Below are 72,089 nucleotides of genomic sequence, written 5' to 3' on the forward strand. Positions count from 1 at the left end.
AATGTACGTTATTATTTATTAAAGGTCTTTAAATATGGCTCAAAGTTTACACAGCTCTTCATATTGTACATTGACATCAGTCCCTGATCACAAGGAGTTTACAATCTACGGTCCAATTTAGAAAGAATAAGGGCCAATTTAGACAGGAGCCAACTAACCTTCCACATGTCTTTGGAGTGTGGGAGGAAACCAGAATACCTGGAGGAACCCATAGGGAGAACATGCAAACAAAGTCACCAAGTTGATGACCCTAGTGTTGCCCAGCAGAAGTTCTATCCACTAAGACACCAAGCGTATGACCCTAGTGCTGCCAGATAGACGTGCTAACCACTAAACCACCAAGCTGATGATCCTAGTGCTGCCAGGCAGAAGTGCTAACCACTAAGCCACCAAGCCAATGACCCTAGTGCTGCCAGGCAGAAGTGCTAACTACTAAGCAATCTAGCTGTTGACCCCAGAGATGCTAGGCAAAAGTGCTAATTTCTAAGCCACCAAGCTAATGACCCTAGTGCTAGCAGGTGGTGTTAACCACTAAGCCACCAAGCCGATGACCCTAGAGTTTCCAGGAAGAAGTGCTAACTACTAAGCCACCAAGTTGATGACCCTAGTGCTGCCAAGAAGAAGTGCTAACCACTTAGACACCAAGCTGATGACCCTAGTGCTGCCAGATAGAAGTGCTAACCACTAAACCACCAAGTTAATGACTCTAGTGCTGCCAGGTAGAAGTGCCAACCACTAGGTCACCAAGCTGATGACACTAGTGCTGCTAGGCAGAAGTGCTAACCACTAAACCACCAAGTTGATGACCCTAGTGCTGCCAGACAGAAGTGCTAACCACCAAGCCACAAAGCTGATGACCCTAGTACTGCCAGACAGATGTGCTAACCACTAAACTACCAAGCTGATGATCCTAGTGCTGCCAGACAGAAGTGATACCCATGTCGCCAAGCCAATGACCCTAGTGTTGCCAGGCAGGAGTGCTAACCACTAAGCCACCTAGCTGATGACCTTAGAGTTGCCAGGAAGAAGGGCTAACCACTAAACCACCAAGTTGATGACCCTAGTGTTGCCAGGCAAAAGAGCTATTTTCTAAGCCACCAAGCCGATGACCCTAATGCTAGCGGGCAGAAGTGTTAACCATGACTAAACAACCAAGCTGATGACCCTAGGGCTGCCAGGCAGAAGTGTTAACCACTAAGCCCCAAGCTGATGGCCCTAGTGCTACCAGTCAGAAGTTTTAACCTGTAAGCCACCAATCTGCCCCCAAATACATTTTTTTTTATTAGGATTTACAGATGTTTAGGGATAAGCACGCAGATGAGGATCTATGTGTTTGGAGGAGAAAGGTGCACTTTAAAATGTTGGTGGTAATAGAGGGAATTGCAAACTGCGGTTGTCATAAACATTCTAGCTTTATCTTGATCCGTGTGGTACACATATAGGGGTAGCATTGTTGTAGCTGTCATTCATTTTACGGTCACATAACTCTGTCTACCACACCTGCTCATGTTACTATACACAAAATAAACAGAATGACAACAGAGCCTACATAGTGAACATGCTTCTTTATTGTACCTTAGAAATACCTTGAGTCTTATGCTGACACTCCCTCAAGTAAGCTTCTATTGAAAAGAATATTTTAAACCTAAATCTGTTCAAAATATGGGTCTTTAGGCAACAGAAACTGCTGTTTACAGAGACAGCTGGACTCGAAACCACAAACAATTGGGTATCTGTTGAAGACCTTTATCTAGTTCAGCTGTTCTCAACTAGGGTTCCTCCAGAGGTTGCTGGACGTTCCTTGAGCAATAAGGAACTTCTTCTTCTCCGATGAGTAACCACTGACTGCAATGATCGTTTTAGCTATCTGTAAGGCGGGGTTCTTCTCAATGACCTCAAATGAAAGGGGCTTTCTACGAAGTGGCCATCACACAGATGTACCATGAGCTCTTGATATAGTAATTATTAGCTGGAGTTCCTTAAGCCCAGAAAGTTAAGTCAAGGATTCCTCCATGTCAGAAAGGTCGGGAAAGGCTGATTTAGTCCATGGCGCATGAATAATAGGGCCACCTCAGTCCTACCACACTAGCTCAGGATTTTCTGTCCGTTCAGTCCCGAGTGTCAGGAGAAAAGATGAGGAAGCCCGGGCAAATGCACCAATGCTCAATATGGCCACGCAAATTCACGCAAAAATGTGCATAGGCGAGCGGCACGTAATCACGCATTCCTCTGCACAAAAGCGCACCGGCACACGCAGGGCGAGATAATTACTGACACTCTGGCCTGTATAAGGACTGCAGCTCTGCTCAATAATTGCTGGATTATCGTCAGCCCCCTGTTCTTGTATATACAGCTGATTACCCGTTACCGCCCCGGCTTGACCCTGACCTTGCTTTTGCTCTCTTCATGGCTCTCTACCCTGGCTTGACCCTGACCTTGCTTTGGCTCTCTTCCTGGCTCTCTACCCCGGCTTGATCCTGTCCTTGCACCTGTCTTCTGCTCTGTGTATGACCTTGGCTCGATCCTGACCTTGCTCCTTTCTGCTGCTCTGTGAATGATCCCTGCTTAATCCTGACCTTGCTCCTGTCTGCTGATCTGTGAATGATCCCGGCTTGATCCTGACCTTGCTCCTGTCTTCTGCTCTGTGTATGACCTTGGCTTGATCCTGACCTTGCTCCTGTCTTCTGCTCTGTGTATGACCTTGGCTTGACCCTGACCTTGCTCCTGTCTGCTGATCTGTGAATGATCCCGGCTTGATCCTGAACTTGCTCCTGTCTGCTGTTCTGTATTGACCTTGGCTTGATCCTGACCTTGCTCCTATCTGCTGTTCTGTATTGACCCTGGCTCTGGCTACTGACTACTCTACTCATCCCCTGGGATCCACGTGTCCTCTGGAGAATCTCCTCCTACATCTGGAGCACCCACGGGTTCTGTCTCATCAGGCATCACCAAGCAGCTACACCACTAGCAACCCGTTCTTCTTTGGGCACTGCACCTCCTGCTACCACCTCCACGGGCTCACTGCACTTATCCGTAAGGGGAGCCCTCTCTCTATTCCAGCCTCCAGTCAGGTACGTGATACCAAGATTGACACGTCCTTGCCACAAAGTACAACAGAGAAGGGGACCTATCCCACAATGTATTATATGCAAGAAGAATATATTTGGTAGATGTAAAGGTGTGCTGGACTTCCAGATGCTCTACATATGGTTAGGTATATTCCGATGATACATGTGGGTTTGCATGCAGTTCTCTACTGTTACAGGAATTTTGTTTATGCCTGTGTGTCTATCCTGACTCTTTAAAGCCTACTTATAACAAAAAAAAAGAAAATTGCTGTGTGAATGCCTCAGCATTTACACAGCCATCACGTAGAATCTCCACAATAATTTTATTTCCTATTATTGCCAGCTCCATCTAGTGGCCACAGTGTGGTATTTACCCGAAATACCGCCATCAGGAAAACAGTGCATTATGGCCACTAGATGGAGCAGATGCTCATAAGAAATACACATATTATGTACATTACAGTGATTATTTGTGATGGCTGTGTGAATGCTAAGGCATTCCCCCTTGTGTTTGCACTGAAGTGTGCCTGGCCTGACTCTGCATAAACATGACAGAAAGGGACAGACATACCTCTGTGCGAGCGTGCTCATGTGTGACTTACTATGTGCGCTCATGTGTGAGCACTAGGGATGAGCTCAGGCATATTTGGACAGTCCTGCTGTCACTGCCGGCAGACAGTTATAAGTGATGAAGGAATTCCCCTCCCTGCAGCCACGTGTATACAAGGGCTCCAGGGTGGGGAAAGTCTCTACTGCTTGGCTGTCCACAATGATAGCTTCCTCGTGGGATGGCCGTTGAAGGTTTAGACTTGTGTCCAAACACACCTGAGCTAATCCCGGGAGAGACCCCATGAATGACTGACCTGACTATGTGCATGAGCATCTGAGAGTGACTGCCCTGACCCTATGTGAATGCCTGTGCTTGATCCTAACCTGGCCATAGATGGATGGAATCTGGCCAGGGACTGGCCAAATTTCGATCCATGTATAGGCAGGCTGATTGTGCTGAAGTCGACTTCAGTACAACCAGCCTGTTGGTTTTTTTTTTCATGCAATCACTGCCAGCAGCTATAGCTGCCAACAGTGATCGCTGTGTTCTTCCAGCAGGGAAGGTCCACCATAGGCAGAATACAATAACTCTTCAGGAGGGACCCCCCCATCAACACTGACTGTGCTGATGAAGGAAACAAGCAATTTTTTTTTTATTTATCTATAGGCTGCTTTACTTTTTTTTTAGAATGTGTTTTAAGCCTAAAAATATGAATCTTTGGGGAACATTGGGTAGTTAAAATGGTAGCACTCTAATTGACTTTTCCCAGCTGGTGGTGATTGTCATGGTCTTGATTGTAGCCAAGTTCTAAAATCATCTGGGAATACCTGTACATTAAATACAGCCCGAAAGCCTGAACTAGATCAGGAGACTGAAGGTTAAGAATCTTACATAAAAGTGTGAAGAGCCATGTGAAATGACAGAAGGCCGTTATATAAATCACTTTCCTATTAAAATTTTAAGAGAACAGAAAAGCAGTAAAGAAGAAAAGTCAACTAAATATCTGTAGACATAGAAGCTGAAGAGAACGTTATGGTTAATGGATAACCTAACAAATGACGCAAATTGTGTCTTCCACTTAATCTCTTTTATCAAGACTACCTACAAGTACAGTGCTCAGCATAAATGAGTACACCCCTTTTGAAAAGTAAGATTTTAATCAATATCTTAATGACCACAAGAACAATTTACAAAATTTTGACAAAACTGAGTTTTATAGAACCTTTTTTTTGCTCATTACATGAAGGCTAATAACATAACTTAGATTACAAAATCTTGACTATTGCACCAGAGATAGGCTTGTCCACTCCCCATAACCACCATGACCGTTCCGTACAAACCCCCCTTTCCCCTTAACCAATTATACTAACAAAACACATGACACCAATTTTGGAGTAAATGGCCAACATGGCCTTTATTAACAACACAAATTTAAATACACCAACCATTCCTTATAACAGAAACCCAAAGAATTGTTGTTGGTCTTCGAAGGCACCCCCAAACAATCCGAAATGCACCTGCGGACAACCATATACACTAGGCCTCCAGCCGCAACCAACCAGCTCGGAGACAACCATACCGTCCACAGTGCAGCACCACCACCTTCCAGGTAAACCTTGATTAACTGGGAATGTCCCCGGACATCCCATACCACCGATGGGTCCCACACATTGTTTTTACCTTCCAAGATAAGAACTGCCTCCAAAGACCAACAACCACCCAGGAACCAACATAACCCCCCCTTTACCTGGAGGGACCCAATACTCACCAAAAACAGGGAGGGCAGGAGGGAAGCTCACACTCCTGACTTCCAGCTCAACTGACGCCCCCTCACTGAAACCCCCCACCCTAAGGTGCAGGAAACCCCACCTACTCTCAACCTTCCACCAACCAAATACCCCCACTATCAAAACAAACCCCTTGGATCTGCCTTAACCCTTTCTGTTCCTCCTTCCCCACTCTGGGCCTAGTCATGTATGCCCTGCGCCATTTCTTCTTTCTTTTTTGCTACGGGCATTTCTTTAGTTTTACTGAAATTAGTTGATGCAAAAATGAATACACAACAAAAACTACCATATAGTATTTTGTATGACCTCCATGATTTGTAAGAACAGAACTTCTAGGCATTGGATGAACAAGTGGGCGACATATTGCAACATCAATCTTTTTCCATTCTTCAAGAACGACCTCTTTTAGAGCCAAGATGGTGGATGGAGAGTGATGCTCAACTTGTCTCTTCAGAATTCCCCATAGATGTTCGATTGGGTTCAGATCAGGAGACATAATTGGGCACTGAATCACTTTCACCCGGTTCCTCCTCAGAAATGCAACTGAGGACTTAGATGTGTGCATTGGATCATTGTCATCTTGGAAAAGTGGACGACGACCAAGGACATGAAGTGATGGTAGCATCTTCTCTTTCAAGTCTGTGTATCTGTGAATTCATGATACCATCAATGAAATGCATGCAGCTCCAGGCCACCAGCAGCACTCATGCAGACCCACAAAAGGACACTGCCACCACCATGTTTCACGGTATGCACCATGCATTTTTCTTTCTGCTCCTCACCTTTGCGACGCCATACAGTCTTGAAGCCATCAGTTGCAAAAACATTTGTCTTAGGCTCATCACTGCAGAGTACAGAGTCCCAGTAGTCTTCTTCTTTTTTTCTTGGACCCTGGCAAATTCTAGGAAGGCATTTTTGTGCATGGGCTTTAGGATAGGCCCTCGGCTTCACTAACTTGCCTGTCAGGGATCGCCTTCACATTGCGCATCACATTATTTGTGATGGGGTGCAGTCTGAAGGACGTCTCTTCAAATCCCCCCAGGAAAAATACCCCCCAATCTTCTCCCCCAGGTCCTCCCTTCCAGCACAACTCCCCCCCAATCCTGGGTTAAATCCTCTCCCCTCCCCCATCTTCCCCAACACAAATCTTCTTTCCCCCATGCCAGCACAAGTCCTTTCTCAAGTTCTTTCACAAATCTTTCCACCCAAATCCCCCTTCCCAGTACAAACCCTCCCCCCCCCCCAAACACAAATCTTCTCTTTCTAATAAAAATTCATACTTCCCAACTGTCCTTTGGTGGGACCTTCCTGCGCATCCGGACTAAGGGCCTGTTCATATCAGAACGCGGTGCGGGAAAGCCTCGTTCTGTGTGCGTTTCCCACACCGCATTCAAAACGCACTGCAGTTGCGATCAACTTAACGACACCCCAAACACAGTGTGTTTGCCTGCACCAGGTCGCATGGTATAGAAGTAGCATGCAATGTGGTTGCTATGCGTTTTGTAAAATAGTGCATTTGCAACTCTTGGTGTGGACTGGCACAATTTCAGCCCACTCAAATGAATGGGCTGAAATCACACTGGACCTGGAAGGCATGCGATTCTTGGTGTGAACCGGCCTAGAGTTCTGGAGCCCAGTGCTGAAAAAAGTTCTGGCCCTTGGCTTCACTAACTTGCCTGGCAGGGAGCACTAGTGTGGACACCTGGGGCAATTGCCCCCAAACTCTAGTGAGGCGCCTGGGATTCAGGACACCGTGATTGTCTCCTCTGTAGCAGCCAGCATCTCTTTGATTTGGAGGGTGTAAGAGGCAGGACTTTTTTTTCAATGGTAATGTGGGGGGAACGCAGTTACGGCATCTCCAGCACTAAATGTATGCAATGGCAAGGGATGCTGGGGTGTGCTGGAAGGTTTACTGATGCTGGCTGCTGGGGGGATTTATTGCTTCAAGGGGGTCTTTGGTCTTGGTGGGGGATCCATGATTCCTGGAGGATTTTATGCTGCTGGGGGGGGCTTATGTTGCTGGAGGAAGGGAATAATTGTTGCTGCGGAACCTACTGTTGACCGAAGAGTATTTTGTTGCTGGAAGCTGGAGGGTCTATTGATGGTGGCTACTGGGGGGATTTATTGTCTCAGGGGGGTCTTTTGTTGCTCGTGGGGGATCCATGATTTCTGGAGGATTTTATGTTGCTGGGGGTGTTGCTGGAGGAAAAGAACAATTGTTGCTGCGGAACCTACTGTTCACGGAGGGGTATTCTGTTGCTGGCAGCTGGAGGGTCTATTGATGGTGGCTGCTGGGAGATCTATTGTTTCGTGTTGGGGCTTATTGTTGCTTGGGTGGATATATATTGTTGTTGGGGGTCTATTGTTGCTTGGGTGGATATATATTGTTGTTGGGGGTCTATTGTTGCTGCAGGATTCTATTGTTGATGAGAGGATCTATTGTTGATAGGGAGGTCTATTGTTTTCAGTATGAATGCGGGGGAACGCAGTTACGGCATCTCCAGCACTGAATGTATTCAATGGCAAGGGATGCTGGGGTGTGCTAGAAGGTCTATTGATGCTGGTTGCTGGGGGGATTTATTGCTTCAAGGGGGTCATTTGTTGCTGGAGGGGGATCCATGATTCCTGGAGGATTTTATACTGCTGGGGGGGCTTATGTTGCTGGAGGAAGGGAACAATTGTTGCTGCGGAACCTACTGTTGACGGAAGGGTATTTTGTTGCTGGCAGCTGGAGGGTCTATTGATGGTGGCTACTGGGGGGATTTACTGTTTCAAGGGGGTCTTTTGTTGCTGGTGGGGGATCCATTATTTCTGGAGGATTTTATGTTGCTGGGGGTTTGCTGGAGGAAAGGAACAATTGTTGCTGCGGAACCTACTGTTGATGGAGGGGTATTCTGTTGCTGGCAGCTGGAGGGTCTATTGATGGTAGCTGCTGAGAGATCTATTGTTTCTTCTGGGGGCTTATTGTTGCTTGGGTGGATATATTTAGCGCTGAGTGAACTGTTGGCGCTTTATAAATACTGTATAATAATACATATTGTTGTTGGGGGTCTATTGTTGCTGCAGGAATCTATTGTTGCTGAGTGGATCTATTGTTGTTTGGGAGGTCTATCGTTTTCAGTGGGAATGCGGGGGAACGCAGTTACGGCATCTCCAGCACTGAATGTATGCAATGGCAAGGGATGCTGGGGTGTGCTAGAAGGTCTATTGATGCTGGCTGTTGAGGGGATTTATTGCTTCAAGGGGGTCTTTTGTTTCTGGTAGGGGATCCATTATTCCTGGAGGATTTTATGCTGCTCGGGGGGCTTATGTTGCTGGAGGAAGGGAACAATTCTTGCTGCGGAACCTACTGTTGAAGGAAGGGTATTTTGTTGCTGGCAGCTGGAGGGTCTATTGATGGTGGCTACTGGGGGGATTTACTGTTTCAGGGGGGTCTTTTGTTGCTGGTGGGGGATCCATTATTCCTGGAGGATTTTATGTTGCTGGGGGTGTTGCTGGAGGAAAGGAACAATTGTTGCAGCGTAACCTATGGTTGCCGGAGGGGTATCCTGTTGCTGGCAGCTGGGTCTATTGATGGTGGCTGCTGGGAGATCTATTGTTTCTTGTTTGGGCTTATTGTTGCTTGGGTGGATATATATATTGTTGTGGGGGTGTCTATTGTTGCTGCAGGAATATATCGTTGTTTTGGAGGTCTATTGTTGCAAGAGGATCTATTGTTGCTGACGTGGGTCTATTTTTCCTGGCTGCAGGGGATCTGTTTGATTGCTTTTCCTGTTTTATCAACAAATTCCATACAAATCACTGAGCACCACAAAATGATTCTTGGTTCTGTATTCTATACTGTGATGTAAGTAGGGGGTGGAACCAAGGGATGGTGCTCAGAGGGGGGGGCGGGAACAAGAAGTGACTTGGAAGAAGGAGTACCTGCACCTATTCTTTGAAGAAAAAAGCCCTGGTAAGAGGACATTGTATGTGCTAGGGGGCACTTTTGGGCAGGGGCTCTGCATCCTCCTACAGTAGAATGAAAACTCCTCCTACAAGCTTTAACATGTGCTCTGCTGAAGTCACAAGACTGCTCTAACTGCTGATGAGAAAAGGTATTTAGCAGTTTATGTTTACTAAAATAATTGCATTTCCATGTTCTGCATACTGTGGGAGACCAGATATAGAGAATGCAGGGTCCTGGGTTTAGTAACACTTTAAATCCTATCTAACCCCCAAACCAAAAAATAATACAATATATTTCAGCTTTTCATACCTTAGATGTGGTGGTTGCATTAATTTTCCCTTTATTCCCACATGTTGATCCTGCCAGTAACACACATCCTATCCTAGGATGACAACGCTCACTCACCATACTTTACCTTTGTAGGAACAGCATTGCCACCCTAGCCTGCTCTCCTGATTTGGACTACAAACAATTCCCCCTTTCCTTATCTTAATTCCATAGGGAGTAGGGGCTGTGTAGTTTAAGATTTCAGTTCAGTGCATAGAAAGGTTACAAGCATACTGAATTTCAATCAGGATTTACATGTATTTTTCTGTACTTGCTGAAAATATTCTTAGCCCAGAAAAGAAAAACTAATGCAGCCACCATATCTAAAGGCTAGTATGCTGCAATAGGTCATTGAATACAATAATAAATGCTGTATTACATGCTGTTCATACTCACTCAGTCACTATGGGATTGGTTTTCTGTAGTCTGCAAAAAAACCTGGTTGATCCTGCTGTTCTCTGGCTCCCTATTCTGTCCATGTCCCCACTGCAGTTGGGGATTTTGCAGAGCAGTGTTGGCAGCTAATGCACATGCTCAGTTTTTGTGTATTTCTACCCTGAGCATTTCCTACCTATCAATTCTGAGCAGCCCAGGTAACTACAGAGTAACACATGAGGACATATACACAGTGGTAAATGACAGACCACTTCCTCCTTCCTCCTCCATGCCCACTAACCAGCTAAACATAATGAAGGGGTGGGATATTACCTCTTGATGGATGGAGGCTTCACCTCCCTGTTATTCTAAGACGCAGGCTGGAGGAACGTGACACAGCCTGTGATTTGCAGGAATTGTCCCACACCATGTTATTACCAAAAAAGATTGTATTTCAAATATATATATATATATATATATATATATATATATATATATATATATATATTTGTATGACAATTTAAATCAGTTTAGTGATATTAATTATTTCTACTCTGTATCCCAAGAGGTGTTTTATTTTGAAAATGTGACCAGGAACAGAAGCTCCTCCTGCCACTGTTTCCCTGCTGACAGGCTGGGTCATGTGACAGCTGTATATCAGGAAAAATAGTTTTTCATTAACCGCTTCTATGCCGCCCTATAGCAGAAATACTGCTACAGGACGGCACGGGTGCGCAAAATCACATGTATTGATATGTATATGTATGTGTGTGTGTGTGTATATATATAAATATATATATATATATACATACACATGTGATTTTGCAGTTCCGCACACGTGCCGTCATTCACGGCCTCGGCTGGAACCTGGCGATCTCTGAATATTAACAATGGGGGGAAAACCTGTATGTAAACAATACAGATTTCTCCCCTGTCAGCTCCTGCACACTGCTTTGTATGTGTACAGTGTAAAGCACACACAGCCCACATAGTAAAACAGCACACAGTTAACCCTTTGATCGCACCAGATGTTAAGCCCTTCCTGCCCAGTGCCATTAGTACAGTGTCAGTGCTTTTTATTAGCACTGATCATTGTATTGGTGTCACTGGGGATGTCAGTGACACCAAGTTAGTTCCCCCCAGTGTCAGAATGCCAGTCACAGTCCCGCTATAAGTCGCTGATCGCCGCCATTACTAGTAAAAAAAAATTTTTTTCAAATCCAGTATATATACCGCCATTTGTAGACACTATAACGTTCACATAAACCAATTAATTTACATGTTTGGGGATTTTTTTTTAGCAAAGACATGTAGCAGAATACATGTTGGCCTTAATTTGGGACAAATTTTAATTTTTTAATTTTTTTTACTGGACATGTTTAATAGCAACAAGTCAAAAATATAGGTTTTTTTTCAAAATTGTTGGTCTTTTTTTGTTTATAGCGCAAAAAAAAATGTAAATTTCATTTGGGTTGCATGACCGCACAATTGTCAGTTAAAATAACGCAGTTCCATATTGCAAAAAATGGCCTGGTCAGGAAGGGGGGTAAATCCTCAGGAGGGCAAGTGATTTACAACGCCACCATCCACATACAGAAAGAGAAGGGATAATGCAAATTGAACAGTGTGTGTTTAGTATCACTCTTGCGGATGAAGAATAAGGTGCAATACTTACCTCCATCCTCGCTCCAGCAGGCTCCCTCCATCTGTTTGTCTGGTCTTCTATAAGGCGCTCCAGGCACCAGTTGAACAATGATGTCATCAAGTACAATGCAGGGCTAATATTCCTGCAAGGGGCTTCAGGACCAGAGGCAGACTGACAACTCATGGGGCCCCCGGGCAATAGGGGATCATGGGGCCCCTATGTCCTTGGCCAAACACAGTATTTTTTTTTTATTATTAATATATATTTTGAAAGTTTTAATACTGAACGTCAGAATATACATTGATAAAAAAAAACATAACAACAAAAGATATGAATGTAAGCCCGGCCTGGGTTTCGAATTCCTAAACCTCTACAACACAGTGATAGCGTGGGAATGCAACATATGCTTGGTCCCTATGCACTCTCCTCCCAAATGTGTTGTATTATAGTTTTTTTTTACAGGGTCACCCCCAATAAAATTGTTTTTCCTCCTTGAGTCCTCCCAGTTTTCAAAACGTGTTTCTGTTTATGTATGCTTTTTTATTGCGGACATCCCCCTCCCTCCTGAGTAGGCCTCATAAAAGCTTTCAGATCTAATAAATCTCTTGCAAATCCTTTGACAGAGGTAGTTAAAAGTTCATTTGAAAGCTGAAGCTCCTACATTCCAAGCAAGTCACATCACAGTGCAAGAATTAGCAAGGATCTGCAGAAAAGGTTCACTTGCATTGTTATTGCTCCCCCTACAGGAGAGAAAGAGAACAACTTAAAATGTTTGTACAGACCAAACCTTTTTTTTTTTTTTTTGATGGAATAGAGTTAAGATCTATTTATTTATTTTTGACTACCCTATTACCTTCTGTTGCAGAGACACAGCAGTAGCTAAGAGAGGATATCTCCAAAGTAAATTCCCCTCTTAGGTTCGGTTCACATTAGTACAGTTTTGTGGGCCGTGGCACGACAGCCCATTCGTTTGAATGGGCTGCCATGGCTCACAAAACGTAGGATAAACGTAGCACCTTTACAAAAAACGCAGCTCGCACTGGCAACCATACTACAGTGTGGTTCCCAGTGCAGGTGTGATTTCCAGTGTGGGCCGCATGCCATTAAGATTATTGGCACCCGCTCGTGGGTTCCGAGTTTTGTGTGCAGATGGTTTCAGCTGCGGGACCCGCACTTTGTCCCGCAGCTGAAACCATCTGCACACAAAACTCGAACCCACGAGCGGGTGCCACCCACACTAGTGTGAACCGAGCCTAAGGGCAGTGTCACACTGCAGCGTGAGTGTAGCGCAGTGTGCCCACAGTTTTTCTGTGGGTTACCCGCACTTTCCTGTAGACTTTCTTTCTTTATCTGAAACCTGACAAAAGATGCAGCATGCAGGACTTTTGGTGCGATTTCAGAAAATGCACCAAATAACATATGGTCTAATAGAAGTCTATGGGAAACCACGGTCAACCCGCGTGGAATCCATGGATACACTGCGCTGTACCCATGCTGCAGCCAAACTGCAGAAAGGCTATGTGAAAAGGGCCTTAGGGTGACCATGCACCATACTACACAACCAGGGGTGGACTGACCATTTGGAAACACTGACCGAGGGCCTGGGGTCAGTAGGGGGCCCCATGAGATGCCCCTAGCTCGGGGTTACCGCTCTTGGTATAGAAATTTTACCCCGAGCTACACTCGGGATTACCGCTAAGGAGGTTAAAGCGTTTCTACACTCCAAAAACAAAAATTTAATAATATCATATAATAGTAATATATTACAACTTAGCAGTCTTTAGAAGTGGTGGCTGCATATTTTTTCAGGCTTCTTTCTCTTTATATTCACTTGGTGATCCTGCCAGTAACACACTTCCAGTCTTAGGATGACAACATTGACTAGCTGTACCATAATCAGGCAACACATACAGGATGGGACTAGGACATTCTTCTTCAAGTCATGGAGGGGTGTACTTCTATAGTCCTCAAAGATGGCTGAGAACAATGTAACTTATAACAATCAGCATAGGCAGAGAGCATGGGAAGTTATCAACCAAAAGGTTTCTAGGAGGATCAACAGGTTTTTTTTAAATCTGTTAAATTCAGATCAAGGCAGGACAGAGCTGCATTATCATCATATTTACATACTGTATGCCTGCTATAGATGCTCATATAGAGTGATCTGTAACAGAATCCATAGCCCAAATTGTTACTCTCCTGGGTTTAACAATAGATCTCAGATGTCACTGACAGCTGGCAGGATCCATAGTCCTTGCTCTGTTTTAAAATGACGATGAGAATCATCAGAGTGGTTAAAAAATTGGTTGACATTAGCTTTTTGTGTCTCTATTGATCTACTAGTTCAGTTACTTCTAAATTCTAATTTTACTGATTTTTTTTTTTTTTTGTCCAGGGTAGGATTTATTTTAAAAAAAGAGCTTGGCTTGGGTGTGCATAGACTTATTTTTAATTTTATATCTCCTGAAATTAAAATATGAAACTGTTAGGAATTATAAAAAGTCCATAGTCATAGCATATTATTGGATTGCCCCCTACCTAGCCCCAGCAACTGGGATACATTTTTCTTGGATTCTTGGAAGGAGCGAGGCCCAATGTGCATCTGTAGGAGTTGGCTGCACACCGGGGTCCACAGCAAGTATTTTCGTATTATTTTATAATGTTTTATTCTTTTTAGCTTTTCATTACATTTTTGCACTGGAGAAGACTAAAAACATTACATTTTTATGACCCATGCTCATCTTCTCCATGCTCCGATGCCACTTCATCACTCCAACAGTGAAACTCCATGTAAGCTCTGTGTCAGATGGTGTTGGAGCTTACAAAAAGTTCATGAAGTTGTCCTGTCCCTGATCTGACAGTGTGTGTGTCCTGAAATTGGCAGACAGACCTAAACATTGCTTAAAGTGACGTTAAATGATATCCTTATTCTCCAAAAATAATCCATGCACATTCACGACTTAATGGTCCTGTATTGTCTGTGAAACTGGTTCGTATTGTATTTTTCTGCCTTCTTGTAACATCCTCCATGAGCTTCATGAGTTCCTTCAAACCTCTCCTTTCCATCCTCATTTTTGTTTCTTTGGAATGAGCAGTGCACATTGGTGGTGACCCTGTACTCTGCTCTATGCACGATACAAATCCCATAGACCAGGGGTCTCCAAACCTTTGAAACAAAGGGCCAGTTTACTGTCCTTCAGATTTTAGGGGGGCCAGACTGTGAGTACAAAATGTCCAAGCATCAGTGGGAGTAAACAATCTCCCTTCATTAGTGCCATTGGGAGATATTGTGCCCCACCATTGGTGTCATTGGGCCCCATTGTTGATGTCACTGGTAGGATTTGTGGCCTTCATTGGTGCCAGTGAAGGAAATAGTGCCCCAAGGGCCAGATAAAAGCAAACAAAGGGCCGCATCTAGCCCTCGGGCCATAGTTTGGAGACCAATGCTATAGACCATCTTGGCAGCAAGCAAAAGAGGGTGACTATGATACTATATATGGTGAGAACATATAGAAACAATATACTAACCCTCTAACAGAAAGTCTGATTCCAGGAGCAACAAAAAGGAATTTTGAGAAGGTTGAGAGAAATAGAAGGTAACTTTAAGAATACATACTGGAATATATATTTTTAAACCAGTGTGTAGTGCCACTTTATTGGGAGATGGCTACATGCAGGGTCGGACTGACCATTCGAGAACTCGGGCACTGCCCGAGGGCCCGGGGTCAGTAGGAGATGCCCCTGGTACATTTTCTTGGCTTTTTTTTGGTGTGGGCAAGGACACAGGGGCCCCATGATCCCCTATTGCCCGGGGGCCACATGAGTTGTCAGTCCGCCCCTGGCTACATGTCCCCCCATATGCAGAAACACTGGGTGTTTTGAAGAGTCTCTAATGATACACGCCCATTGGAGAACTATCAGTCCTGGTTGGTCTCCATAATCTCATGGGCCCAGGAGCATTTGCTTCCTTTGTAATTATTCCCTTGATACATACCAAAATACACTTTACCTTATGTTAAATCGGTAGTAAATATACAAGACAAGAATACTTTGCAACAGACAAAAAGTTTATTGAAAACCAAAGAAGTCAGAGAAACACCATGTAATGATTCTCCTTGTACATCAAGGAACTTTGCAGGAAGACTTAAAGTGACCAGAAGGAAGGTAAGATGCAGTACACAACAGGCTGTATTGGAGTGCCATGTCTTTGATGGTTGCAGAGTTATTGGAGTGCTTCGGCCTAAGGATTTTTTGCAGGTGCTGCTGTAAATAAAGATTGTAATTTAGTTCCTGAATGTACATAAAGATGCAGGTAATAATAAGTCTTTTAAACATCAACATATGAAAGCCTGGTATAAGTAAAGTAGTGTATACAATGTACTACTGTATATCAGCTTCAAGTCCTTTGCAAATGGTCCAACTATTCCCTAGGCTGGGGGTTCTCAACCTTTTTGAGACCAGGGCCTGGAAAATTCTTCTAAAACTTTCAATGCTCCAATAGTAAAAAAAAGTTGATAGTCACACAATAAAAGTATAGGAAAGCATATATTGAAATGCTGGAAGGCTTTGGATGGGACTGGGTGTCACTATGGGGGGGGGTAAGATATGGGTTAGGAAACTCTGCAGCAGACTTGGTGACCCCACAGGGGATGAGGTTTCTGGAGGGGCTGGGAGACACTGTTGGAAGTTGGGGGCACTACGATAGGCTGGAGGCTCTGCAGCAGGCTACGAGGCCATGTGTGAGGTTGTAGAAAACTGTGGGGACTGAGAGCTCTCAGAGGTCCGGGGTCACTGTGGCCCACTATGGGAGGTTGGAGAGCACTATGGGAGCTGGAAGACCTTGTGGGAGGTTAAGGGATCTGAAGCTGGCTGGAGGCCATAACAAAGTAAGGTTGAGAACCACTGCTCTAGGCTACTTGCACCTGTGCACCCAGAGCACTTGAAAGTAAACGTACACCGATGAAGCAAAATTAGGAAAATCAAACATATGTAGTGAGAACATTCTACACCATAGGTTGTGGAGCATCTGTATATAATAATATTCAAAATTGTATGTTTTTAAGCATGAGGACATTACAATACTTCACATTCCCATAATGTTTCAGAAGATCATAATGGGAATAATTTTGGAATAGCTTAGGGTGCCCATGGGCATTAGAGCAGCCTTTGTCAGCCAGGGTTTCATGGAACTCTAGGGCTCCTCCAGAGATTGCTAGGGGTTCCTTGGGGAATGACCAATTTCTCTCTCTCAGATAAGTTACTACTAAAGACATTAAGTCAAATTCCAACGCGTTTTCTGGTTTCAACATCACCTCTTTTTTTTAGCCCTCTACAGACTAACCAGAGCATGATAGGGAATTCTACAACAATGAAACATGACAAGAGGCTCACTGGGCAGCAGATGGGAAAAGACATAACTGGGGTTTATAAAATTCCATTTTTGAGTGGGATGTCGGACTTAACCACAGATGCAGTTTTTGCCAGACAGCATTATAAATTCAGTTATTAATCTCACATGTTGTCTAGTTCTCATTTATCCAGGTGATGATATATCTAGTAGTAGTTGGTCACATTCAGCTTGACTTGGTCTTTAATGTGGAAGACGTTTTATCGCTTTCCCAAAGCCAGCTCTTGAATTCTAACAAGATGCGACGTAGATTGCCTTCAATGTTGAAGAACAAGTCCAGCTAAATATGAACAACTACAATAGATACTTTCAGTTGTTGTCTTGAATGGTCTTTGAAGGATAACTCAACTTTCATGAAAAGAAATATAGCAATAAAAAAAATATGGAACTGGAGAGAGTCAAGAGAAGGGCAACAAAACTGATCAGAGACTGGAGGATCTCGGTTACGAAGAATGATTACAAACATTAAACTTCCCTGGAGAAGAGACACTTAAGAGGAGATATGATTGCAATATACTAATCTTTCTTCGACCTTACTAACTATGTAACTATTAGAGATGAGCGAAGAAATGAAAAATTCGATTCGACTGATTCGGCGAATTCGTGGACAATATTCGATTCGAGTCGAATAAATTCGCTGTGAATTTAACTTAAAAAAGGGTGTTTCTAGGCTTCAGAGAGACTTAATATTAGTGCAGAACACTGTACCTTTAATTTAAATGCCCTTGGAGTCTGCTGGGGAAGAGAAATAATACTGTCAGTCAGTATGACATGCAGATGAGTGCCGTCGATCTTAGAATCACCGCACACTTCACTCATTTGGGCAGTCACGGGGCCAAAACCAGAGTGTGGAGCCACAGTGTGGCGGTGGAGGCAGCAGCAATGGGAGGCCATACAGCACCCTATGACAAAAATGGAAACCACCAGCAGTGTGAGGAGACCTGAAAGTGGCACATGGCAGAGTGTGGCGATAGAGACAGCAGCAATGGGAGGCCGTACAGGGACCCATGACACACTCTGGACCTGGCAGCAGCATGAGGAGGCGGTACAGGGGCCCATGACAGATTACGGGCCTGGCAGCAGCATGAGGAGTCGGTACAGGGGCCCATGGCAGATTACGGGCCTGGCAGCAGCAATGGGAGGCCGTACAGGGACCCATGACACACTCTGGACCTGGCAGCAGCATGGGGAGGCGGTACAGGGGCCCATGACAGATTACGGGCCTGGCAGCAGCATGAGGAGTCGGTACGGGGGCCCATGACACACTCTGGACCTGGCAGCAGCATGAGGAGGCGGTACAGGGGCGCATGACAGATTACGAGCCTGGCAGCAGCAACTTGGACAGGAGGACGTTCAGCTTCTGCACCGTCGGGTGCGTGCTCGCAAACTGTTGTCTCTTGGAAACGGATTCCAAGAAAGACTGCTGACGGAATCCGTGAAGAGGAGTAGCAGGAGAAGGAGCATCTGAACGAGCGGAATATGCCAACAAGCGACAACAGTGGCCCATGACAGATTACGGGCCTGGCAGCAGCATGAGGAGTCGGTACGGGGGCCCATGGCAGATTACGGGCCTGGCAGCAGCTATGGGAGGCCCGTAATCTGCCAGCACCCTATGACAAAAAATGGAACCCACCAGCAGTGTGAGGAGACCTGAAAGTGGCACATGGCAGAGTGTGGCGATGGAGACAGCAGCAATGGGAGGCCGTACAGGGACCCATGAGAGACTCTGGACCTGGCAGCAGCATGAGGAGGCGGTATAGGGGCCCATGGCAGATTAGGGGCCTGGCAGCAGCTATGGGAGGCCCGTAATCTGCCAGCACCCTATGACAAAAAATGGAACACACCAGCAGTGTGAGGAGACCTGAAAGTGGCACATGGCAGAGTGTGGCGATGGAGGCAGCAGCAATGGGAGGCCGTACAGGGACCCATGAGAGACTCTGGACTTGGCAGCAGCATGAGGAGGCGGTATAGGGGCCCATGGCAGATTAGGGGCCTGGCAGCAGCTATGGGAGGCCCGTAATCTGCCAGCACCCTATGACAAAAAATGGAACACACCAGCAGTGTGAGGAGACCTGAAAGTGGCACATGTTTGGGGCATGATTCATGGCGGATTTAGTCAGTTGTGTCAGGAACTGGTGGTTTGAAATCCAGACTAATCCACGCCTGATTCATTTTCACAAACGTGAGTCTCTCCACACTTTGGGTGGACAGTCGTGTCCTCCGCGGAGTTGCAATACCTCCTGCCGCACTAAACACGCGCTCCGATGCCACGCTACTGGCCGGGCATGACAGCCTTTCAAGGGCAAATTCAGCTAGTTGGGGCCAAAGGTCAAGTTTCGTTGCCCAGTAGTCAAGGGGATTGTCTACCTCGGTTGGCAGGGTGCTGTCCAAGTAGGCCTAAGCCTGTTGTTTGAGGTCCTGCTCCAGGTCCACCTGATGCTGCTGCTGCTGCTGCGGCTGGTTAGTAGTTTCCTCACTGCGCTGGTGAAGAAAGCTACTCATCATCGACTGCAGACTGAGGCAGCCGCTGCTGGTGGAGCTGCCACTGCTCCTACCACCCCACCCCTCCCCTGCTGCCATGGCAGCGGAACACGAGCGCACAGGGCCCACAGTGTCTGAGGATGGACGTTGGCGCAGACAGGCAGAGACCAGCTGACTACATAGGTGTTTTTTATAGTACGTTATTTTGGCCTCCCTCTCAGCAGGTGTGAAAAAGGCCACCATTTTTGAACGGTAGCGAGGGTCCAACAAGGTGGACAGCCAAAAGTCATCCCTCTGTCTGATGGTTATTATTCGGCTGTCGCTACGCAAGCAACCGAGCATGCTATGGGCCATTTGTGCCAAGGAATGCGAGGGACTCCCTGCCTCCATCTCCACAGCATACTGCCACGGTGCGTCTAGGTCCTCTGTCTCCTCTTCCTCCTCCTCTACCAGATGCTCCTGCTCCTCCACTCCTGTCCGCTGAGTGGAAAAACCACCCATTTCACTCAATAATTCCTGAGCACCAATGTCCTCCTCTACCTCCTCCTCTTCTTCCAGTCCTGCCCCCACAGGGGCCATGTGGCGTTGAGATCTGTGCGCCACGTCTACCGCACCCTGACCAGCCATTGTTAACAGCATTTGTTCCAGGACGTGCAACAGAGGAATGACGTCGTTCATCCCATAGTCCTGCCGACTCACGAATAGCGTGGCCTCCTCAAAGGGCCTGAGCAAGCGCAGGTGTCACGCATGAGCTGCCAATGGCTGACATCTAAGTTACACAGGGAGTACCTTTATCTGCTTTTAACATCAGGAAATCTGTGATGGCCTTTTGCTGTTCGTAAAGGCGGTCTAACATATGTAGGGTTGAATTCCACCTTGTTGCAACGTCACAGCATGAGGAGTCGGTATAGGGGCCCATGGCAGATTAGGGGCCTGGCAGCAGTTATGGGAGGCCCATAATCTGCCAGCACCCTATGACAAAAAATGGAACACACCAGCAGTGTGAGGAGACCTGAAAGTGGCACATGGCAGAGTGTGGCGATGGAGACAGCAGCAATGGGAGGCCGTACAGGGACCCATGACAGACTCTGGACTTGGCAGCAGCATGAGGAGGCGGTATATAGGGGCTTATGGCAGATTAGGGGCCTGGCAGCAGCTATAGGAGGCCCGTAATCTGCCAGCACCCTATGTCAAAAAATTCAACACACCAGCAGTGTGAGGAGACCTGAAAGTGGCACATGGCAGAGTGTGGCGATGGAGACAGCAGCAATGGGAGGCCGTACAGGGACCCATGACAGACTCTGAACTTGGCAGCAGCATGAGGAGGCGGTATATAGGGGCCCATGGCAGATTAGGGGCCTGGCAGCAGCTATAGGAGGCCCGTAATCTGCCAGCACCCTATGTCAAAAAATTCAACACACCAGCAGTGTGAGGAGACCTGAAAGTGGCACATGGCAGAGTGTGGCGATGGAGACAGCAGCAATGGGAGGCCGTACAGGGACCCATGACAGACTCTGGACTTGGCAGCAGCATGAGGAGGCGGTATATAGGGGCCCATGGCAGATTAGGGGCCTGGCAGCAGCTATGGGAGGCCCGTAATCTGCCAGCACCCTATGTCAAAAAATTCTACACACCAGCAGTGTGTGAGGAGACCTGAAAGTGGCACATGGCAGAGTGTGGCGATGGAGACAGCAGCAATGGGAGGCCGTACAGGGACCCATGACAGACTCTGGACTTGGCAGCAGCATGAGGAGGCGGTATATAGGGGCCCATGGCAGATTAGGGGCCTGGCAGCAGCTATGGGAGGCCCGTAATCTGCCAGCACCCTATGTCAAAAAATTCAACACACCAGCAGTGTGTGAGGAGACCTGAAAGTGGCACATGGCAGAGTGTGGCGATGGAGAAAGCAGCAATGGGAGGCCGTACAGGGACCCATGAGAGACTCTGGACCTGGCAGCAGCATGAGGAGGCGGTATATAGGGGCCTATGGCAGATTAGGGGCCTGGCAGCAGCTATGTGAGGCCCGTAATCTGCCTGCACCCTATGTCAAAAAATTAAACACACCAGCAGTGTGAAGAGACCTGAAAGTGGCACATGGCAGAGTGTGGCGATGGAGACAGCAGCAATGGGAGGCCGTACAGGGACCATGACAGACTCTGGACTTGGCAGCAGCATGAGGAGGCGGTATATAGGGGCCCATGGCAGATTAGGGGCCTGGCAGCAGCTATGTGAGGCCCGTAATCTGCCTGCACCCTATGTCAAAAAATTTAACACACCAGCAGTGTGAAGAGACCTGAAAGTGGCACATGGCAGCAGAGTGTGGCGATGGAGACAGCAGCAATGGGAGGCCGTACAGGGACCATGACAGACTCTGGACTTGGCAGCAGCATGAGGAGGCGGTATATAGGGGCCCATGGCAGATTAGGGGCCTGGCAGCAGCTATGTGAGGCCCGTAATCTGCCTGCACCCTATGTCAAAAAATTAAACACACCAGCAGTGTGAAGAGACCTGAAAGTGGCACATGGCATGAGAGACTCTGGACCTGGCAGCAGCAGGAGGAGGCGGTATAGGGGCCCATGGCTGATTAGGGGCCTGGCAGCAGCTATGTGAGGCCCGTTATCTTGCAGCACCCTATGTCAAAAAATTTAACACACCAGCAGTGTGAAGAGACCTGAAAGTGGCACATGGCAGCAGAGTGTGGCGATGGAGACAGCAGCAATGGGAGGCCGTACAGGGACCATGACAGACTCTGGACTTGGCAGCAGCATGAGGAGGCGGTATATAGGGGCCCATGGCAGATTAGGGGCCTGGCAGCAGCTATGTGAGGCCCGTAATCTGCCTGCACCCTATGTCAAAAAATTAAACACACCAGCAGTGTGAAGAGACCTGAAAGTGGCACATGGCATGAGAGACTCTGGACCTGGCAGCAGCAGGAGGAGGCGGTATAGGGGCCCATGGCTGATTAGGGGCCTGGCAGCAGCTATGTGAGGCCCGTTATCTTGCAGCACCCTATGTCAAAAAATTTAACACACCAGCAGTGTGAAGAGACCTGAAAGTGGCACATGGCAGCAGAGTGTGGCGATGGAGACAGCAGCAATGGGAGGCCGTACAGGGACCCATGAGAGACTCTGGACCTGGCAGCAGCAGGAGGAGGTGGTATATAGGGGCCCATGGCAGATTAGGGGCCTGGCAGCAGCTATGTGAGGCCCGTAATCTGCCTGCACCCTATGTCAAAAAATTTAACACACCAGCAGTGTGAAGAGACCTGAAAGTGGCACATGGCAGCAGAGTGTGGCGATGGAGACAGCAGCAATGGGAGGCCGTACAGGGACCATGACAGACTCTGGACTTGGCAGCAGCATGAGGAGGCGGTATATAGGGGCCTATGGCAGATTAGGGGCCTGGCAGCAGCTATGTGAGGCCCGTAATCTGCCTGCACCCTATGTCAAAAAATTTAACACACCAGCAGTGTGAAGAGACCTGAAAGTGGCACATGGCAGCAGAGTGTGGCGATGGAGACAGCAGCAATGGGAGGCCGTACAGGGACCATGACAGACTCTGGACTTGGCAGCAGCATGAGGAGGCGGTATATAGGGGCCTATGGCAGATTAGGGGCCTGGCAGCAGCTATGTGAGGCCCGTAATCTGCCTGCACCCTATGTCAAAAAATTTAACACACCAGCAGTGTGAAGAGACCTGAAAGTGGCACATGGCAGCAGAGTGTGGCGATGGAGACAGCAGCAATGGGAGGCCGTACAGGGACCATGACAGACTCTGGACTTGGCAGCAGCATGAGGAGGCGGTATATAGGGGCCCATGGCAGATTAGGGGCCTGGCAGCAGCTATGTGAGGCCCGTAATCTGCCTGCACCCTATGTCAAAAAATTTAACACACCAGCAGTGTGAAGAGACCTGAAAGTGGCACATGGCAGCAGAGTGTGGCGATGGAGACAGCAGCAATGGGAGGCCGTACAGGGACCATGACAGACTCTGGACTTGGCAGCAGCATGAGGAGGCGGTATATAGGGGCCCATGGCAGATTAGGGGCCTGGCAGCAGCTATGTGAGGCCCGTAATCTGCCTGCACCCTATGTCAAAAAATTAAACACACCAGCAGTGTGAAGAGACCTGAAAGTGGCACATGGCATGAGAGACTCTGGACCTGGCAGCAGCAGGAGGAGGCGGTATAGGGGCCCATGGCTGATTAGGGGCCTGGCAGCAGCTATGTGAGGCCCGTTATCTTGCAGCACCCTATGTCAAAAAATTTAACACACCAGCAGTGTGAAGAGACCTGAAAGTGGCACATGGCAGCAGAGTGTGGCGATGGAGACAGCAGCAATGGGAGGCCGTACAGGGACCCATGAGAGACTCTGGACCTGGCAGCAGCAGGAGGAGGTGGTATATAGGGGCCCATGGCAGATTAGGGGCCTGGCAGCAGCTATGTGAGGCCCGTAATCTGCCTGCACCCTATGTCAAAAAATTTAACACACCAGCAGTGTGAAGAGACCTGAAAGTGGCACATGGCAGCAGAGTGTGGCGATGGAGACAGCAGCAATGGGAGGCCGTACAGGGACCATGACAGACTCTGGACTTGGCAGCAGCATGAGGAGGCGGTATATAGGGGCCCATGGCAGATTAGGGGCCTGGCAGCAGCTATGTGAGGCCCGTAATCTGCCTGCACCCTATGTCAAAAAATTAAACACACCAGCAGTGTGAAGAGACCTGAAAGTGGCACATGGCAGAGTGTGGCGATGGAGACAGCAGCAATGGGAGGCCGTACAGGGACCATGACAGACTCTGGACTTGGCAGCAGCATGAGGAGGCGGTATATAGGGGCCCATGGCAGATTAGGGGCCTGGCAGCAGCTATGTGAGGCCCGTAATCTGCCTGCACCCTATGTCAAAAAATTTAACACACCAGCAGTGTGAAGAGACCTGAAAGTGGCACATGGCAGCAGAGTGTGGCGATGGAGACAGCAGCAATGGGAGGCCGTACAGGGACCATGACAGACTCTGGACTTGGCAGCAGCATGAGGAGGCGGTATATAGGGGCCCATGGCAGATTAGGGGCCTGGCAGCAGCTATGTGAGGCCCGTAATCTGCCTGCACCCTATGTCAAAAAATTTAACACACCAGCAGTGTGAAGAGACCTGAAAGTGGCACATGGCAGCAGAGTGTGGCGATGGAGACAGCAGCAATGGGAGGCCGTACAGGGACCATGACAGACTCTGGACTTGGCAGCAGCATGAGGAGGCGGTATATAGGGGCCCATGGCAGATTAGGGGCCTGGCAGCAGCTATGTGAGGCCCGTAATCTGCCTGCACCCTATGTCAAAAAATTTAACACACCAGCAGTGTGAAGAGACCTGAAAGTGGCACATGGCAGCAGAGTGTGGCGATGGAGACAGCAGCAATGGGAGGCCGTACAGGGACCATGACAGACTCTGGACTTGGCAGCAGCATGAGGAGGCGGTATATAGGGGCCCATGGCAGATTAGGGGCCTGGCAGCAGCTATGTGAGGCCCGTAATCTGCCTGCACCCTATGTCAAAAAATTAAACACACCAGCAGTGTGAAGAGACCTGAAAGTGGCACATGGCAGCAGAGTGTGGCGATGGAGACAGCAGCAATGGGAGGCCGTACAGGGACCATGACAGACTCTGGACTTGGCAGCAGCATGAGGAGGCGGTATATAGGGGCCCATGGCAGATTAGGGGCCTGGCAGCAGCTATGTGAGGCCCGTAATCTGCCTGCACCCTATGTCAAAAAATTTAACACACCAGCAGTGTGAAGAGACCTGAAAGTGGCACATGGCAGCAGAGTGTGGCGATGGAGACAGCAGCAATGGGAGGCCGTACAGGGACCATGACAGACTCTGGACTTGGCAGCAGCATGAGGAGGCGGTATATAGGGGCCCATGGCAGATTAGGGGCCTGGCAGCAGCTATGTGAGGCCCGTAATCTGCCTGCACCCTATGTCAAAAAATTTAACACACCAGCAGTGTGAAGAGACCTGAAAGTGGCACATGGCAGCAGAGTGTGGCGATGGAGAAAGCAGCAATGGGAGGCCGTACAGGGACCCATGAGAGACTCTGGACCTGGCAGCAGCATGAGGAGGCGGTATATAGGGGCCTATGGCAGATTAGGGGCCTGGCAGCAGCTATGTGAGGCCCGTAATCTGCCTGCACCCTATGTCAAAAAATTTAACACACCAGCAGTGTGAAGAGACCTGAAAGTGGCACATGGCATGAGAGACTCTGGACCTGGCAGCAGCAGGAGGAGGCGGTATAGGGGCCCATGGCTGATTAGGGGCCTGGCAGCAGCTATGTGAGGCCCGTTATCTTGCAGCACCCTATGTCAAAAAATTTAACACACCAGCAGTGTGAAGAGACCTGAAAGTGGCACATGGCAGCAGAGTGTGGCGATGGAGACAGCAGCAATGGGAGGCCGTACAGGGACCCATGAGAGACTCTGGACCTGGCAGCAGCAGGAGGAGGTGGTATATAGGGGCCCATGGCAGATTAGGGGCCTGGCAGCAGCTATGTGAGGCCCGTAATCTGCCTGCACCCTATGTCAAAAAATTTAACACACCAGCAGTGTGAAGAGACCTGAAAGTGGCACATGGCAGCAGAGTGTGGCGATGGAGACAGCAGCAATGGGAGGCCGTACAGGGACCCATGAGAGACTCTGGACCTGGCAGCAGCAGGAGGAGGTGGTATATAGGGGCCTATGGCAGATTAGGGGCCTGGCAGCAGCTATAGGAGGCCCGTAATCTGCCAGCACCCTATGTCAAAAAATTCAACACACCAGCAGTGTGAGGAGACCTGAAAGTGGCACATGTTTGAGGCATGATTCATGGCGGATTTAGTCAGTTGTGTCAGGAACTGGTGGTTTGAAATCCAGACTAATCCACGCCTGATTCATTTTCACAAACGTGAGTCTCTCCACACTTTGGGTGGACAGTCGTGTCCTCCGCGGAGTTACAATACCTCCTGCCGCACTAAACACGCGCTCCGATGCCACGCTACTGGCCGGGCATGACAGCCTTTCAAGGGCAAATTCAGCTAGTTGGGGCCAAAGGTCAAGTTTCGTTGCCCAGTAGTCAAGGGGATTGTCTACCTCGGTTGGCAGGGTGCTGTCCAAGTAGGCCCAAGCCTGTTGTTTGAGCTCCTGCTCCAGGTCCACCTGATGCTGCTGCTGCTGCTGCGGCTGGTTAGTAGTTTCCTCACTGCGCTGGTGAAGAAAGCTACTCATCATCGACTGCAGACTGAGGCAGCCGCTGCTGGTGGAGCTGCCACTGCTCCTACCACCCCACCCCTCCCCTGCTGCCATGCCAGCGGAACGCGAGCGCACAGGGCCCACAGTGTCTGAGGATGGACGATGGCGCACAAAGGCAGAGACCAACTGACTACATAGGTGGTTTTTATAGTACGTAATTTTGGCCTCCCTCTCAGCAGGTGTGAAAAAGGCCACCATTTTGGACCGGTAGCGAGGGTCCAACAAGGTGGACAGCCAAAAGTCATCCCTCTGTCTGATGGTTATTATTCGGCTGTCGCTACGCAAGCAACCGAGCATGCTATGGGCCATTTGTGCCAAGGAATGCGAGGGACTCCCTGCCTCCATCTCCACAGCATACTGCCACGGTGCGTCTGGGTCCTCTGTCTCCTCCTCCTCCTCCTCTACCAGATGCTCCTGCTCCTCCACTCCTGTCCGCTGAGTGGAAAAACCACCCATTTCACTCAATAATTCCTGAGCACAAATGTCCTCCTCTACCTCCTCCTCTTCTTCCTGTCCTGCCCCCACAGGGGTCATGTGGCGTTGAGATCTGTGCGCCACGTCTACCGCACCCTGACCAGCCATTGTTAACAGCATTTGTTCCAGGACGTGCAACAGAGGAATGACGTCGTTCATCCCATAGTCCTGCCGACTCACGAATAGCGTGGCCTCCTCAAAGGGCCTGAGCAAGCGGCAGGTGTCACGCATGAGCTGCCAATGGCTGACATCTAAGTTACACAGGGGAGTACCTTTATCCGCTTGTAACATCAGGAAATCGGTGATGGCCTTTCGCTGCTCGTAAAGGCGGTCTAACATGTGTAGGGTTGAATTCCACCTTGTTGCAACGTCGCAGATCAGGCGATGCTGTGGAATTCCGTTCTGCCGCTGCAGCTCAATGAGGGTGTTCTTTGCGGTGTAGGAATGGCTGAAATGCATGCACAGTTTACGTGACATTTTAAGGATGTCTTGCAGTGGGATGGTGGATTTTAGGAACCGCTTGACAACCAGATTGAACACGTGAGCCATGCATGGCGCATGGCACAACCTTCCTTGACGCAGAGCAGACACCATGTTCTTTCCGTTGTCAGTCAACATGGTTCCGATTTTTAGTTTGCGCGGAGACAGCCATCTGTCGATTTCTCTGTTCATTACACTCAGCAGTTCCTCCCCTGTGTGACTACGTTCGCCAAGGCATACCAGGTGCAGCACAGCGTGACACCGTTGCGCCCTGCACATGTGATATGCCGGTCGGGTAATGGGACTTGGCACGGGGGTGGCGGCTGAGGACACGGCGGAAAAAGAGGTGGTAGAGGCGGACATGCTTGCTGGACCAAGGACGTGCAAACGTGGAGGCAAAAGCGTCGTGACCTGTCCAAGTTGCTGGTGCGGCTGTGCCGGCACCACGTTCACCCAGTGGGCCGTAAATGACATGTACTGTCCCTGACCGTAGTTACAGCTCCACACGTCGGCGCTGCCGTGCACTTTGGCAGAGACCGACATGCTCAAAGACTGGCCCACCATCTCTTCTACATGTGAATGCAGGGCTGGCACTGCCTTTTGGGCAAAGAAATGACGGCTTGGCACTCTCCACCGCGGCGCGGCACAAGCCATCATTTCTCGGAAAGGTGCTGAGTCCACCAGTTGGAAAGGGAGGGACTGCAGCACCAGCAACTTGGACAGGAGGACGTTCAGCTTTTGCACCGTCGGGTGCGTGCTCGCAAACTGTTGTCTCTTGGATACGGATTCCAAGAAAGACTGTTGACGGAATCCGAGAAGAGGAGTAGCAGGAGAAGGAGCATCTGAACGAGCGGAAGATGCCAATGAGCGACAACTCCCCTCAGCAGAGGTGTTGGAGCCTTGACTGGCTGATAGAGGGCGATTGACGACGTCGGGTGACGGAGCAAGTAACGGAGCGGGTGATGGAGCGGGGGCTGGGGCAGGCAGAACCGCCGTATGTTTATCACGGTTTTCCCAGGCCACCGAATGGTGACGCTGCATATGCTGACGCAACGCTGTAGTCCCAACATGGGCCCCCTGGCCACGCTTGCATTTCTGGCCACATAGTCGACATACGGCTACATTTACTTCCTCGGGCGGCTTGAGGAAAAATTGCCACACCACCGAGTAGGAAACTTTGCCCCCGCTACTCTTCACTGGCTGACTGCTACTTCCTCCGTGCGCACCGGCACCACTACTGGCCGTGGTGGTAGGCTGCAGTGGAGCTGGTGCTCTACTCCGTGGACGTTTGGCTCCACTGACACTGATGCGACCCTGCTGCTGTCTCCTGGGCAACCCACCGACTGTTTTGCTCGCTGCCAAGCTGCCACCCTCTTCTCCTGATGATGCGGAAGAAATTGCCTGATGACGACGAGGCTGCCAAGTGCGATCAACCTCCTCATCATCAAGTAGGGTCTCCGCCTCACTACTAGCCCCCTCGGCTGCGTCTGGGTCAGGAGACAGACCTGTCTCTAGACCGGCTACCGAGCCACTCTCCTCGCCAGTACTTGTTCGCTTGGCTGCTGAAAAGGCCGATGTCTCCCCCCGTTCCTGACCGCCCTCTGTTAGCTCTTCCTCACTGTACAGTGGGGCTGAGCCCACAGCATGCGATACTTCGCTTGGTGAGGGAACAGCAAAGGACAGGGGCAGGTAGAGGACACGTGATTTCAGTGGGCTTGGTCCCGGGCCATGCCAACTAACGGTTGTGTCTGACGTACCCACCGACCGTTGGCTGTAGGTGTCAGAGGTGACCTGGGAAGAGGAAGACGACCGAGCCAACCAATCAATGACGGCAGGGTTGTCGGTGGAGACACGACCGCTGGATGACACCGGGAGCACTGGCCTCTGGCTGCGAATACTGCTGCCTCGACCCCTTCCTCTGCTGCCACGTCTGCTCGCTCCTAAAACATTGCCTCCTCTGCCACTCCTCTGCATGTTGTCTGACATACTATTTAATTCAACGATTAGGTGTCCCTGAGTAACAATTCTCTGGCACTCAGTAACAATTCTGTCTGTCCCTGAGTATGAATTCTGTGGCCCTGAGTAACAATTCTGTGTCTGTGCGAGTAACAATTCTGTGTCTGTGCGAGTAACAATTCTGTGTCTGTGCAAGTAACAATTTTGTGTCTGTGCGAGTAACAATTCTCTGGCACTCAGTAACAATTCTGTCTGTCCCTGAGTAACAATTCTCTGGCACTCAGTAACAATTCTGTCTGTCCCTGAGTAACAATTCTCTGGCACTCAGTAACAATTCTGTCTGTCCCTGAGTAACAATTCTCTGGCACTCAGTAACAATTCTGTCTGTCCCTGAGTATGAATTCTGTGGCCCTGAGTAACAATTCTGTGTCTGCGCGAGTAACAATTCTGTGTCTGTGCAAGTAACAATTTTGTGTCTGTGCAAGTAACAATTTTGTGTCTGTGCGAGTAACAATTCTCTGGCACTCAGTAACAATTCTGTCTGTCCCTGAGTAACAATTCTCTGGCACTCAGTAACAATTCTGTCTGTCCCTGAGTAACAATTCTCTGGCACTCAGTAACAATTCTGTCTGTCCCTGAGTAACAATTCTCTGGCACTCAGTAACAATTGTGTGTCTGTGCAAGTAACAATTCTGTGTCTGTGCAAGTAACAATTTTGTGTCTGTGAGAGTAACAATTCTCTGGCACTCAGTAACAATTCTGTCTGTCCCTGAGTAACAATTCTCTGGCACTCAGTAACAATTCTGTCTGTCCCTGAGTATGAATTCTGTGGCCCTGAGTAACAATTCTGTCTCTGTGCGAGTAACAATTCTGTGTCTGTGCAAGTAACAATTTTGTGTCTGTGAGAGTAACAATTCTCTGGCACTCAGTAACAATTCTGTCTGTCCCTGAGTAACAATTCTCTGGCACTCAGTAACAATTCTGTCTTCCCTGAGTAACAATTCTCTGGCACTCAGTAACAATTCTGTCTGTCCCTGAGTATGAATTCTGTGGCCCTGAGTAACAATTCTGTCTCTGTGCGAGTAACAATTCTGTGTCTGTGCAAGTAACAATTTTGTGTCTGTGAGAGTAACAATTCTCTGGCACTCAGTAACAATTCTGTCTGTCCCTGAGTAACAATTCTCTGGCACTCAGTAACAATTCTGTCTGTCCCTGAGTATGAATTCTGTGGCCCTGAGTAACAATTGTGTGTCTGTGCAAGTAACAATTCTGTGTCTGTGCAAGTAACAATTTTGTGTCTGTGAGAGTAACAATTCTCTGGCACTCAGTAACAATTCTGTCTGTCCCTGAGTAACAATTCTCTGGCACTCAGTAACAATTCTGTCTGTCCCTGAGTAACAATTCTGTCTGTCCCTGAGTATGAATTCTGTGGCCCTGAGTAAGAATTCTCTGGCACTCAGTAACAATTCTGTCTGTCCCTGAGTATGAATTCTGTGGCCCTGAGTAACAATTGTGTGTCTGTGCAAGTAACAATTCTGTGTCTGTGCAAGTAACAATTTTGTGTCTGTGAGAGTAACAATTCTCTGGCACTCAGTAACAATTCTGTCTGTCCCTGAGTAACAATTCTCTGGCACTCAGTAACAATTCTGTCTGTCCCTGAGTATGAATTCTGTGGCCCTGAGTAACAATTCTGTCTCTGTGCGAGTAACAATTCTGTGTCTGTGCAAGTAACAATTTTGTGTCTGTGAGAGTAACAATTCTCTGGCACTCAGTAACAATTCTGTCTGTCCCTGAGTAAGAATTCTCTGGCACTCAGTAACAATTCTGTCTGTCCCTGAGTAACAATTCTCTGGCACTCAGTAACAATTCTGTCTGTCCCTGAGTAACAATTCTGTCTGTCCCTGAGTATGAATTCTGTGGCCCTGAGTAAGAATTCTCTGGCACTCAGTAACAATTCTGTCTGTCCCTGAGTATGAATTCTGTGGCCCTGAGTAACAATTGTGTGTCTGTGCAAGTAACAATTCTGTGTCTGTGCAAGTAACAATTTTGTGTCTGTGAGAGTAACAATTCTCTGTCACTCAGTAACAATTCTGTCTGTCCCTGAGTAACAATTCTCTGGCACTCAGTAACAATTCTGTCTGTCCCTGAGTAACAATTCTCTGGCACTCAGTAACAATTCTGTCTGTCCCTGAGTAACAATTCTCTGGCACTCAGTAACAATTCTGTCTGTCCCTGAGTAACAATTCTGTCTGTCCCTGAGAATGAATTCTGTGGCCCTGAGTAAGAATTCTCTGGCACTCAGTAACAATTCTGTCTGTCCCTGAGTAACAATTCTCTGGCACTCAGTAACAATTCTGTCTGTCCCTGAGTATGAATTCTGTGGCCCTGAGTAACAATTGTGTGTCTGTGCAAGTAACAATTCTGTGTCTGTGCAAGTAACAATTTTGTGTCTGTGAGAGTAACAATTCTCTGGCACTCAGTAACAATTCTGTCTGTCCCTGAGTAACAATTCTCTGGCACTCAGTAACAATTCTGTCTGTCCCTGAGTAACAATTCTGTCTGTCCCTGAGTATGAATTCTGTGGCCCTGAGTAAGAATTCTCTGGCACTCAGTAACAATTCTGTCTGTCCCTGAGTATGAATTCTGTGGCCCTGAGTAACAATTGTGTGTCTGTGCAAGTAACAATTCTGTGTCTGTGCAAGTAACAATTTTGTGTCTGTGAGAGTAACAATTCTCTGGCACTCAGTAACAATTCTGTCTGTCCCTGAGTAACAATTCTCTGGCACTCAGTAACAATTCTGTCTGTCCCTGAGTATGAATTCTGTGGCCCTGAGTAACAATTCTGTCTCTGTGCGAGTAACAATTCTGTGTCTGTGCAAGTAACAATTTTGTGTCTGTGAGAGTAACAATTCTCTGGCACTCAGTAACAATTCTGTCTGTCCCTGAGTAAGAATTCTCTGGCACTCAGTAACAATTCTGTCTGTCCCTGAGTAACAATTCTCTGGCACTCAGTAACAATTCTGTCTGTCCCTGAGTAACAATTCTGTCTGTCCCTGAGTATGAATTCTGTGGCCCTGAGTAAGAATTCTCTGGCACTCAGTAACAATTCTGTCTGTCCCTGAGTATGAATTCAGTGGCCCTGAGTAACAATTGTGTGTCTGTGCAAGTAACAATTCTGTGTCTGTGCAAGTAACAATTTTGTGTCTGTGAGAGTAACAATTCTCTGGCACTCAGTAACAATTCTGTCTGTCCCTGAGTAACAATTCTCTGGCACTCAGTAACAATTCTGTCTGTCCCTGAGTAACAATTCTCTGGCACTCAGTAACAATTCTGTCTGTCCCTGAGTAACAATTCTCTGGCACTCAGTAACAATTCTGTCTGTCCCTGAGTAACAATTCTGTCTGTCCCTGAGAATGAATTCTGTGGCCCTGAGTAAGAATTCTCTGGCACTCAGTAACAATTCTGTCTGTCCCTGAGTAACAATTCTCTGGCACTCAGTAACAATTCTGTCTGTCCCTGAGTAAAAATTCTGTGGCCCTAATAACGTTTCTGTGGCCCTAAGTAACAATTCTCTGGCACTGAGTAACAATTCTGTCTGTCCCTGAGTATGAATTCTGTGGCCCTAACTAGCGTTTCTTTGTCCCTAAATAACGATTCTGTGGCCCTCATTAACAAGTCTGTGTCCCTGAGTAATGGTTCTCTGTCCCTAAGTAACTTCTCTCTGTCCCCAATTCTCGTTTCTGTGGCCCTAACTCTGTCCCTGTCCCTAGTACAGAGCGGTCTGCCTCTGTTCAATGACTGCAGGCAAATGAAGATTTCCAAAATGGCCGCTATATATACCTCGACCATTACACAGTGCTGGCTGGCTGGCTGCTGATTGGCTGATGCGATCACATGTCGTTGAGGAATGCATTATGGGGCAGCGCGCCTTGTCTGCGCGCCTTCCCCGACATCCCCGCTCCGTCGCCGCACATGTCAGCCGCCATTTTCGGAAAAATTTCGATTCGCGCGTCCGAATTAGGCTGTTTTTCGGATTCGGCACGAATCGAAATTTTTCCGATATTCGACTCGAATTCCACTTCGGATACTTCGATTCGCTCATCTCTAGTAACTATGTATAAAGGCAAATATATATAATATACAATTGCTTCAAAAGCCATGTTGTAATTTAATATTTATAAAAGTTATCTATTCTAAAAAGGATTAAAAAATCTGCACCCGCAGCAATTTTCTGAAAAGTCAAATGCAACACAGCAACCTGGAGGTATTCTGTATACCAGAATGCACCCAAAAGGTAATTTCCTTCTTGTACGACTGGCTCACTGATTTTCCCAGAAGTTTGCACCCAGATACAAATCGGACTTAGGCTTCCCCTGCAGTAGGAATTTCCTTTTTGGTGAGACACTTCCCAAGGGCTAAATACTTCTTAAGGGATGCAGTCAACTGCAACCTTTCTCATCAGAACACTGAGATGCACGGATGATTATAATGAACCAGTCCCTCCTATTCAGAATCAGTCTTCAATTTACACGATCAATCAAGCAGCCATTTCTTCAGAGCAGAAACAGGTAGTAATGTAAATTGATCACCGAGAGGGATGGTTTTATTCCTAGCAAAAGTGGAGTTACACTTCAAAGGTTTCCATTTATGTGGGAGTACTGTTCTGATTCAGGGAGCGCACAGGAACACATGGATTTTAATGTGTATGTTCCCATGCAGTGCACTTTGGCAGTCTAATCATTTAACTAGTACTGCAGTATCATACAATTTGTTGCCCGAAAATGCACTGTGTATGGGGTTGCTACTAAATTGTGGTTGTGGAAGCCAGTTTCATGTCACAGGTCATATACCAAGGGAACACTTGGCACAGCAACAAAACACAAGGATCTACAATGGTGAAACTGCTGAAATTCCTTGAACTTTTCTCGCTCCTAGCTGCAGCCTCACTTCTCCCGGTGCACTGAGATACAAGTGAATGAAGAATCCACCAAGAAAGGTCTCAGAAGGAATTATAGTTGAACATGACCAGGACACGAGAAGAAAACCTTTCTATCCATCTGTTATACTGTACATGGGCTCTGGACCTGTAGTAGCCATGGTCTTGGAAGGGTGCAGTGTTTGTTTGCCTCACTTCTCCCGGTGCACTGAGATACAAGTGAATGAAAAATCCACCAAGAAAGGTCTCAGAAGGAATTCTGGTTGAACAATACCACGACCCGAGAAGAAAACCTTTCTATCCATCTCTTATACTGTACATGGGCTCTGGACCTGTAGTAGCCATGGTCTTGGAAGGGTGCAGTGTTGTTTGCCTCACTTCTCCCGGTGCACTGAGATACAAGTGAATGAAGAATCCACCAAGAAAGGTCTCAGAAGGAATTCTGGTTGAACAATACCACGACCCGAGAAGAAAACCTTTCTATCCATCTCTTATACTGTACATGGGCTCTGGACCTGTGGTAGCCATGGTCTTGAAAGGGTGCAGTGTTATTTGCCGGGCACTGTGTATGGAGACTTCGGCATCCATATCAGCAGTTTGGTCGCCCACTCCATGTACAGCTGTAACATTGAGGGATCAAGACCTGTCCGCTGAGTGCTGTTTTGATGCGAATTGGTCCCTAGGGGCCACAGCGTGGAGGTGGCATGCTAGCCGGTGGTGGATACGTTTGTTAAGGCGACCAACTTACTTGTCACCAACCATTGTTTGCACCAAGTCATTTGCACCAAGTCGTATTGCTTGAAGATGCACAGAGTTTCATTGGAATGTTTTTCATTTAGTTCACATTTTTTATGACACATTTGTCTATATTTTTTTGATAATTTCATTTTTTCACCTATGCCTTTGATACACCCACCTATTGTTTCTCATATTGTGGATTACACTCTTTCTGTGGTACTATATATTTTGATCACGTGTTTGGTGCCACTTTTTCACATTTATGCTTATTTATTATTTTTGTGCTCACTTTGAGTATTTATTCACTATTGTTGGTCTGGTTCACTTATATATATTTTATATACAGGAGGCACTTAATCCCCCTGTTCACTTCATTGCTCCCCATCCTTATATACTGTATATATTTTATATGCAGGAGGCACTTAGCCGCCCTGTTCACTTCATTGCTCCCCATCGTTATATATTGTATATATTTTATATACAGGAGACACATAGTCCCCCTGTTCACTTCATTGCTCCCCATCCTTATATACTGTATATATTTTATATACAGGATACACTTAGCCCCATGTTCACTTCATTGCTCTCCATCCTTATATACTGTACGTATTTTATATACAGGATACACTTAGCCCCCCTGTTCACTTCATTGCTCCCCATCCTTATATACTGTATATATTTTATATACAGGATACACATAGTCCCCCTGTTCACTTCATTGCTCCCCATCCTTATATACTGTATGTATTTTATATACAGGAGGCACTTAGCCCCCCTGTTCACTTCATTGCTCCCCATCCTTATATACTGTACGTATTTTATATACAGGATACACTTAGCCCCCCTGTTCACTTCATTGCTCCCCATCCTTATATACTGTATATATTTTATATACAGGATACACTTAGCCCCCCTGTTCACTTCATTGCTCTCCATCCTTATATACTGTACGTATTTTATATACAGGATACACTTAGCCCCCCTGTTCACTTCATTGCTCCCCATCCTTATATACTGTATATATTTTATATACAGGATACACTTAGCCCCCCTGTTCACTTCATTGCTCTCCATCCTTATATACTGTACGTATTTTATATACAGGATACACTTAGCCCCCCTGTTCACTTCATTGCTCCCCATCCTTATATACTGTACGTATTTTATATACAGGAGGCACTTAGCCCCCCTGTTCACTTCATTGCTCCCCATCCTTATATACTGTACGTATTTTATATACAGGAGGCACTTAGCCCCCCTGTTCACTTCATTGCTCCCCATCCTTATATACTGTACGTATTTTATATACAGGAGGCACTTAGCCCCCCTGTTCACTTCATTGTTCCCCATCCTTATATACTGTACATATTTTATATACAGGAGGCACTTAGCCCCCCTGTTCACTTCATTGCTCCCCATCCTTATATACTGTATATATTTTATATACAGGAGGCACTTAGCCCCCCTGTTCACTTCATTGCTCCCCATCCTTATATACTGTATGTATTTTATATACAGGAGGCACTTAGCCCCCCTGTTCACTTCATTGCTCCCCATCCTTATATACTGTACGTATTTTATATACAGGAGGCACTTAGCCCCCCTGTTCACTTCATTGCTCCCCATCCTTATATACTGTACGTATTTTATATACCGGAGGCACTTAGCCCCCCTGTTAACTTCATTGCTCCCCATCCTTATATACTGTACGTATTTTATATACCGGAGGCACTTAGCCCCCCTGTTAACTTCATTGCTCCCCATCCTTATATACTGCATATATTTTATATACAGGAGACACTTAGCCCCCCTGTTCACTTCATGGCTCCCCATCCGTATATACTGCATATATTTTATATACAGGAGGCACTTAGCCCCCCTGTTCACTTCATTGTTCCCCATCCTTATATACTGTATATATTTTATATACAGGAGGCACTTAGCCCCCCTGTTCACTTCATTGTTCCCCATCCTTATATACTGTATATATTTTATATACAGGAGGCACTTAGCCCCCCTGTTCACTTCATTGCTCCCCATCCTTTTATACTGTATATATTTTATATGCAGGAGGCACTTAGCCCCCCTGTTCACTTAATTGCTCCCCATCCTTTTATACTGTATATATTTTATATGCAGGAGGCACTTAGCCCCCCTGTTCACTTCATTGCTCCCCATCCTTTTATACTGTATATATTTTATATGCAGGAGACACGTAGCCCCCCTGTTCACTTCATTGCTCCCCAGCCTTATATACTGTATATATTTTATACTGTATGCAGGAGACACGTAGTCCCCCTGTTCACTTCATTGCTCCCCATCCTTTTATACTGTATATATTTTATATGCAGGAGACACGTAGCCCCCCTGTTCACTTCATTGCTCTCCATCCTTATATACTGTATATATTTTATATGCAGGAGACACGTAGCCCCCCTGTTCACTTCATTGCTCTCCATCCTTATATACTGTATATATTTTATATGCAGGAGACACGTAGCCCCCCTGTTCACTTCATTGCTCCCCATCCTTATATAGGGGAGTTCTCATAATTATTTGCACTATTTTTGCACATTGCATATTATTGTTTATATATCCTTTGATCACGTAGTTGTTGTCACTACCACCTCACGGTGTTTTCTTTTGCTTTAATGTTTTTTATCTCTGGTATACATCAGTTTATATTAATTTATGGAGGACTAACGCAGCACCACCCTTGTTCGTTTATTAATAATATATTGTCACCTGCATGCAGATCACAAGGGTAGCACATTAACCTATGGTGCGGGAAACGCAAATGGAATACACCTTTCCCGCACCACATTCTGGTGTGAACTGGCCAAGAAGCTATCACGAAAAAAAACAGAAAATCTGCTTTAGATTACATTGTTATTTTAATGCCTTGTTGTTATTTTAATGTCACTTTACTTACTGGTAGCTGAAGATGCAGATGCAGGTGCAGGTGCAGATGCAGATGCAGATGAAGATGAAGCAGGAGTCGATGATGTTGTGGTCGTACTTGAAGAACCACTTGAAGAGCCGCCAGCAGGAATTCTGCAAGAAAAAAAAAGGTTGTTTGTATATTTATACAAGTAATTCACCACAAATATAGTAAACTATATCTACCATCTGTAATTTATTTCACTTATGCCCATACACATGAGAAATGAAATGTAAAGATGAATTTCATTATTCAAATATAAAAGTCCGCATCTGCAGAATTTTCCCTGTATCAGCACCATGATTTCTTATGATCATCAGCTCCATCTGGTGGTCAAATTGAAGTATTTTTTTAAAAATACCCCATTAGGGAAATATACTGCATTTTGGCCACTAAGTGGAACTGAAGATCATAAGAAGTCATAGTATTAGTGAGAATACAGGAAAATTTGTGCAGCCTGACAAATTCTTGTGATATTCATCCAATGAATGTTTTATAAATGGACACCTATATGTTAATAATAATTGAAGATACCTTTAAAGCCCCTGAACACTAGCCAAAAATGGAGATGTAAATTTGATCTAATCTAATTTGATGTATATTGCTACAGAATGTGATTAAATAATGACATTTCAATTGAGATACGAATGTGAAGTGCAGAAATACGTATTTTTCAGTTGTGGGTACACTATTGAAGGGTTAAAACCTCTGTCAGTTTATTTGGTGTCCATTAGGGAGGTTCTACATCCTATCCCAGAGGCTCATCAGAAAGTGAGATGAAGTCCCTCCAAAGAGGGGGAACATCCATTCCTAGACAGTTGGCACAAGAACTGGTGTCCCTACTGTAAAATTTCTCTTCACCTCTTTTGCTGGTGACCATTCAAAGTGGGTAAATCTGCCCAGTGGGGACACTAACAGCAATAAAAACCTGATGGTGGTTCTAACACTTTCCAGCTCTGTCTAAAACAATAAATAAAACATTTTGTCTATACATACACTTTTTTTTTCCATTGGTGTGTAATTGAATTAATCAATGTATATGTCTTTATCTCACATTGTACTGGTGCTACTACTCTTGATGTTTAATATAAATATGTGGTGGTCTTCCCAGTTCCCCTTGTTTACACTTCCAATCTGATCACACCAAACACAGAAACAAGCTGGTCAGTTTACCTCAATGGGTTTGCTTCTGGGAGGTACAGGACACTGTGCAGATGCACGGTATGCCTCTACCTGCCATGGTCATCTTTGCCATTAAGCCCATCCCAGCCCATGCCTTGTTTATTGACAGCGGCTCTGAGTGTGTGCCTCGCTGTCAAGACTTCAGGCCACCCACTGAGAGTAAAGACCCGGAACCTTCTATGAAGAAGAAAGACAGAAAGGGGCAATAGAATAAAAGATCAAAAGAGGTATACACTTTTTTTTTAATAATTAATGGGGTTTAGTTAAAAAAAAAAAAAAATGGAAGTATAAGGTCCCATTCACACTTGTAATCACTGCGATTTTGTCAAAAATTGCAAATTATGGTAAAACGCACATTAAGGTGCCATTATTCCTAATGGCATCCAAATGCTGTTCGATTTTGCCATGATTGACGCTTGGCAAAAAGTGCGCTTAAACATTGCACAAAGCTTGTTACCCAAATAGGAGCAGGAGCTTCATTTGGGCAAGAAACTCACATAGTGTATGGGCTGCCCTATGCGTGACAAGTGGAAATGCGTGTAAATTACACGTTAAAATTCTCAAGTGGGAACGCTCGTTCCCGCTATGCAATATCTGAACAGGGCTTTACAGTGTGTATTTTTAGGAGTGTCTTCACAAAGACTTTGTGTCTTTCTGTTGACCTGCAGGTCAGAGTACATAAAAAAATGATTAGCTTGAGACCTACCATTGCTTTTATTTGCTACCTGAAAACTTCCCTCTGTCTTAGCGGTGGATTTATACTGCCACTGACAGCAACCTCTCTTCTGCTATAGCAGGCTGTAATCCCCTTCCCTCTATCACAGACTTGACAATGACATCCTCTTTTGTTCTTTATATTCGAGATGGTCTATTTTTTGTTTTATGTCAAAAATCTAATAGAATGGACACCTGAGAAAGTGTTGAAGTTAAAAATAAATTCCATACAAAACCATTATTTCAGGTTTTTCACAAATTGAACCATGGGCTGTCTGCTTATACCACTCAGGAACTCCAGTGAGGAACAATCTCTACCAGAACTTAAAGTTATGACCCACCATTGTTTCAGGTTTTTCACAAATTGAATCATGGGCTGTCTACTTATGCCACTCAGGGACTCCAGTGATGAACAATCTCTACCAGAACTTAAAGTTATGACCAACCATTGTTTCAGGTTTTTCACAAATTGAACCATGGGCTGTCTGCTTATACCACTCAGGGACTCCAGTGATGAACAATCTCTACCAGAACTTAAAGTTATGACCAACCATTGTTTCAGGTTTTTCACAAATTGAACCATGGGCTGTCTACTTATGCCACTCAGGGACTCCAGTGATGAACCATCTCTACCGGAACTTTAAGTTGTGACCAAGCATTGGGGCAACCAAAAAGCCAAAGATTGGATTACCTTGCTCAACTGATATTCCATAATGTGAAATAGAAAAATAATTCATAAATCCAACTGCAAGAGTGACACATCCAATATTACCATTTAAAGACTCAGACTACATCTGTAAAAACTCCACTAGAGCTTACAGATTGGTATGTGTTGGTGGATGATCAGACCAAGTACCCAACCAGAAATGCCCTCTCATGATTCATGCAGTGACAATGCCATCTATTAAATCAGGGTCTCTCAACCAGGGTTCCTCTAGAAGTTGCTTGGGGTTCCTTGAGCAATGACCAATTTCTTCTACTCAGATAAGTTCCCACTGACACCATTGATTATTTTAGCTATCTCTAAGGGGGTAATTATTCCCAATGACCACAATTTTAAGGAGCATTCTTCCCACTGACCATCATACTAATGTATCATCAGGTATAGATATAATAATTTACAGCAGGGGTTCCCCGATTCCAGAAAGTTATTTCAAGGGTTTCTTTGTGTTGAAAAGGTTGAGTATTAGATAATTAGAAAGGCCAGTACTGTCTGGTCCACCAACTCACTTAAGGTCTTGTCCATCCAGTAGTTCTCTGTACTTGGCGATCTCCTGTTCCAGACGAGACTTGACGTCCAGAAGCATTTTGTATTCGCTGGTCTGCTGTTCCAGTTGGTTTCGGAGTTCTGCAATTTCTTCTTCTATCTTAGCTATGAGCTCCTGAATCTGAGCAAGCTGTGCACAGTATCGACCTTCTGTATCAGCCAAGGATGCTTCGAAAGCTGATTTCTGTGTATAACAGAAACATGTTTGTTACAGTTGAGTCAAGGCCCTTGACTCGAAATTCTCTTTCAAGCTAATTGCAACCTATTTATCTCTCTATTACAAAATTGGTTCGACTACAGTGCTCTTCACATGCTAAAAAAAAAGACAGACAAAAAGAAATTGGGCTGCTGTGGGGCTCATTATTATTTTAGAGTCCCATATAGTCTGGCTGCATTATAATGTATCCAGACAGTGGTAATATTAACAATAGAGTGTGGGATGACAACATTGCTGGAAACTTCAGTGCAACAAAGGCACTGTGTTGTCAGCTCATACTGGAAGTTAGGGGCACACTGGATTACTTGCAGATCAACTGGTATTTTTATGTAATGGCAGCCTTTCTTGAGGTATAAAACATGGGAAAATGTGTATTTGTTGCAGAGATTTACTGAATGCTGCTCTTTTCTTAATGTCTTGCCATGGTATACACTATAATGTTTGAAGTGGATGTAAAGCCAAAACTCTTGTTTGTTTTGTTTTAGATAGAGTGGGGAAGGGTTAAAATCTCTTCCTGGCTATTTTTTTGTTGTCTGTATACCATTGGGTAAGTGTCCCTTCACTGTCTGTCCCAGAGATGCAACGGAAAGTTAGAGGAACCCTCCCAAAATTAGGGGAAATTTTCTTCTTAGACAGGTGTCCCCTTTGGAAAATGGGGACCTCTTGTCCTGGACACTAAAATTTTAGATTTTCTATTGTCCTTGCCACTAGGAAAATTGAAGGGATGAATCTAGCCAATGGACACAGAGACAACAATAGGAAACCGACAGAAGGTCTAACCTTTTCCCATTCCAAAAGTAAAATGTTTTGACCAGAGATACACTTTAAGAATAACCTGGTCCTATGTAATGGGATTCATTTTGCAATAGAGAGCCAAGGAACCTGCCAATGATTTTGCTGTTGTGCCCCATGGCATAATTAATTATGATGCTACCTGCACCTATATATACTGTATTATAAGCAAATAATACTTGTAGTTTTTTACATCAAACAGTAATAATTCAGGATTCCTGAGTCTTTAATTGACAGATTAAAGGTAAATCAGGGGAACATAAACATATACATACCATGCTGAGCTGAGACTGTAGTTCTATCTCTAAGCCTTGGAGTGTGTGCTTCAGATTTGTTATCTCTGTTTTGGATGTCTGGACCTCTTGACCTCCGGAAACAACCTGTGCCTGCAGTTCTTTGGTCTGAAACATACAATTACCCCAAACAAGGTGACCAAACATTAAGAGCTTTATACTTGCAAGAGAACAATAGATGGTTAAATAAGGACCAATGTCAGATTGAGACAAAATCTACAAATCAGCAAATGCTATAAAGTGACCTTTAGGCAAATAAATGTTTGTAACCATTTACCATTCTACTGCTGTCGCCTCAAATCTTCAGTGGGCTACTCAATTGTTTTGCCAGTCCAAATATTTAAATATTTGTGGGGAGGCAGAGCGTGGTGCAGTAATACGCTGAGTTAAGTTGCAGGAAGTAGAACTTGCATTAAAGTCAAAGTTCAACTCTACAAACAACCCAGTGGGAAGGCATCTGACCGGGAACAGTCACAAGTTGTCAGTGTGGAATAGAGTAAGTCTCAGACTTGCTGGCAGAATCTGTCCTAAAGGGTGGAATGCAGCCTGGCCAGCCTGTATCCAAAGGGGAGGATGCCAGAAAGGATGGTGTGTCCCTATCATGTCCCTACTCATCTAGAACTTTTCCCTACCACTAGCCACTTTTTCAGACAGACGGGTGATCTATCTCTACACTATCCACTCATAAAAATGCGCACCAAACCCAGGAGTCAGGATCTTAAATAGACTTTGCCTGACCCAAGATGGCCACCAGAGTTACGTGGGGTGGCAACATCCAACTGCATTGCTTCCCCAGTGACCCAGGAAACCATAAAGGAGCATTGTTCCTCTTGACTTCCTCTCCCTCTGCAATGCTGCTGTGGTTGAGCACTACCTATAGTGGAGAAAATAAATTGCACCTGCCTATATATTGATAGTTGACGGTGTTTTGTGGGTGTTTTTGAACACAAGAGTAATAACTATAGCTACAGAAATATCCTTACCGTTCACCTAAATGTGAATTTTCACAACCCCAAATCTCTTACAAGTATGAACAAGCACGAAACACATAAAGTGGTATAATAGAGACGCCCTCCTTCAACCAAATTTCAACCGAAAAATTGCTTGCTATTATCTTTATCCTCTAATTTTCCTCATTATTTCCTTTGTTTAAAGCAAACTGAAATATGGAGACCTCCTTGTGAAAATTCTACAATTGTATTCTAGATAGCATACCTCCTCTTCTCTGAAGAACATGGTGAGGCTAGGGATTTATTTGCAAGACAGCTTTGTGGAAGCAAATGTTTACTGTTGTTTTAATGCCAGTGGGAGCACAATAGCTTAAAGACCAACTTCAGCATTTTTGTGGTCCTGAGAGAAGTACTGTGAACCCAGGCTGGTAAGAGGACTCACCCCCAAGGAGTGCATCCATGATGGTTTTGGCATACAGGAAGTGAAGGAATAACAGAAGGAATGCCGTCTTTTAACCCAGAAAAGGACCAGAACTGAACTGAAGAGGGGTGAGGGACAGAAATTAAGGAGGGAGTGTGGCTGTTTTATTTTTATTTTTTTTGTCTAGGCTACAGGGCCATTTTGGAGAGGGCAAAATGGCGGCACAGTACTGAAAAGGACATAAATGAAACACACATATGATACCTACAGAAATTGTGAGTTTTTGGCTGGTACCCAATCAAAACTCTGTTCTGATGAAGCTACCTTGCAATAGTAGACAACTGCAAAGGTCATGGAAGTGGCAAACCAGAGTTGGGGAAAGATGGCCCCACATCAATGAAAAAGGGATGATCTAAACCAGGCATCACTAAATGGAGGACCGCGGTCTGGACTCAGACCAAATGACAGTCCTATCCGGACCAGGGCTCTGCCACACAGCAACCTGGTGTCCTCTCCCAGCTGATTACCTCCTTCCCCCGCTGCTGCCTCATACAGCAGCTGACAAGCAGAAGACGTGGCATGCCCGGACAGAGGGTGGGACCACCAATCTCTCAAGTCGGTGACTTGCTGCCAGGACATGGGGTGGTCCCAGCAACCAATCTCCCGCCCGCCAACAGGAAATGCTTGGTAGCCCCCCAGTCCAGACACAACGCTTCCCCGCCCACTAACCAAGCAAGGTAGAACTGGAAAGAACTGGAAAGGTTGTAGAACTGGAAAGGTTGTAGAGAGGCTATGATTGGAGGAGGGAAACTGGATGTAGGGGAGGGGGCTTTCATGTAATGGGGACTGGGGGATGTAAAGAAGGGGGGCTGTGAAGGGACTAGTATACATAAAAAGGGGGGGCTGTGAAGGGACTGGTATACAAGAATTGGGGGGCTGTGAAGAGGCTGGTATACAACAAAAGGGGGCTGTGAAAAACACTAGTATGCATGAAAGGGGGGGAGGTATGCAGGGGACTGAGACACAAGGAAAAGGGGGGCCATGAAGGGGACTGGGATATCATAAATGGGGAGGGGGTTGTGAAGGGGACATGAATGAAAGTAAAGGGGGGGGGGACCTGTGAAGGGGACTTGGATGCAAGGAAAGGGGGGCTGTGAAGGGGACTGGGATGCAAGAAAGTGGGGTGTAATGTAAGGTGAGGGCTGTTATGTGAAAGGAACTGAGATGTAAAGAGGGGGGCTGTGATATGAAGGAGTGACAAAGGGGACCTGTGAAAGGGAGAGGAACTGTGATGTGAAGGGGGACTGGGATACTGAAGGAAAGGAGACACTGTGATGTAAAGGGGGTCTTTGATGCAAAGGGGACCAGTGAACTAAAGGGGCACTGTGATGTGAAGTGGGGGCTTTATTGTAAAGAAGGGGCTATATTGTAAATGGGGGTCTGCAATGTAAAGGAGGTGCTGTGATGTAAAGGGGGGCTGTATTGTAAATAGGGGCTGTATTGTAAATGGGGGGCTGTAATGTAAAGGAGGTCTGCGATGTAAAGGGGGGGCTGTATTGTAAATGGGGGGGGCTGTAATGTAAAGGAGGTGCTCTGATGTAAAGGGGGGCTGTATTGTAAATGGGGGGCTGTAATGTAAAGGGGGTGCTGTGATTTGAAGGGGGGCTGTATTGTAATGGGGAGTGCTGTAAAGGGGTCTGTATTGTAAAGGGGAGTGTTGTGATGCAAACAGGGCACTGTTGTGTAAAGGGGACACTGTAATGCAAAGTGAAGCTGTGATGTGAAGGGGGTGATGTAATGTAAAAGAGGGCTGTATTGTAAAGGGGGGGGTACTATGATATAAAGAGGGGCACTGTTATGTAAAGAGAGGGGGTTCTGCAATGTAAAAAGGGAGCACTGTGGTGTAAAGGGGAGACAGTGATGTAAAGAAGGGCTGTGATTTAAAGGGGGGGGGGGGCTATGATGTAAAGGGGAAACTACAATGTACAGGTGGGGAGCGGCTGTGATATGGAAGATGTGTGGTGACATAGCACAAATATGAGACTCAGACCCCTCCTGAAGAAAAATGTTACATACTCCATTTCTAAACCATTCAATGTTTTGCAGTTCTTCCCCTTACCTGAGCTACGAACATTGCTTCAGCATTCTGCCGGTATTTATCAGCCAATCTTTCGTATTCGGCTCTCATATCAGCCAGGATCTTGCTAAGATCAATGCCTGGAGCTGCGTTCATCTCCACATTGACTGTTCCACTGGCTTGTCCTTGCAATCCCTTCATTTCCTAAAAAAAAATGACAAGTATTATTATTATTTCCTCAGTCTGAAGTCATGCACTTGTTTAAAGCTTCATTGTGTTTTCAGTTTAATAAGCTCAATAAATTCCAGGTACAACTAAACAAAAGATGTGTAAAATGTACAGTTCATTTTCTTTAGAAATAAGCCATTTCCCTGCAATCTTGCTGCAGAGACAGACCCTTGCTCTTTGTGTTGAGCTTTGGACCAAAAAGGTCACTGCTCCCACACAGAGAGAATGGGTTCTTCTCTACAACAAGGTGACAGGAGACAGGCTTCTTTACTCAGGCTGTGGCTGCTTTCTAATTGGGAGGGGACTGGCTTTTCTACTGAGGATGTGGCTGCTTTCTAATTTAAAAAATAAACTCTAGGCTTTGTGCCCCTGATTGGAACTGAACTGAAGAGGGGTGAGGGAGAGTTCCCTGACTGGAACTGAACTGAAGAGGGTGAGGGACAGTTCATTGACTGGAACTGAACTGAAGAGGGGTGAGGGACAGTTCCCTGACCAGAACTGAACTGAAGAGGGGTGGGGGACAGTTCCCTGACTGGAACTGAACTGAAGAGAGGTGAGGGACAGTTCCCTGATGAACTGAACTGAAGAGAGGTGAGGGACAGTTCCCTGATGAACTGAACTGAAGAGAGGTGAGAGACAGTTCCCTGACCAGAACTGAACTGAAGAGGGGTGAGGAACAGAGTGAGTGTGGCTGTTTTTTTTTTCATTTTGTTTGTCTAGGCTACAGGGCCATTTTGGAGAGGGCAAAATACAAATCAGGTGCAGGCACAGTACTGAAATGGACATAAATGAAACACATATGATGCCTACAGAAATTGTGAGTTTTTGGCTGGTGCCCAATCAAAACTCATTTAGCAGTTTAATGAGTTTATAAATCTTCAAGCAATATACTGGACCATATTTCCTCATCTTAGGCCTACTTCTTACCTCTTCATGGTTCTTCTTCATGTAAGCCAGTTCCTCTGTAAGACTCTCAATCTGGCTTTCCAGGTCAGACTTAGATAGAGTTAGATCATCCTGGACTCTGCGAAGGCCATTGATGTCAGCCTCCACGCTCTGGCGAAGAGCCAATTCATTCTCGTACCTGACAAAATGAAAGCCTTGTGAATAATAATGGAAAATATAATAAATATGAATTAATGGATAAAATGCAATTTAGCCAATGTATACCTGACAAGATAACTAGATCTGCTTAGCCTACCCAAAACTGGTATTACAGTTTTTTGTAGATCTTGGAGATTCAAACTACCTGAGAACTTCTTCCATCTCTGAAGGACTCGGTTGGAAGAGTTCTGCATATGCTCTATATACTTTATTTTTTTTTCTAGTTCTCTATATACTTGATGTTGCCATTATGTGGGGTTCCCACTCTTCTTATGTATTTTTTATAGAGAAAACAACACAGTAGATAAAACATGCAAGTGTTGAGAGGAACATCTAAAACTTCCAAGTAGACAGGAGCTCATTGGAGTCATTCATTTTGGTCTTCTTGTTGGCACATCCAAAACATACAAGAACCCATGCCCACCAGACCTCAGCTACTGTATATCTAAAATATCATCTTTAGGTACAATGAGATTTTAAAGGACAGAAAACATCAGTATGCATTGGCACATCTGAGCCTGGAGTACACATAGGTCTCCATCTCTATTCCATTGCCATTATAACAGTGATACATTTAATTCTGGTACTTACTTCAGCCTGAAGTCATCAGTGGTGAGTCTAGTGTTATCAATCTCCAGAAGCACTATGTTATTCTCTTTAGTGGCGGCAAAGATCTGTAAGTCAAAGCCACACAGAAAGGATTACGTTAAACACAATAAGCTGTAAAACTTGTCTTTAAATATTAAAGCTAAACACCAGTTTAAAAAAAAATCTCCAGTAACACTGGATATTTCCCACAGCAGTGATGTAAAGGACTCACATCTTACAGCCTCCCCTTTAAGTTCCCAAATCCATTCACCAAAATTCTAGGGTTCCTCTCCCAGAATGCAAGGTGTTCTGTGAATGGAGGAGGAAACAACAAATAACAGGCTCTCCCTTCATCTATTCACAGAACACTTTGCATTCTGGGAAAGGAATACTGATGTGTTTGTGAATGGATTAGAGGACAGGAAGGGAAGGGAGAACACGGCAAGTCCTTCATGGCTTTAGTTGCTGCTCTTGATCCCCACAGTGCCAGAAGATCCCCATGGGAGTGTCCAGCATCAACGGAGGGAGGATTTTTACAGTAACCAGCAGAACATGGGATAGGCTTCATTAGAGGCATCTTATGTGACTGTTGCTGTGTTCCCAAAAAGTGATTGTAAGCCAGATGATACACAGAGATGAAACAAATCCTACTACATAAATTATACTGTTTGCTTGCAGCCCTCTCTCCTCTACAGCCATTCAAACTACACAAATCAAAGGCTATTTCTCAGCTCCAGAAAGCAGGGGGAAGGGATCTAATGCTGCACAACATAAAACAGGGAGCTGAGTGTAATCTGGGACCTTAGTGGAGTGAATGGACACACCCACCTCTACACAGTTTCATAGAGACACATGCACAGCTGAGGCTGTACACAACCTTCTGTGTGCAGGAAGAAGGGCAGGGCCATCTACAGAGATTATGTGGGGTTGGCATAACCCATCAGGAGTTACTCATGCAGATAGCATATAGAAATTACACACTGTGCTTTAGATCGGGGGTCTCCAAACTGTGGCCCGAGGGCCAGATATGACCCATTGCTATCCTTTATCTGGCCCTTGGGGCACTATTCCTCCCACAGAGACCAACAATGGGGCAATACTTCCATTGAAACAAAAGATTTTGTACTATTTTTCCCACTAATACCAATGATGGGGCACTACTCCTCCTCCTGACCATCAACCGTGAGGTCAGGTGCATTCTCACTGATGCTGGGACCCGGGCATTTTCTACCCCCACTGGCCCTAATCCGCCCCTCCTAAAGTTTGAATACAGGATACTGGCTCTTTGAAATGTTTGGAGACCCCTGCTTTAAATTAAGGCAAGTACACACTGTAGAAGAATATGCTTTGTTCATCTTCATTTCAGTGGTTTACAACCACTTTAGGGACAGTTCTGCTTAGTTCATACTAACAGGACAGTACAATTCATTTTATGAAACCTCATACCAAGTGCACGAAATCACAGACACTAAAAAGATGATGTGCAGGGATCTACATTTTCTAATCTTTTTTCTATGTATTTAAAGTAGAGCAATAAGGGCAATAAAAGTTGTTTTCTGATTGGCTGGCATGGGTTATGTGGGTATAGCATAAAAGAAAAACATTACCCATTCTTCTATTAAATTTTGAACACAGAGTTAGATACCGCAGAGCGCTTTTATATTACATAATAATATAAGTATGTATAAATTATGCCTAAACTTGTTCCCCACAAGGCAAGGTTTTCTCAACAAGCTCATTAGCGTACATTATGATGATTTATAGATGTCATGATAGTTTGCATGTCAGTGTGCTTTTAAAGACTACAACTGAATCTTTACAGACCTTCTATAACCAAAATAATGTTTACAATTAAAATTTCTAGATGAGAATATTAACAAATGTGCATGCTTGTAAAGCAAGACCAACAGCCAAGACATTTGATGAGTTAAATTAATATTATTATTCATTGTATATTTATCACTGAATAAAGTCAGACAGCAATAGGGAACTACTGATGCTTGATTACTCATTTTTTGCTAAAGGTTTATTACTGATTAATACAGTGCAAACAACATGATATGGGTCTTCTCACCGATGGAGTCATTTAATACAGAGGTAAGTTCACAGTGATCATTGACCAAAAGGTATTGACCACTTATTTTAGTTATAGACCAGGGTCTCCAGATTTTTGAAACAAAGGGCCAATTAATGGCCCTTCAAACTTTAGGGGAGCAGGACTGTTGCCAGTGGGAGTAAAAAATACTGTACCCTGGCATCGGTGGGAGTAAACAATGCCATAGGCTTGGCGGTCTGTGGGAGTAAAAAAATTATCTCATTGGTATCAGTGGGAGGACTGGTGCTCCATCAATGGTGTCAGTGGGAGGAAAAGTTCCTCATCTCTGGAGTTTGTGGGAAGAATAGTGTTCCATTGTTGGTGCCAGTGGGAAGAATAGTACCCCATTGTTTGTGTGAGTGGGAGAAATAGTACCACCTTGTTGGTGTCAGTGGGAGGAATAGTGCCCCAAGGTCCCCAAAGGGGCACATCTGGCCCCTGTTATAGACTATTGACCTGTTAACTGAATGAAAGATCATCAACAAATTCCTCCATCCACAATAATATTCAGTTAGTTTGTGGGAAGAATAGTGTCCCATTGTTGGTGCCAGTGGGAAGAATAGTACCCCATTGTTTGTGTCAGTCGGAGAAATAGTACCGCCTTGTTGGTGTCAGTGGGAGGAATAGTGCCCCAAGGCCCCCAAAGGGGCACATCTGGCCCCTGTTATAGACCATTGACCTGTTAACTGAATGAAAGATCATCAACAAATTCCTCCATCCACAATAATATTCAGTTTTTCAATCGACTTTTGTCAAGCCGGTTAGTGCCAACAGGGTTATCCGCAGCTTGACTTGCAACTGATTCAGCTAGCTATGTATGGCTAGCTTTAGGGATGTCTCACAAGTATTGGGATAAATGTGTTCCAAATCTATCCTCCCCCCCCTCTCTCTCTCTCTCTCTCTCTCTCTCTCTCTCTATCTATCTATCTAGGTATCTATCTATCTATCTATCTATCTATCTATCTATCTATCTATCACTCTATCACTCTATCTATCTATCTATCTATCTATACATCATTTAATATACTGTATATTCTGAGTGCTGTTGAAAGCTATAGCGGTGAGACTGTTAATTGCCCAAAGCAATTAAATTCAAAGTATTAATTATGTCATGAAACATAGAGCAGTGTTGGCCGACAAGAAATTTAACATGTTCTCTGCCACCTGGAGAACAGACATTGCTGAGACTGGTAAACTATACTTGTTTATAGCTAAATTGGGTCCCATTTGAGACCTGTGGAGGACATATGTGTGGTGCAATGTCGGTCACATGGTTTAGAGTCATCAAAGGAGGCAAGTTACTATTTTTGGCAGTGTGCACAGAGGTAAACCATCAAGACAAGTGAGATAATAAACTTTTATGTTTAATTATGTCTTTACAGACTTACAGATTGTGCCAAATGGAAAATGTTTGAGCTCTTTGCTTTTGAGGTCTGTCTTGGTATGCTTTAAAATATAAATTGAAAGTCTTACCTTGTCACGGATATCCTGAATGGTCTTGTAATATTGACTGTAATCAGCAGCTTTACTAACAGGACTTTGCTTTTCATACCATTCCCGAATCTTTTTCTCCAATTCAGCATTGGATTCCTCCAAGCTACGCACTTTGTCCAAATAGTTGGCCAAGCGGTCATTTAAGTTCTGCATGGTTTGCTTTTCATTGGTAGCAAGGAGACCTTCACCAAATCCACCTCCCTGGTTAAATCCATATCCACCACCAGCTCCTCCACCAAAACCAGAACCAGCTCCTCCACCAAAGCCAGCACCAGCTCCTCCACCAAAGCCAGCACCTGCACCTCCACCAAAGCCAGCTCCAGCTCCTCCACCAAATCCAGCTCCTGCTCCTCCACAAAAGCCAGCACCTGCTCCTCCACCAAACCCAGCACCTGCTCCTCCATCAAAACCAGGACCGCCACCATATCCATACCCTGCATAACCACCATCAAAACCAGCACCTAAATCACCAACTTGACAGTAACCTACATTGCCACCATAAGCTCCCCCTGCTCCACTAGCAGCATATTTGGAAAAAGAAACAGAGGGCCTGGGCCCAGGACCTTTGGCACCACCTAGAGACCCAGTAGATGTCCTGTAGGATGATGATGAAGTGTGGAAAGCCATGTCTGCAAGCTCTAAATAATCTTAAGCCAAAGCCGAGGAATTGGTGACTAACACAGCCTGTTCTAGCACTGCAGAATCATGTTATGAACCCCACTGGTCTCCTTATAAATCCTTTTCCATGGGTGTCAACTTTCAAAACCTGATTAATATTCACTACGTAGCTGCCAAGAGTGACATATATGCCAATAATGAATTGATTGGACATGTGTTTTTTTTTTTGTAATTTTCTATCTTGGATACTGTTGACACACGATTTTCAAAAGCAGATCTTTTGTTTATGTTCATAAACCTATAATTTAGACTGGGAGGGTGCCTGGATATATTGGCTCCGGTGTATCACACAATGACATCTCAATGAACTCTTCTGAGGGATCAGAATCCACCCACGTTACTTAATCAGCCGTGGGGAATAGGTAATATAAAGATGTTAACATCAAGTCTACTACAACCATGTAAAATGATACTGATATAATCTGAGGGGTCGTTAATACAAAGCTTACCCACCAGACGGAAAATGATAATTTTAAGTAATGTACCATTTCCAGTTGATCATTTGTCTTAAGACAATCGTGAGTTTAATCAATTTTAGTATCACGATCCTGGCAAAAGATCAATATTGCCAGCAAAATAGATCTTATTCAGTTTTTTTACATCATATAAATGATTTTCATAATGATTGGGGGTTTTTTTTCAATAAAAAATAAATAAAAGATTGTGTAGAACACACATGTTCATGTATTTATGACTACTATGTCTTGTACCTCTAACAGCGCTCTGGTCAAGAAAGTATGTAAGAATGTTAATTGGCCATGTTCAGTTATTTTTTTGCACTCTTGGTTTAAAACAATTTGCTTTATAATCCTGCTGAAGTTACAAACTTTAAAACTGATATCCACCTTTATTGTCACTTTAACTAGTTCATATCAAGCTGGCCCGTACAAACTCATTTCTACTTGAAGACCAAACCATTTCTGGCACTTTTTGTTTACATGTAAACCTCTGTACTAGATTGGTTTGGTTTATTTGGTTTTGGGAAAAAATACACTTTTTTTTTAATTTAATACAAAAAACACACTATATAACCCAATTTTTGGTAAAATATAAAAGATGATGTTAAGCTGAGTAAATAGATACCACACATGTCATGCTTTAAAATTGGGCACTCCCATTCAACAGCGACAATGTAAATTTTTACTATCCATAGGTGATGCTTTAAAAGCTTTTACACTTTAGATTTATAGAGGAGGTCTAATGCTAGACTTACTGCCCATGATCTGTCCTAGATTGTAAGCTCCAAGGAGCAGGGCCCTCCTATCCCTCTTGTATTGAACTGTATTGTTGCTGTATTGTCTCCCTTTATATTGTAAAGCGCTGAGCAAATGGTTGGCGCTATATAAATCCTGTATAATAATAATAATGTTCACGGTGATACCTCACATGTGTGGGATGGTCGCGTGCAGGACCGACAAGTGCGTTCACCTTTGTACGGGGGCACTTTATTTATTTTTTAATCACTTTTGTTGCTGTTACATGGAATGTAAGCATCCCTTCTGACAGCAATAAATCACGCGAATGAATGCTTTTTTTGTTTTTTTTCTTTTATTGGTGTCATGTTTTTCCAAGTAAACACCACCCTACCACAGTAGAAAGGTGGTGAGTGGTCCGCAAGTGGATATGCTGGAAAGTGGAGAGGAAATAAAGCATCCTTTTGCTTGCCTCAATGGAAATTCTTCGAAAAGTGGAATTTTAAATCCAATTGTCTAAGAATAATTATCAGATATATGTAAAAAAAAAAAAAAAAAAAATGCAAAAACGTTCTATGTTTCCATACTCCATTCTGACAGCCGTAAACACAACTGCTGGGGCAACCTGAGCAATCACATTTATACCAGGAGCAGAAAAGAGTGAAAAATCGAAGGAACCAGCTGAAAGATTGTTGGTGCCGGCTGTCAGAATACAATAGCCACACCAGGGGATTTGTCCATTCAAACTCTTTCGCATGGATGAAGAAACCTTTCAGATTTCCTTCGGTCAGGATGCAGGTTTAACTAAAGAAATCTAAGAGTATATGGCCAGCTTTACTCAAACCTCTATTGTGACAGAGTGAATATAATTAGAAACCTTTTCTCTACGTAAGATGTTCTTATATTACTCTAAGTGGATTATAGGAATGAATAAGACTTACAGTCTCTTAGATGCCTCCTGGCTGTTATTACGTGTGATAATCTTATAATTTTCTTTGTATCCAATCTTCCTAAAATGAGAATTTAAATTTGGATAATGTGCCTTTCACTGGTTCAGGCAGGGTTGGTTTAATGACTGAAGCTTTTGTGTCCTTCTGCAAACCAGATACAACTTACCTAAAATATTCTCTGTAAATTGATGGGTGGGAGTGGTAGTTACTGGAGTTAGAGAACAAAGATATCTCAATGTGGTAGCTCAGAGAGCAGGCAGGAGGTTTGACAATGACCACAGATTCCGAGCAATTAAGGGCTTTAAGAAATGTTGTTATTCTGCTCATGTTGTCAGCCATAAAGCTCAGTGGAGATGTACCATGGGAACATGTCCATTTCTTTATAAATCTCTTGGCTTGTAAAACAGTTCCTAAATGTGTGCTTAAAATATATATATTTAAATATTTTTAGCCGGTGTTACCCAAATGTATAAATAACCAATACTTCTGATCAGGGGTGGACTGACCATTTGGAAACTCGGGCACTGCCCAAGGGCTCGGGGTCAGTAGGGGGCCCCATGAGATGCCCCTGGTACCTTTTTCATAGGCTTTTTTGAGTTTGGGTGAGGACACAGGGGCCCCATGATTCCCTATTGCCCGGGGGCCCCATGAGTTGTCAGTCCACCCCTGCTTCTGATTGATTGTTGAATTCAGTCTTTCTTATACAAAGTTCTTGTTCTTCCGAAGGTTGCTAAGGGTTCCATTAAGAGCGGTGCCTTTATTTTTTCCCTGACCAAAAACTGAATGGGCTCCACAAAGACCACCATTGTAGTGGGGTTCTTGACCACTTATCTAAGTGGCATTTCTCCTGTTGACCATCAACATAAGGGATCACTGACTGCTAATGTAAAGGGTCACCATAATTTTTAATGCCAGCATTTTTTTCTGTCCAATATAATTTTTTTCATTTGATAATTATTACTGAAACTAATGTTGTTTAGAACAGGGAGGTGTTACAGAATGATTCACTCTGGGAGGCATGTTCACTAAACATTTGTATTTTTTATTTATTGTAACATCTGCCACTTACTGATCATGTGAATGTACCATGCTGCAATGCTAGCTGTACATACTATGATATCTTGATATTAGGGATGCACCGAAATTTCGGTGGCTGAAACCTTTCAGCTGAAAACACCCCTTTCGGCCGTTGGCCGAAATGAAAAAAAGCACCAATACAGGTGCCGAAAAACCCCACCCCTCTTCGCTTCCGCCACCGGCCGCCTCTTGGTAGTTCTCAGCCTTACCTGAGAAACCATCGATCCCGGTGCTGGGCATAGAGATGAGTGAAGGAAAGATGGCTGCCTCTCATCTCTATGCCCTTGGAGGACCCGTTCCGGACATTTTTTTTACTTTTTTTAAAGCACCAGATCAATGCTTTTTTTTGATCCAACGCTTTACATTGCAGAGGAGAGATGTGGGGTCTTATTGACCCCATATCTCTCCATAAAGAGGACCTGTCACTAATTATTTCTATCACAAGGGATGCATGCATTTCTTCTGATAAGAATAAAAGTGATTAAATTTTTTTTAAAGGGATAGAGCAAAAAAAAAAACAAACATTAAATACATTTTATTTACATAGTGGTGAACTCATACGTAGGCCATGCCCACATATGTAAATGGTGTTCAAACCACACATGTGAGGTATTGCCACGAACGTCAGAGCAAGAGCAATCATTCTCACACTAGAACTCCTCTGTAACTTTACACTGCTAACCTGTAGAAATGTTTAAAGCATCAGCCATGGAGATTTTTAAGTACCACAGTTTCACGCCATTCCACGAGCGTGAAAATTTTAAAGCATGACATGCTGGGCATCTACAATTCGTAACATCCTCTTTCATATTTTACAAACAAATTGGTATATATTGGGTTTGTTTTTTTTTAATCAAAGTGTATTTTTTTCCAAAAAATATATATTCCTTTTTAAAAACTGCGCATTTTGGTTTTGGTTTTCGGCCAAGTGCATTTAGAATTTTCGGTTTCAGTTTTGGGTACCAGAATTTTCATTTTGGTGCACCACTACTTGAAATACTGTATATAATATTTTATATATATATATATATATTAGCAGGGGTTTCCTGAGACCAGAAAATTATTTAAAGTAATCCTTGCAAGAGAAAACAAAGATTGAGATTTCAGAGGGAAACCATGAGGAAAGTTTGACTTTTTTATAGAGTCCATTTGTTTCTACTTGCAAAGACATTCTCTTAACACAGTAGAGGTAACATATAAGGTAAGGTAACAGGTTATCATTAGGGTCAGAGCAGAGGGTTAGGGGTAATGGTAGTAATCACTGGATTTGGTAAACCTCCCGTGCCCAAGTTGCAGCCCTTTGATACTTACTCTGCGGACTTCAGTATTCAGTGTTTTCCATGCTTAGGTGCTTTATCTGAGACAGTGAAGGAAAATGTTAATTAACTTGGATCTTTGTAAACAAGGGGAATGTTTACTTTTCTTCAGACTTTAGGGGGGCTAGACTGTGGCCTCCAGCAGTAGAAAAGGTCCCGAAGTCAGTGAGAAAAAACAATGCCCCACCTTCAAAGTCAGTGGGAGGAATATTGCCCCATCCTTGATGTCAGTGGGAGGAACTGTACCCCATTATTGGTGTCATGGGAGGAATTGTGCCCCACTGCTAATGTAACTGGGAGAAATTGTGGCCCATTGTTGGTGTCATTGGGAGGAATCATTCCCCTTCATTGGTGTCAATAGCGGAATTATACCCCATTGTTCGCATCAAAAGATGAAATAGTGACTGAAAGGCTGGATAGAAGAAAGCAAAGGGCCGCATCTGGCCCTTGGGGCGCAGTTTGAAGACCTCTGTACTAGATTGGTTTGGTTTATTTCTTTCACCCTTCCTTACCTTTTTTGTGCTATTCCTTTGTTTTCTCTTTTTGATTGTTTATGTCCTCTCACAATATATAATGGACCCTGATGAAAGGACTATCAAATATGGTACTAGTAGATTTTTAAATGGGCTGTAGGGAGCACTAACTGTAATAGCAGTGATCTCTAGCAGTCTCTTGTAGGATGTCCTCAACCTCTGACAGTCCCATACAACATGTTTCCCTCTAGAACAGCCTTTCCCATTAAGGATTTGGTGGAACTGTAGGGTTTCTCCAGAGGTTGCTAGGGATTCGTGAGGAATTTGCAATTTGTGACTTCCAGATAAGTAAACACTAACACCAATAATCTTTATATACTGTATATATAAGCTATCTGACCACCAATGTTGCATTTTTTCCCATTGACCAGCTGTCAGGGATCGCGGCGTCCTGCCGGCCGGCGCATGCGCGCTGGCGACGGCTCACGCCGGGACACAGGCACTAGGTCCCGGCGAGCCGTGGATGACAGGATGCCGCGCATGCGCAGTGGGACCCGCGGGCGCGCCTCGGGCGGCCAATGACAGCCCGGGGGCGCGTCCCGAGCGGCCAATGACAGTGCAGGGCGCAATATTTAAAGATGCCCTGCACTGTCAGTAATCGCCGCAAGGTCTATCTGAGTTCCTGAGTCCTGTACCTGTGTTTTTGACCCTGATTGACCCTGACTACGCTGCCTACTCCTGTGTTGACCCGGATTGTCCTGACTACTCTGCCTTCTCCCATCCTGACCCTCGGCTTGTTTTGACCTCTCTACGGACTGACTTATCCTGCTGACCCTGCGTGTGACCTGACGATTCTCCGCCTGCCGATTTTGTACCTCGCCTACCCCACGGGACCCCCGCTCGTGATCCATCCTGCTAGGTCCTGCCGTCCTCCTCACATCTGGCTCTCCCAGTACCAATACATCCCCGGAGGTTGCCCCTGCCACTGGTGGGCCTGCTCGGAGGTCGTGACCTGGTCCCGGTCTGTTTCAAGTCCATTCCCACCATCAGGGGCCCTGGTGAAAGCACAGACCGGGACTTAGACTCCACGCTTTGGGTAGGTCTGTCAAGTGGGCAGCCAGGGGCACCACCTGGCGGGTTCTAACACCAGCAGTGTAAGGGCCCTTCTCCCACTGACCACCTCTTTAGGGGGCCTGTCTTCAAATGACCACCAATGTAAAGTGGTCCTTCTCACACAGGCCACCAATCTAATAAAACCCTTCTCAACTGTATTTGCTTCCTTTTGGTCTGTTAAATATAGAATATTCTCTATGGGCCCAGTGATCTTCTATATAACTAGTGTTTAGTGACATTTATTCACACACTTGAAATAATTTCAGATGCTACCGGGTCTGGGACAAGGGGCAGGCAGGAGGGTTGGCTGCCCTGGGTGCAATGGTTTATTGCAGGGATGGGGTGCCCTGTTCTGAGTTCCTTCTCTTACAAGGCTGAAAGGAGTAGTGACAGCAGCATCACTACTCTTGTCAGCCCAATGCTGGGAGCAGCAAATAGAGAGCCGGGAGAAGGTGCAGGCTGTGCTCTCTCTTTCCCCTCTCCTTCTTGCTAGTGCAGCGCTCCTGTATTACAAGCTGGCAGTGGTGGTCACAGACATAAAGAGAGCTCTATGTGTTAAGCTGAAGTGAGGACAATGGTGACTAACCTCTTTAATCACTTCAGAGATCAGACCTATGAATGGATTTGCTAACAAGCACAAATCCATTCATAAACAGAAAAGAAAATAAATTATAAAAACAGAAACAAAACATGAATTGTATAACTTTTAGCGTACATTCGCACCAATGGATGCATTTTAACGCAGCAGCTGGTGTGCAGTGGGATGGCAGCAGTGCTGATGTGCCAATTGAAGTGCATCTCTCTGTTCACTTTTTTAAACAAACTTTATTGAAATGTCACACAATGACATTTCATCAAGTTCTATTGGCTTTAGCGTAATGCGAGGCAGTAGATTGCTTTGCACTGTACAGAAAAATGTAGTGCAGGCAGTGTTTTTCTCAACACACACCACCTCAACACAGTGGTATGAGCCAGCCATATAGGAGACAAGGCATTTTATCTTGTCTTGTGTTGGGACCAGGGGCGGACTGACCATTTGGAATCTCGGGCACTGCCCGAGGGCCCAGGGTCAGTAGGGGGCCCCATGAGATGCCCCTGGTACCTTTTTCATAGGCTTTTTTGAGTCTGGGCAAGGACACAGGGACCCCATGATTCCCTACTGACCCATGAGTTGTCAGTCCGCCCCTGGTTGGGACTGCCACCAAGCACAGTCCCACACATTTGGTGTGAATCTACCATCATAAATTATTGTTTATTTTATTATTTAACCACTTCCCACCCATAGGATGTCATAGACGTCCTCAGGTTGAAGTGGTTCTACTGAGATGATGCCTGAGCCTGCAGGCATCATCCTGATATGAAAATATTCTGTCCGCAATTCGCAGAAGTAATTCAAGCGGCTGAACAGCCACTCGATCACTTCTGCAAGTGGCCATCACTGCCTTTCCAGGTCTTTCCCGTCCGGTCACAGTGCCTGAGACCACCGTGACCAGTGGTGATGGTGGCACTACACAGAGAGAAAAGAAGTGACATTGTTCCTCTCTGTGACCCCGGAAACCGGAAGCTACAAAGATTGGCTGTTAACAGCTAGGTAAGCAGCAATCAGACCGATCTGCATCTGATCGGCTGCATTGGCGACCAGAGGAGTGGTTTGGGTTCTAATAGACCCAAAATGTCTCCATAAAGAGAACCTGTCACCAGGGCTGGGATAAGGGGTGGGCAGGAGAGTGGCTGCCCTGGGCATGGTGATATTGTGTGAGGTGGAGCATGCTGTGGGGAGAATTCCTACCTACAAGCTGGCAGGAGTAGTGACAGCAGCTTCATTTGTGTTTGGGATGAGAGTATATGTGCTAGGTGGGGGAGGGTGAAGAGGATTATTGCTAGGAGAGGTGTTTGGGGGGATATGTGCTGGCAGAAGGGATTTGTGGGGAGAGGATTTGTACTGGGAAATTCAGGATGTACAATGTTTTAGGAGGACAAATTTAGGGGGAGGGTTGATTTGGGGGAGATTTACTGGGAGGAGTGATTTTGGGGGGATTTGTACTAGGAGGGGGGTTTGTGCAAGGAGAGGACATTTGTGGGGGAGGGGATTTGGGGGAGATTCTCTAGGAGGAGTGAATTTGGGGGGATTTGTGCAAGGAGGGGAGTTTGTGCAAGGAGAGGAAATTTGTGGGGGGGGGATTTGAGGGAGATTTTCTAGGAGGAGCAATTTTTGGGGAATTTGTGCTAGGAGGGGAGTTTGTGCAAGGAGAGGAAATTTGTGGGGGGGGGGGGGATTTCTGCTAGGAGAGGGATTTGGAGGGGGGAGAGGATGTATGCACAGAGGAGAAATTTGAGTGGTATAAGGAACGATTTGGGGAGGGAGAGGATTTGAGCTCGGGGGGGGGTTGGTGCTGGTGCTGGGTTTTGGATTTAAGTGGGGGGGGGAGATTGTACAGGCAGAGGGAATGTTTTTGTTTAGGAAGAATTTTGGCTTACAAGTGGAATTTTTGCTTGGAGATAAGTGTCGGATTAGTGCTTAATTTTTTTTTTGGTGGGGGGGATTTTTGCTGACACACGTACATTTTGTTCTAGGGAAGGGGGGTGCCGTTTGGTTTGTTCCCAGTATTGCCTGTTATGGCCCATGCTTTCACAAGGGTTGTGTTCAAGCAAGGAGAAGAAACAAAGAGATTTTTAGTAAAAAGCAGCACATAGTACACAGATAAAAGTGGTTGTAAAGGCTCAAGGTTTTTCACCTTCATGCATTCTATGCATGAAGGTTAAAAATCTTCTGTGTGCAGCATCCCCCCCACAGCCCCCTCAATACCTACCGGAGCCCCATAACGATCCAGCAATGTGCATGATTGCCTCCTCATTGGCTGAGACAGCAATCAGAAGCAATTGGCTCCTGCTGCTGTCAATCACAGCCAGTCAGCCAATGAGGAGAGAGAGGGGATGGGGAAAAGCCGCAGCACCGTGTGTGAATGAACACATGGAGCAGTGGGTGCCCCCATAGCAAGCTGCTTAGTGTGGGGGCACCTGACAGGAGGACGGGGCCAGGAGAGCCTGTGGGGACCCAAGAAGAGGAGGATCCAGGCTGCTCTGTGCAAAACCACTGCATACAGTAGGTAAGTATAACATGTTTGTTATTTTCCAAAAATAGAAAATTAACCTTTAGAATCGCTTTAACACTTGTTAGGCACACACTTAACCTCTTGATGTTAACCCCATCCCAGCCAGTGGCTTTAGTACAGTAACAGTGTTTAGTTTTATCACTGATCACTGTATTAGTGTAACAGGTGATGTCAGTTAGTCAATTCCCACCCAGTGTCAGTTAGTGTCAGATTGCCCATGCACTATCACAGTCCCAACATAGGTTGCTTATCACCGCCATTACAAGTATAAAGAAAATTAATAAAAATTCCGGTATAGAAACCATAGTTTTATAGACGCTATAACTTCCATGCAAACCAATCAATATACGCTTATTGGGATTTTTTTTATTAAAGACATGTAGCAGAATACACTTTTGCCTAAATCTATAACGAAATTTGATTTTTTAAAAATTTTTTATTGGATATGTTTTATAGCAGAAAGTAATAAAATGTTGTTTTCTTTCTTTTTTTCAAAATTGTCTGTATTTTTTTCGTTTATATAATAAAAGATAAAAAAAACCCAGTGGTGATTAAATACCACCAAAAGAAAGTACTATTTGTGTTTAAAAAAATGATACAAATTTTGTTTGGGTACAGTGTTGCATGTTCCAGCGCTGAAGTGGTTAAATATCCAGTGAGTGAATTATTGTGTCCCATTATGTGCAATCTACTTTCCGTGCTCTCAAATATATTTTATTCATGCCAATAAATCGGCTGGTTCAATAAAAAACGTCCGGCATGATGCCCGTGTATACAGCAGCCAGTCCAATAGAAGTCGGCTGAACATCTGGCTTCTGTCAAAAGGGCATAACTCAAAAAGGTCTGCCTATCGGTACCCAATCAGCACTCTCAACCAATGGCTGAGAGCGCTGACCGATGTGTTCTAGCAGAGGGCATCCCAGTGGGGGAGATCGCTGTACTAACATCAAATTGTTAGTACAGGTTCTCCTCCTAAGCTCTTCATTTTTTTTTTCATTCAGCCCGCTGGGTTGAACAAATAAAAGCTGATAGTGTGTACTAGGCTTAAGCCTAGTACACACGGGCTGAATGTCAGGCAACATCAACCGGTTCAATGGAAACCAGACGACATTCGGCCCATGTGTATGGCAGCCGATCTGACATACGTAGGCCGTTCTGCCGGCTTCTGTCAAAGGGGCATGACCGAAAAAGGTCTACAGATCGGCTGTTACAACCAGGGGCAGACTGACAACTCATGGGGCCCCCGGGCAATAAGGGATCATGGGGCCCATGTGTCTTTGCCCAAACTCAAAAAAGCCTACGAAAAAGGTACAAGGGGAGTCTCATGGGGCCCCCTACTGACTCCGGACCCTCGGGCAGTTTCCAAATGGTCAGTCTGCCCCTGGTCACAACACAATAGCAAAGCAGGGGAGATTGCTGTACTAACATCGGATAGTTAGTACAGTGGCTCTTCCTGAGCAGTCAGGTTTTTTTTCATTCAGCCCGCAGCGTTGAAGAAAAAAAATTGTAGTGTGTACCAGGCTTAAAGTGTTACTAAACTCAGGACCCTGCATTCTCTATATCCGGTCCCCCACAGTACACAGAACATGGAAATGCAATTATTTTACTAAATATAAACAGCTAAATACCTTTTCTTATCAGCAGTTAGAGCAGTCTTGTGACTTCTATCAGTGTCCAGCAGAGCACTGGTTAAAGCTTGTAGGAGGAGTTTTCTTTCTGCTCTAGGAGGATGTGAAACCTCTGACCCTCTGTCTGGACAGTGCTGATTGGCCCTGTGCTGATCACATGCACTCTCCCAATCAAAAAAAAACCTCTCTAGCAATATACACCAAACTGAGCATGTGCATGTGACCACAAATTCAGTCTGTATCAGGTGGTCATTTCAGCAAGAGGAGGGGTAGAAAAGAAAAGATCAAACAGCCTTTTTACACAATGCAGAGGATTAACCCCTTAGGTTCCACAGTGAGTATAACAAGCATGCTTTACTGCATATACAGACTGATTTTACTGTTGTGCGTTTAGTAACACTTTAAAGGCTTCTAAAAGGGATCATCCATTGGTTCACTAACTTGATACCCAGTGCAATACAAATAAGAAGGAGAATCTGGGTTGCGTAAAACCATTTTGACAATTTATTTTTACAAACATTTGTCCATGATTAACCAGCACTATCACATAAGCATCGGCCACACTTACTAGTCAACTTTTCTTCGCTAGAGGACTTTCTCAGAAGCTCTGCTTCTAAAGAAGTCATCTAGTGATTAAATATTATATGTTTGATAAGTAACTAAACAAAAATGTTGATCTTGCCAGTAATTCAGAGCTGTCTTGTGTCCTGTGCTCACATCCCACGTTTTCTCAAAGAGTTGTTATCTTGGACCACAAAATAATTAGCCTTCATGTTGTAGAGATCTGGGAGTAGACATGGTTAAGTTGTTCAGCGAAAGACAACTGGGCAGGGCTGACAACATTGAGCCCATGAAAAAAACTGTGTGTTGTCGGTTCATAGAAGGGTTTAATGCGATTCTGGCAGATCAGCAGGTATTTCTCTGTACGTACATATTCTATAAAGGCATAAAACATGGGCAAATGTGCACAAATCTATTGTGCTGCTCAAGACTCAACCCTCGCTGAGGGCCATTCCAAGTGCTGGCCATTATAGTCCGTCTCCACTCTAAATAAAAAATATGAAAGGATGCATCAGCAACACTCCACTCTTAGCTCCTCTTACCATATTTATTCATAGTCAATAAATTGACTGCATACAATAATATCTCCACCATAGAATAAACCTTAATTTACGCATTTCACCACTTTTGGCTTGCTCACAAGGATACTATCCCTGTGAGCAAGCCAGGAGTGGTGAATCACGTCAAGGTGAAACGCATCAATAAATACAGTACGAGGAGCTAAGAGTGGAGCGCAGCTTTCATATTTTTGATGGAGAAATGTGCATATATTGCAGAACTGCACTGAATTTTTTATTATTATAAAAAAAATTTGCCATGGCATAAGCTTCCAAATCCAACTGCGGGAAATCTTTTACTTACCTAATCCTCCCAGATGGGTCTTTTCCATCCTTCAGAGGTGAATTGTCCCTCGGTGTCTTCACACATACTACAGGGCTATAGACCAGGGCTATAGACCCTACATTGCTCTTGAGGATCTTAGCCTGCTGGAGTAAAGGTGAGAAGAGGCTTTGGGTGCCAGCCTAGCAGGAGGCACCTTCAGGAACAATAGATTGGGTAAGTAAAAGTGTTTTTCCTAATCCCCCCAGACAGAAACAGCTAGTTAAACCTTGCAGTTTGGACGCAGCCCCACGGCAAGGGAGGACTTTTAGGTCTCTTGGAGTTCAACTTTAAGTTTTAATGGTGGCTTTCTGAGAACAAAACCTAACTCAATCAAATGGCTTTTAGAGTTCATTTCAGCAGCTATGGGAATACAATAAACTCCCTAGTTTAACTTGGGTTTTCCCATCATGAGAAAACTAAGCTATGAGAAATATCAGTTTACAGCATTAACTAAATAAACAGTAGCCAATTCATTCCATAAGCCATTGAGTGTTCCCAGAGAGTACGTAGAGCTCTACAATAGGTAGGAGTTTCCCCTGAAGCTCCTTTTTACCTCAGTCATGTTCCCGTGTGGAGACTTGACAGATCTTAGAAGACAATAAGGGAGAGGTTCTCCACAGGTGTGCATTTGGCAAGATGAGGAGTATTAATCATATTGCGTCAACCCTAAAGAATTCCTGTAAAAACTAACACCCAAAGCTCTGCTTTCTTTTTAACATTCCTGTAGGTTGGCTAGGTGAAGGATTCCATAGGGCTCAGAATTTAGCTTAGTAATAGTATGGAAAGTATGAAACCCACTGCAAGATCCCTAAATTGAATCTAAACCAATAAACGCAATTTTTATCTTGCAGCTAACCAACCCATGATGTGGTGGCCAGGGGCGGACTGACAACTCATGGGGCCCCCGGGCAATAGGGGATCATGGGGCCCCTGTGTCCTAGCCCAAACTCAAAAAAGCCTATGAAAAAGGTATCAGGGCCATCTCATGGGGCCCCCTACTGACCCAGTGCCCGAGTTTCAAATGGTCAGTCCGCCCCTGGTGGTGGCTGTATTTGTTTCTTCTTTTCAGAGTATATTTTCTTTATTTTTACCCGGTAATCCTGCCAGGAACACACTTCCTGTTCTAGGGTGACAACGGTCAAGGTACTGTATCTATGAAGGACAATTGTCACGCTAGGCTTTTCCCCTAATTTGGACTACAAAAAGTCCCCTTTCCATTACATAGAGAGCAAGGTCTGTGTAGCTCACAGTATATATTATGGGAAGCTAAAACAAATGTTTGAGATTTCAGAATAGTGCACAGAAAGTTACAAGGATACCTGATTTCTATAAGTATTTTTCTGTACCTGCAGAAAATGTACTAAGCCTAAAAAAAGAAAACCATTGCAGCCATGACATCTAAGGACTGGTAGGCTGCAATCAGGACAGGAATGAGGGGTGGGCAGGAGAGGCAGCTGCCCTGGGTACCATGGTATCATGAGAGGTGGGGGAGCACCACAAAGATATTAAGGGAAATTTGTGTTGTGAGGGGGAATTTTCAGGGTGGCAAGAGATAAGAATTGTTATAGGAGGGGAAATTTAGGGGGTGTGCTAGGAATGGGAATTTGGGGGGATTTGTGTTGGGAGGGGGGATGGGGGAAGAGGATTCGTGCTAGAAGGGGGATTTAAGGAGTTTGCGCTAGAAGAGGTGATATGGTAGAGGGGGAGAGGGAATTTGTGCTAGTTGGGGAAATTATTTTTTTTGGGGGGGGTGGATTTGTGCTAGTAGGGATGATTGGGAGGGTGTTTGTGTTAGAGGGGGGAATTTGGGGGGAGGCTTTGTGCTGGGAGGGAGGCATTTGTGCTAGTATGGATGATTGGGAGAGTATTTATGTTAGGAGGGGAAATTTGGGAGGAGGATTTGTGCTGAGAGGGGGGGATTTGGAGTGGGGGGAGAGGATTTTTGCTTGGAGAGGAAATTTGAAGGGCAGAGGATTTGTGCTAGGAGGGGTGATTATTTTTCGGGTGCGAGGATTTGAGCATGGAGGGGAGATGAGGAGGCAAAGATTTGTGCTGGCAGGGAGATTTCTGCCGGGGGGGGCAGATTTGTACTGGTAGGACAGGGTAAGCATGCAGATTAGTGTGCAATTCTTTTTTTGGAGGGGGGGGATTTTTGCTGACACATAATGCTCTCACTGTACATCTTGGGGGAGGGGTGCAGTCTGGTATGATGTTCATTCTGGGCTCTAGATGACCTTGTCACAGCACTGGCTGCAATATGTTAGATTTTTGTTCTTGGCTTTAGATATCCTTTAACATTAAAATAAAATAAATGCAGTATATGCTATTAGGTCTGCTTTTAGGAACCCAAAGATTACTTGTGATTGGTTGGTAACATGGACTCTCTAGCACTTGGGTACTATATTAATTTAATATATGCTTTAGATATATATTATTTATTTTCTTGTCTTAACGCGAAGAAGGTGGCCCTGTGAACCCTCCCAAGATGCAATGGCTACCATACTGACACCACTAAAAAAAAATTATATCTGGGCTTTAACTTTTGGGCAGTGTTCTATATTCTACAAATGATAAACATTGTTCTGACAGCCATCAGAGGCCCCAGTATACAAAAGAGTATCCAGCATAATTCCCTAAAAAACGTGGCAAAGACACCAAATCATGACTGGGAGCTTAGTACTGTACTCCTATTTGTGTCCATGTTTGGGAGATTCCTCCTCACTTTCTGATCCCCAATGGGGTCACAGATAGAAATAAAAACCTAATGCAAAATTTAACTCCCCTTCTTATTCAAAACTGAATTTAAAACATTGCTGTAGTTTGGCTTTAAACCAGATAGTGGTATCTCTAAGCAAGTCTGATGGCAAGAACCCTGAGCTTACATTCCCAAGTCTACACATCTTCTACAGTCATTATGAGTATTTTTAGTTTTTTTTTTCCTTTTTTTAAGCATTTATATTGAATTTATTTATTTTATTTTGTTCAGCATTGAAGATGCTTAGTACAGTCTATTAAAGCTTGTATGAATCAAATTGTTTTCACAATAAACTAAGTGTATGATAAAAGCTTACACTAATTGTGAGTCCACCTATATGCATGAGGTCCTACATAGTCCAATGCTGCAGCATGCTTTATTAGCTTCTTCAAAGACTAACTGTTGGAAGTAGAAAATTAAAAGATATGCCTGAACAGTAAAGCTTTGACATCTATCGCAAAACAGAAAAGTGGGAAGTTGTAACACTATCAGTGTAGCCATAAACCAAACACAGCAATTTATCACCATCAACCAACAAGCAACATAACCATCAATTAAGTTTTTGTTCTAACCTCCCACAACTGAATATGGATCAAGACAATCTATGACAATGGATAAAGCTTTTTTTTCCTATGGAGCCTGATGGGAACATCCAAAGTTGGGTGCTGTCTTCTAGAAATCCAAGTTGAGCACAGAGCAGGGTATCATGTACCTGGTGTTAGAGGCCAATGGAGAGAGGTCTTCTCTTGCAGCTAAGTTCCAGACTCCCCTGGATATGGGACAGAAGGAGTCAGGCCCAATGCAGCACGGGCCGCCTGTAGGAGTGCTTGTCGGAGGTATACCCAGGAGCACAGCTGATGCACTGGAATGGTGTCTGCAGACAGGTGGCACCCGTGAGAGGTATGCAGGCCTTCAGGGTAGCAGTGGGCCACAGAGTAGTCAGTTCACAGCCAAGGTCAGATGCCGGGTGGAGAGTGGAGCAGACATTGTCAATAGGATAGTCGGGGTCATACACAGGAGAGCAAGTGAGAATATCTATTAGCCAATCCGAGTCCGATCAGGAGAGCAGTTGAGAATATCCGTTAGCCAAGTCAGGGTCAGATCAGGAGTCAGGCATAGAAGACAGGTCCAGGAACAAGTCAAATCGATAACAGCAGATCACAGTAGCAAGGGAACAAGGACAAAGATACTGGGGAGCCAGAGATCAACCAGAAATTTGAGGGAGTGATGGGGTTCCTTATAAAGGCAATCTGGTGCCAAACTGACCTAATTCATGCGTAACTATGCGCCAGTGCGCATGCATGTTCTGGCTCGCGTCCATGCGCCAATGCGCATAGATTTTTGCCAGCATGCATTTCTGCGGCCATGCAAGGTACTGGTAGGAATGCCAGGTCTCCAAGTACCTCTGCTGTGAACAGAGCCCTTTCCCAGGGAAGTACGATAGGGAGAGTTCACCTCCAGACACAAGAAAGGAAGAGTTAATCAAATCACTTACTGATATCTAGTATTGAAAATGAAGAGGTTACTAAAGTTATAAAAATTCTTGTACATCAGAATACAACTTCAGAAGTGATGTAATGTATTGTATTCTTTCATTTTTGAGCATGTGTGGTTCTGGTCACTCGATTTTTTGGACAAATACTGTGCTGATTAAATGAAAATCACTTGTTCTGGTATCATATGAGAAAAATGTCTGTGCTTCTCCCTTTAGATAATTTTGCATGAACTGTCATGATCAGCTCTCGAAAGCTGTATATTAACGATCAGATTATCAGATGATCGCTTTAAAAGCGGTATTTTCCATCCGATTTTCTTATCATGTGTACTAGGCATAAGACCTGGTATTCATTTTATTTGCTTCTTAAAAAACTTCTCTACTGTACACACCATAATTTATTCCAAAGGTGGCCCTGTCGGCACCACCAGGATTAACAAAATTTTCAAAAGCTCTAAAAGTTCTCAGTCAACTTTTGTTGATGGACCTGGGCAGAAAAATTTAATCCAAGCAGCACCTGCATCCAGTTGGATGGAAGCAATAATTAGGTGTTCTGACGGTTGAGGGTTCCGGCTGTCAGAAAACAATAGCCAACCCTGCAGATTTGCCCATCCACTCTGTTTAGCATGATTGGGGGCATCAAGTGATTTTTCTTTTTCTGCCCATGGGAGCAAAAGAAATCTTAATGTATAGGGCCAGCTTCAGCAGTAGCTCCATCCCCTCCAGTATGTGTTTCTGCCTTCCTTATTTAGTGATATCCTTCTTTGCATTGTTTCACCCACCACTGCAGAGGCTTTGTAGATAGGTTGGTAATCATTTCCCTCTATTGCAAACTAAGGTAAACATGCTTTCCCACCATGATAGGTGACAAGTTCATGATGGTCTGACAGATTTAGGGCCAGGTTCCCTGTAAGAGGTATGACTTTACTGTTCTGATGGCAGCCCTGACCAGTAACACTGAGTAGTCTGTAGGCAGGGCCATACGTTGGGTACCAAGAGAGAAGAAAGTGCACACAGAGACTAAAGATTGCTGTAAAGTATATTAACATAAAGCTCTGACCAGGTGGTAACAGAGTCTCTCACGGCCGAACTGACCCAGAAACACTTACAGAGAGTTTGCACAGAATACCTAAGAATAATGGATGATGTCCGGCACAGGGGCGGACTGACCATTTGGAAACTCGAGCTCTGCCCGAGGGCCCGGGGTCGGTAGGAGGCCTCATGAGATGCCCCTGGTACCTTTTTCATAGGCTTTTTTGAGTTTGGGCAAGGACACAGGGGCCCCATGATCCCCTATTGCCCGGGGGCCCCATGAATTGTCAGTCCGCCCCTGGTCCGGCAACATCTGTCAGAGGAGGTGGCTGGAAGGCGGTCTGACAACAAAGTGCCTGGATCCAAAAAGTCTTCTGGCTGGTGAAGAAGGCAAACAGTCCCTATCTGTCCTTCCTCCACTGGAACCTTACCCTGTGCTAGACATGCTGTCCCTGATGAGCAGGTTTATGTCCCTGACATAGCCACGTCAGAAATGTGTGCCAACTAAAGGGGACTGTGCTATATCTTAGCACTGTCCACACTAAAGATGGCTGCTCAAGTCATCCAGGGCAGCATCGTCCAATGGGCAGCTGCTTTCCTGATGACACCTATGGAGGCCTTAGAGGAACATGAGTTCCCCTTGACCTCCGCTCTCTCTGCATGGCGGCAGCTGAACCACCACCTGTGCAGGGGGTAGGAACTGCACCTGTCTTCAACTCTTATATCCCAGACCCTAAGTATACTTAGTGTGGTTCAGCCTCCTAATATAGGAAACCTTGTGATTAAAAGAGGGACTTCCTCTATCCCATCCACCTTTCCTCTTTATTGGCTTTCTAATGGGTCCTACTTATCCTTCTGGGCCCCTATATAGTAGCATGGTCTACACTAAATCTCTGCTAGTCATTAAACACTTTAGCTGAGTCCATCAGTGCAGTTGTCACTTGATTAACAACAATGGGTTCTATTATCCTAATAAACTAGCTGGCATTGCCAATGTGGCATACTGGGTAAGGATGAAACACCAACAACTGACAAGCAGTAACACTAAATGAAATCCTAAAGCCCAACAGCAGATTCCACATCAGAATGAGTCACTAGGTCCAGTGCCAAAGGATAGACAAGACCTCACTGAGACATAGCATGCGGTTCAGGGTGTTCTCTTCCACCATGATCTGACTCAACACATCTGAAGGATCTTAACAAATGGATTAGACTAGACTTTTCTTCAAGGAGAATAATTTCAAATTTCCTGGTGTCAGCTAATCTAAAAGTAATAATTCACTAATGACGAATTCCTATGTTGTTGGAATGATTGATTGATTGTATGTTAGTGTATATGAAAAATATATGTTTTGCTGGTGGGTATATAGCCTGAAAAGTGATTCACCCCTGGAAAGGCAATGCCCCTAATCAGATTTAGACTACAAAAAAACACAAAATCCTTATCAGGTGTACTTTTTAGGTTTAATATATGAGAAAATGTATGTTCATTTTCATACAGCTAATAAGTAAACATAAAGCAAAATAAGTCTCCTTTTTGCTTGCTTCAATACTTAAAAGGAAATTATAAAGGCCTATTCACATTGTTGTGTGTTAATGCTAGGGATGAGCTTTGGATTTGGGTTAAATTTAGCCTGCACTTCAGCAAGTTGGCCATATTGTGCAAATTGGCCCTGCTGAACCTCCAGTTGATGTCGGCAAACTAACATCAACCTAAAGGGTATCATTTAGCAGCAGCTGGTCAACGATATAAAAAAAGTTGAAATTCTTTATATTTTATTCCATGAAAACCAAAGTGAAAGCATACATTTTGCCTCCACCCAACATACCACACTCTCCAATGCATTTCACCCTTTAAGTATTTATTCCAGTCCCTGTGAGTAAGCCCTTAGGAGTGGAATGCGTCAGAGGAGTGTGGTATGCTGGATGGAGAGAGAATGTATGCCTTCACTTTGTTTTTTTATGGAAAAAGACAATACAAAGAATTTAAGATTTAAGTGTGTGACCCTCAACTTT

General features: G+C 45.0%; 1 protein-coding gene across 2 annotated transcripts; it reads right to left on the reverse strand.

The window, feature by feature from the left end:
* Positions 1–15,747: 15,747 nt before the first annotated feature.
* Positions 15,748–52,516, reverse strand: LOC149464474 (keratin, type I cytoskeletal 19-like). Of its 2 annotated transcripts, none has more exons than XM_089674442.1 (8): positions 51,787–52,516; positions 48,222–48,304; positions 47,454–47,610; positions 46,341–46,502; positions 42,833–42,958; positions 41,512–41,732; positions 38,377–38,498; positions 15,748–15,961 (listed from the first exon to the last, which is right to left on the reverse strand). In XM_089674442.1, the coding sequence occupies exons 1-8, from the start codon at positions 52,432–52,434 to the stop codon at positions 15,942–15,944; spliced, it is 1,539 nt and encodes a 512-aa protein (XP_089530568.1). In that variant the 5' UTR covers positions 52,435–52,516; the 3' UTR covers positions 15,748–15,941. The 2 variants fall into 2 exon arrangements, with proteins under 2 accessions (XP_089530568.1, XP_089530567.1); XM_089674441.1 differs by having other exon boundaries at positions 15,748–15,964; positions 51,787–52,515.
* Between the last annotated feature and the right edge of the window lie 19,573 nt (positions 52,517–72,089).

This window comes from Staurois parvus, unplaced genomic scaffold (assembly GCF_062004578.1).
Source record: "Staurois parvus isolate SC_StPar_1 unplaced genomic scaffold, SC_StPar_1.0 ptg000151l, whole genome shotgun sequence".
Lineage (NCBI taxonomy): Eukaryota > Metazoa > Chordata > Amphibia > Anura > Ranidae > Staurois > Staurois parvus.

Excerpts from the sequence above, each read along its gene's own strand:
- LOC149464474 (XM_089674441.1), bottom strand. The coding sequence starts at position 52,434 with ATGGCTTTCCACACTTCATCATCATCCTACAGGACATCTACTGGGTCT. Across the intron at positions 46,503-47,453 it reads TGAAGAAGAACCATGAAGAG|GAAATGAAGGGATTGCAAGG; the intron begins GTAAGAAGTAGG and ends ATTTTTTTTTAG. Across the intron at positions 41,733-42,832 it reads TACAGTCTCAGCTCAGCATG|AAATCAGCTTTCGAAGCATC; the intron begins GTATGTATATGT and ends TGTTATACACAG.